Source organism: Oryctolagus cuniculus, chromosome 17, assembly GCF_964237555.1.
Source record: "Oryctolagus cuniculus chromosome 17, mOryCun1.1, whole genome shotgun sequence".
Lineage (NCBI taxonomy): Eukaryota > Metazoa > Chordata > Mammalia > Lagomorpha > Leporidae > Oryctolagus > Oryctolagus cuniculus.
Window position 1 is genome coordinate 2,713,444 of NC_091448.1, and position 64,141 is coordinate 2,777,584.

General features: G+C 65.6%; 3 protein-coding genes and 1 long non-coding RNA gene across 8 annotated transcripts; 3 read left to right on the forward strand and 1 right to left on the reverse strand.

Annotated features, from left to right (window-relative positions):
- Positions 1-6,345: 6,345 nt before the first annotated feature.
- On the reverse strand, positions 6,346-27,265 carry C1QTNF1 (C1q and TNF related 1). The gene is made up of 4 exons (XM_070060210.1): positions 26,870-27,265; positions 10,009-10,171; positions 8,962-9,098; positions 6,346-8,118 (listed from the first exon to the last, which is right to left on the reverse strand). Exons 2-4 carry the CDS (start codon positions 10,155-10,157, stop codon positions 7,568-7,570), a joined length of 837 nt encoding a protein of 278 aa, XP_069916311.1. The 5' UTR covers positions 10,158-10,171; positions 26,870-27,265; the 3' UTR covers positions 6,346-7,567.
- Positions 27,266-35,904: 8,639 nt separating this feature from the next.
- Positions 35,905-49,850, forward strand: CANT1 (calcium activated nucleotidase 1). 4 transcript variants are annotated; one of them, XM_070060205.1, is made up of 4 exons: positions 35,905-36,029; positions 45,894-46,537; positions 47,688-47,891; positions 48,513-49,850. In XM_070060205.1, exons 2-4 carry the CDS (start codon positions 45,916-45,918, stop codon positions 48,881-48,883), a joined length of 1,197 nt encoding a protein of 398 aa, XP_069916306.1. In that variant the 5' UTR covers positions 35,905-36,029; positions 45,894-45,915; the 3' UTR covers positions 48,884-49,850. The 4 variants fall into 4 exon arrangements, with proteins under 4 accessions (XP_069916306.1, XP_069916308.1, XP_069916307.1 ...); XM_070060207.1 differs by lacking the exon at positions 35,905-36,029 and adding an exon at positions 36,667-36,769; XM_070060206.1 differs by lacking the exon at positions 35,905-36,029 and adding an exon at positions 40,008-40,164.
- A 1,560-nt stretch (positions 49,851-51,410) lies between these two features.
- Positions 51,411-57,724, forward strand: LGALS3BP (galectin 3 binding protein). Of its 2 annotated transcripts, none has more exons than XM_070060204.1 (6): positions 51,411-51,564; positions 52,786-52,858; positions 53,539-53,730; positions 54,565-54,696; positions 55,356-55,599; positions 56,075-57,724. In XM_070060204.1, the coding sequence occupies exons 2-6, from the start codon at positions 52,807-52,809 to the stop codon at positions 57,195-57,197; spliced, it is 1,743 nt and encodes a 580-aa protein (XP_069916305.1). In that variant the 5' UTR covers positions 51,411-51,564; positions 52,786-52,806; the 3' UTR covers positions 57,198-57,724. The 2 variants fall into 2 exon arrangements, with proteins under 2 accessions (XP_069916305.1, XP_069916304.1); XM_070060203.1 differs by having other exon boundaries at positions 51,447-51,560.
- Positions 57,725-57,977: 253 nt separating this feature from the next.
- On the forward strand, positions 57,978-59,200 carry LOC138845996 (uncharacterized). Its single transcript, XR_011383322.1, has 2 exons — positions 57,978-58,373; positions 58,412-59,200. It is a non-coding gene; the product is annotated as an uncharacterized lncRNA (long non-coding RNA).
- The last annotated feature ends 4,941 nt before the right edge of the window (positions 59,201-64,141 follow it).

Genomic DNA, 64,141 nt, shown 5'->3' on the forward strand with positions numbered 1-64,141 from the left:
ACTGCAGGTGGCGGCTTTACCTGCTGCACCACGGCGCCGGCCCCCAGCTTCTGTTGTTGGGGAAGCACCTTTGCCGCCCCGTTGCTGGTGTCTTGGCTGAGCTCCCGTGTGTCCTGTGAGCACGCCTGCCCGCGGCCTCCTGCTCCCCAGGCTGTGCCGCTGACCTCATCCCGGAGCCCAGTGCGTGGCCAGCAGCGTCTCTCCTGCTACTTGAACGCGTGCTTTCTAGTCTTTGGTTTTCAGCAGTTGCTAACCACGTCTGGGGTGCAGCTCGGCAGGCCTCGTGGGCGTCCTGCTCAAGGCTGGCAACAAACTTGGGCGTTTCAGGGCCTCTTTCTGAAGTGTCCTGTCCATTTCTGTCTCTCGGCACCTGGGACTCCCCCAGTGGGGAGCTGTGTCCCTGGGCCCTGCACCCACATGGGAGACCCAGGAGACGCTCCTGGCTCCTGGCTCCAGCCTGGCCCAGCCCTGGCCATTGCGGCCTCTGGGGGGGGTGGTGAACCAGCGGATGGAAGGTCTCTCTCTGTGTCTCTCCCTCTCTCTGTGTATAACTCTGCCTTTCGAATAAACAAGTATGTATTTTTAAAAAAGACACTTGTTTTGGTGGAACTGCCATCAGGTCTTTCCCAGGCAGGGTCTGTTGGTTTCTTCCTTTGACTGTGCCACACCTCCCATTTCTGTGTATGCCTGCTGTTTTTTTTTTTTTTTTTTTTTTTTTTTTTTTTTTCTATAAAACTGGACATCTGACTCTAAAAACGTAAATTCGCAGGGAAGTCTTCCCTCTCCCAGGGGTGTTGTTTTTTGTTATTTTTCAATTGTTCTTTTTCAGTTTTTTGCTATTTTACTGCCCCTGTGTGGGATCTTTAGTTCTCCCCAGGTGTTCTCAGAACTTGTGTGTGTGTGTGTGTGTGTGTGTGGTCGTTTGTAAATTGACTCTGCGTATGCGGCAGCTCCTGAATATCCCAGTCTTTAACATCCCAAGAGGAGAGAAAGAGAAAAATGGGGGCCGGCACTGTGGTATGGCAAGGAAAGCCGCTGCCTGTGACACTGGCATCACAAATGGGCACCGGTTCTATCCCAGCTGCTCCACATCCCATCCAGCTCTCTGCTATGGCCTGGGAAAGCAGTAGAAGATGGCCTAAGTCCTTGGGCCCCTGCACCCACGTGCGAGACCTGGAAGAAGCTCCTGGCTCCTGGCTTCAGCCTGGCACAGCCCTGGCCATTGTGGCGTTTTGGGGAGTGAACCAGCGGATGAAAGATCTATATCTACCTATCTATCTATCTACCTATCTATCTATCCATCTATCTACCTGTCTATCTATCTATCTATCTCTATCTCTATCTCTCCCTCTCTGTCACTGCCTTTCAAATAAATAAATAAAAATTTAAAAAAGGGAAAAAAAGAAACCCATAACAGTCATTCCCCCACACCCACCCACACCTGTTCCCCAGTGCCCCCCAGTCTACTCTGTCTCTGTGGCTTTGCCTGGCCTGGATGCAGCCAAGCCAGGTGGGACCAGGCAGTGGGACCGGCTGCCCCGGCTGCCCCGGCTGAGTGCCGTGTTCGTGTGCTGTGGCTCCATCAGTGGCTCACTTTGTGGCCAGGTGCTGCCCGTGGCGTGGACGCCCTCCATCCAGTTCTTCCTTCGTCTGCTCTGCTGCCGTGAGCGTCTCCGTGGCTCTTGCTGACTCCGTGGGTGACGCTCTGAGGGTCTTCCCAGCTGCTTTGCAACATGGTCACTTTCCAGGGGACCCGCCCCCGAGGCTCGCCCGGCGTTCCCACGGGGACCATCTTCACGGGGTGCAGGTTTTCCGGTGACAAACGCTCCTAACCTGGGCTTGAAGAAGTCCTGCCTTTCTGTATTGGCAGCAGGAAGCAGATCAGGAGGCAGCGTCCGCAGCCCCACTGTCCGCAGCCCCACCGTCCGCAGCCCCACCGTCCGCAGTCCCACCGTCCACAGTCCCACCGTCCGCAGTCCCACCGTCCACAGTCCCATCGTCTGCAGCCCCACCGTCTCTTGGCCCTGAGCCCTCTGTGGGGAGCGCCATGGGCATCTGTGTCGCGCTGCTTGGGATGAGGAAACGCGCCCCCTTCCTAGGCTTCCCAGCATTCCCTTTGTCTTTGGCCCTGCAGGCCGTGCTCCTGTCCCCTCCGTCCTCCTTGGGACACGGTGGGCGTCTTGGGGCTGTGCCTGGGTGACCGGGGTCAACACACAGACTTCGCGGCTCCGGCTTCAAATTCTGCTCCGCCGCCTTGTGTCTCCCATTTGTCCCGGGACCCCGAGGACGCAGTGCCGGGGCCTCCTGCACACACACGCTGTCTTCCTCGGCCTCCCAGACGCATTAGCAGGAGGCTGGCCTGGAAGCCGCGAGTCCCCAGGACTGGCCCCAGGCACTCCAGTATGGCTGCAGGCGCCCAGGCCGCGGCTCAGCCCGCGGCAGCACCAAGGCTGGCCCGGTCTCCTTAGCCTTGTCTTTGCTTCCAGTCTCCAGCTCTCCGGTGCAGCCTGTCTCCTCTCACCTCCCTGGTGTGGCGAGACGGCGATTTCACACTGTGGCCGCGACGCCTCCACGGTGAGGTTTTTCCCGCACGGCAAACGCATTGTTGAGCATCGGCGGTAGACAGGCTGTCCAGCGGCACGCATGGCCAGCGCTGTGAGGCCGGAACGTGGCCTGGGTCCGGGCCGGGAGGCTGCCACGTTACCCAGAGCGCGGGGACTCCGTGCCCTGTTTCCTAAGCTCTGGACTTGTCCCTTGCCCAGCCCGTGAGAAACGCGCTCTGCCCCATTCCGCCCGGGGTCAGAGGAGCAGGGGCCGCTTGAGGCCGCCGCCGCCGGGCCTCTCCCAGCCCCGCCCCCCGGGGGGTCCTCGGTGACTCACGCCCTTGCACTGGCGTCAGCCCCTCGTGTCCCGGTGACCTCACCCGTCCATCGCTTCCAGAACCCTTGCTCAACAGCGTTCCTGGAAGAACTGCCCTCCTCCTGGCCCGGGCCCCGGCTTGTCTGCGCCGAGGCCAGGGTAACGAGCTTCCCAGCCCTCCGCGGAGAGGGGCGCGGCGAGCTGCCGGCTCCATTCCGGTTGCTGCCGGACTTTACAACGGCTTTATTGAGATACCGTTTACATTCCCGGCATCTGCGCCTTTCAGGAAGTGCCTGATGCGGCAGTCTTTAGCGTGGTCACTGGATCGGGCGCCCTACCGTCCGTCCCTTGAGACGGAAGCGCCTGTCCCCGAGCAGGCGCCCCCCCTTCCCCCACGCCCCCTCCCCCGAGCCGGAACCCTCTGCCCTGCTCCTGGCTCTGTGGGGTGGCCCCTTCGCCCTCTGAGCTTCCCCGGGGCTGTGTGTCTGTGGAGTCGTGTGTGTCGTGTGTGTCGTGTGTGTCGTGTGTGTCTGTGGAGTCGTGTGTGTCGTGTGTGTCTGTGGTCCACTCCACTCCGGGGGCGGGTACCACTTGTGTTTACCCACTCACCCATGAAGGACGAGCTGATCCTGTCTACCCTTTTGTTATTTTCGCAGTGGGGACAGGTGCTGTGGTGCAGGGGCCACGGGTTGAGTCGCACTTGGGAACTGAGTGGCAGTTCGAGTCCCGGCTGCTCCACATCCCATCCAGCTTCTGGCTGACGCACCTGGGCAACAGCAGGCGATGGCTCAGGCGCTTGGGCCCCTGCACCCACGTGGGAGACCCGGATGGAGCTCCTGGCTCCTGGCTCCAGCCTGGCCCAGCCCCGACTGCTGGGGGCACTTGGGGAGTGAAGCAGTGGATGGAAGCTCACTCTCTCCCTCCTGCTTTATATATAAACGAATCAACCTCTATAACGATGCCGCTGTGGACCACAGTCCGAGTGTCTGCGTGGACGCCCAGGGTGCACCTGCAGCCGGGGTGACACGTGGGGCATCGCTGGCTCTTTGCCCAGGAGGCTGTGTCGCTTCCATCCTGAGAGCAGTGCACGGGGCCGCCGATCCCTCCACGCCCTCGCCGACACCTGTTGCTGTCTCGCTGGTTGTCAGTCGTCTCCCCGCGCCTGCTGTGCCGTGGCTCCTGCACCCTTCCTGGAGAGTGGCTCCCAGACCCTTTGCCGGCCTCTGACGGGATCATCAGTCCTTGAAGCATGGAGCTGCCAGAGTCCTCCCCTACATCAGGGCGCAAGGCCCTCGTGGACGTGGACGCACGACCGCTCCCTCCCGCTGTGGCTTTTTTAACTTTCTCAGCAGTTGAAGCACAGAAGTTTAAAGTTCTGGTGATGCATAATGGACCTATTTTTATCTTTTGTTGTTTGTGCTTTGGGTGTCACCTCTAAGAAGCCATTGCCCGATCCAAGCTCACGAAGATTTGACCTAGGCTTCTGTCTGAGAATGGAGAGCCTTGGTCCCGTCTACAAGGCCGTGGGTCCATTTCGAGTCATTTTGTGTGTGAGGCATGAGGCAGGGACCCCACTCCGCTCCTCAGCGTGCTGGGTGAAGTCTGTCCTCTCACTCTGTAGCGAGCCGGCTTTCTCATGTCTGGACAAGAATGTGCTGTGTCACCACATGGCCCAGCGTCCCCGTGGCGAACCCTGCAGAGCATCCGCGAGAACCAGGGGGCCACGCCCTCCTCCCCGACCCCGGCGCCCAGGCCCCCCGAGGGTCCTCGCAGAAGCTACGCCCTCCCCTGGCGGCGTCTTCCGTTGTTTCTGAGGCCTTTTGCCAAAGCACCAACGTCTGTACTGCGGCCGAGTCTCCTGGCTCTCTTCCGAGACAGTTCGCCGATTTCTCAGCAGCCGGAGACGGGAAATGGGGAGGGGGTCCTGTTGGAGTAAGCCCCGGGGGGGCATGCGTGGAGCCCGAGAAGGCCGGCGCCCGTGCCCCTGTGGACGGCAGGCGCCATGTCTTGTTTGTTGTCATTGTGCCCAGGGCACAGCACACGGCTGCCCCAAAGCAGGAGTATCGTCAGTATTTGGACAGAGTGGGTGGAGTGCGGAGAGCTCACGGAGGGAGGGGCGTCCAGCAGGGTCCTGGTGGGCTCTGCAGCAGGTGCCGCCCCCTCTCCGTGGTGGGTGGGCCACGGTATGCGGTCCCTGGAGGCAGGGTGGTGAGTGGTACCCGGGTGGGGCCGACCCATCCTCCCCGACACCTTTGGGGAAAGCACTCAGGGGGCCGGTGCCCTGGCGCAGGTTAATCCTCCGCCTGTGGCGCCGGCATCCCATATGGGCACTGGTTCTAGTCCCAACTGCTCCACTTCCATGCAGCTCTCTGCTGTGGTCTGGGAAAGCAGTAGAAGACGGCCCAAGTGCTTGGGCCCTGCACCTGTGTGGGAGACCTGGACGAAGCACCTGGCTCCTGGCTTCAGATCGAGTGAACCAATGCAGAAAACCTGTCTCTCCCTCTCCTCTCAGTAACTCTACCTCTCAAATAAATAAAATCTTAAAAAAAAAAAAAAAAGAAAGAGAAAAGCACTCATCTAGGCTGGGAATAGCCTCGGCTCTGTGGGGCGAGGGGGGCCTGCCCTTCGTCCAGCTGACAGCAGCCATGCAGTGGCCTCGGGCCCCAGGCTGGCCGCAGCCCAAGGCTGAGCACATGGGCTCACACCAGGGCCGGACGCAGGGGAAGCCGGCTGCTCACCGGGCTGTACGCGGTGTCCTTCACCGCCCAGGCGTGAGGGGCTGTGGCGGGCATGTCCGTGGCCACGCGCATCACAGTGGGCTGTACGTGGTGTCCCCACAGAACCACGCCCAAGTCCTGTGGGCCTGCGACAGGGACCTCAGTGGGAATGCCCTTCACAGCTGGGGCGGTGCCAGGGTCTTGACAAGGGGGGTCAGCCCGGCTATGGGAACGGGGCCCTAAATCAGGGTGACACAGCCACAAGCTTAGGGGTGCCTGGGGCCCCAGAACAGGGCAGAGCTGGGGACGATGCCCCCAGCCCCACTGCTGTTGGCGTCAGCTTCAGAGCCAGCGTGTGGGGTGTTTATCATCGCCAGCCGCCAGCCCCCAGCCCCCGCTGGTGGCGTTTGTCACAGAAGCCCCGGGACACTCACACAGTTGCCCAGGCTGGGAGCATCGTCCTGCTAGGGACAGGAAGTCCCTGCCTCCTGCCCACCCCACCCGAGTCCCCAGACTTGTCCAAGCAAATCCACGGGGCGTCCCCCAGGGCCCCCCGTCAGGCTGTGCCTGTGAACAACCTGGCTGCCCCGGCGTTCAGCGCTGCCCTGCTGCCTGGAGAAGCCCAGTCCAGGCTTAGCGTCCGCCGGCCATCCCCAAGTCCCCAGAGCCGAGCACGGGGCCCCCAGGCCTGCAAAGAGCAGGAGGTGGGCAACAGGGGTGGGGGAGTGGAGGAGGACCGGATCCAAGAAGCAGGCTGGCCAGCGTAGTGTGCAGAAAACACAATCCCGGGTTTATTGGTTTCTGGAAAGTGCCGGGGAACACGGGGGCAGGCAGCACTCTGCCCCCGCAACGCGCCTGTGACGGGGGACAAGCAGAAGCCCTTCCGAGGGGTGACCGGACCCCACAGGGAGGAGGCAGGGTCAAGACCAAGGGCCAGCAGGCCACGGGGAGAAGGCCCACGTGGCCTCTGAGCGGGCCCAGGCCTGGGCATCAGCGAACTCGGCCCTGAAGCAGCGAGAGCCAAGCACCGAGCTCACAGCCGCCCGCCCAGGAGACCCAGGACAGGCGGAGCTCCCGCCTCGGCAGAGCGAGCCCTGAGCCCGGCGTGGGGGGCCGCGTCCTCGGCCACACGGTCTCGGGCCGACCCCACAGGAGCCCCAGAAACAGGCCCAGGGGCACCCTTTGCGGTTCCTTCCAGCTCTCCCTGCGCTGGGGTCCAGGGCAAGCCCCTCCCGCACGGCTTCTTCCCACCAGCCCCAACCCCGGCGGTACTGAGACGGAAAGCCAAGCCGGCCGGGCCGCGTGGGATGAGGGCTCGGGGATGGCGTGTGTGGGCTGACGGGAACAGAATCCAACCCCAGCACCCGCCGCAGGGGGAGCAGCGCCATGTGTCCGTGTGGCAGAGGCCCGCCCGGGAGCAGCTCACTCCTCACCGCCTTGCCTGCGGGATGGGGTTCCCTGAGGTCAGGAGCAGGTGGGCTGGAGAGAGCCGGCGCTGTCAGCCCAGGCCCACGACAGGCGCCGTGGCCTCCCCTCCCCCCGGGCGACAGGTGCTGCCCCAGCACCAAGCCCCTCCCTGCAGAGGCTCAGACCGACCAGCGGCGCCTGGGACGAGGCTGCGGGGACCCCGGGGAAGCTTGGCGTAGCCTGGAAGGACAAAGCCGACATGGCTTCCTGCACCCCAGGCCCCGCGGCCCGGGGCTCTCCTGGGAGCAGAGGCCCAGCAGCCTCCAGCCCGAGGCTCTCCCTGAGCGGTGCCCGGCTTTGTCCTCCGAGGTTCACGGGCATCTTCCGAGACCTTTGGCATCTGCGGGAGGGACGGGGCGGGTGCCACCCCCAGGGACGCCCTGCTCCTGCCGGCGGTGTGCAGCCGGTGTGGGACCACGAGGCCACGAGGCCACGGGCGCCCCTCCCCCTTGGAAGGCGCCTGCTGAATGCCAAAGCCGGGAAGCAGAGCCGGGGGAGCCGGGCCGGGGACCCTGCGGCGGGCGCTAGGGCTCGGCCGCGTGCTTGACCAGGTAGCCGCTGAAGGTGATGTAGGTGTCGAACTCGTCGCTGAAGATGGCGTTCTCGCGCTCGCCCTTGAAGAGCCGCACCCACACCTCGTCCTGCTCGCCCAGCTGCAGCATCAGGCTCTGGCTCTGCATGATGCTCCGGTCGCTGGCCTGCGCGTACAGGATCGCCGCCGCCTCCGCGTTCCGCATCACGTGCAGGTAGGTCTCCTTCTGGTTCCAGGTGTGCACGTTGAGGCTGAAGAAGTAGACGCCGGGCACGTAGCAGTAGAACTTGCCGGTGAACATGTTGAAGTGGCCGTAGAGGTTCACGAACTCCGTGTCGAACACCACCGTCTGGTAGTACTCACTGCTGTGCAGCGGCTTCCGGCGGCCCACCGAGAAGGCCGCGTAGTGGTTCTTGCACCGGTCCCCGGGGGCCCCCACGGACCCCTTCTGCCCTTTGGGCCCGACGTGGCCCCTGGCGCCCGCCGAGCCCGTCTTCCCGTATTTCCCCTGGAGGCCCCGGTCGCCCCGGTCTCCCTTCTCACCTGGACGGGGCAGGAAAGCAGGACGTGAGCGCCGGCTCCGTGCCCTCTCCCGGCCCTGGTCCCCCCGCCGCGAGGCGGCCCTGGCCCCTGGCCCCACGTCCGCCCACCCCGTCCGAGGCTCCTCAGGCTCTGATTCTGAAGTTCGTCTGGCAAACAGACTCAACCTCAGGGTGGTTCTAGTTCCACGCAGAAGCTACACCCACCCAGCCCCACCTCCTGTCCACAGGCAACAGCTCCGGCCCAGCCCCGGCTCGTCTCAGCACCAACGGACGCAGCTGTCCCGCCGGGCCCCGGCCTGGGTTATAGCTGCTCCCAGTGAGCGAGGCACTGGGCTGGCCTCTGCCGTGCCAGGACTGTGGGGTGCAGGTGGAACTTCTGAAGGTGAACAGAGTCCCCTCCCCCCAGGCACCCCCTCTGCCATGGCCCAGCCCACCCAGGGCCCCAGCGTCCCCCACCCACCGCGGGCAGCCCCCCTCTGCCATGGCCCAGCCCACCCAGGGCCCCAGCACCCCCCGCCCACCCTAGAAAGCCCCTCTGCCATGGCCCAGCCCACCCCAGGGCCCCAGCGTCCCCCGCCCACCCCGGGAAGCCCCTCTGCCATGGCCCAGCCCACCCCAGGGCCCCAGCACCCCCCGCCCACCCCGGGAAGCCCCTCTGCCATGGCCCAGCCCACCCAGGCCCCACATCCCCCGCTCACCCTGGGCAGCCCCCCTTCTGCCATGACCCAGCCCACCCAGGCCCCACGTCCCACGCCCACCCCGGGCAGCCCCCCCTCTGCTATGGCCCAGCCCACCCAGGCCCCGCGTCCCCCACCCGCCCGTGCAGCCCAGAGACAGCCCTCACCTTTCAGGATGGTGATGTTGATCTGGGGCGCTGGGATCGCCTGGAACATGGGGGCTGCGGGGTCGCAGCAGCGAAAGCACTGGGGGTTGGGGGGGTCCTGGCCCCGGCCAGCCCTGTATTTTTCTTGTTCTTCATCCCTGCGGGAACAGCGACGCTGGGTCAGTGACACACGGGCCGGGGCTCCTGCCCTCTGTCGCCCGCACCCCAGGCTCTGAGAACACGGCGCAGGGCAGATTCTGGGGTCCCCACTCCTGAACACAGCTTTAGCCTAACATTGGGGCCACCCAGGGCAGTCCCGCAGGGAGGAACCCGCAGCCGTAGCACAACGCTGGGTCCCCGCGCGCACCTGGGGCCACCAGAAAGCGACCCGGCTGTCCGCGGGGGGCTCAGCGCCGTCCCCAGCAGCTCAGTGCACAGTGGCCTGAGACGGCCAAGGGCCGGCTCCCTAGCGGTGCTGGCGACAGCTCCGCGCTGCCCCCTGGTGGCACCTTGAGGCACTGCGCCGAGCGCTCTGCCCGCAGCTCCTGTCCAGCCTGCGGCCGGCCGCGGGGCTACAGCCAGGCCCCTCCCGCCAGCCCGGCTCCCTGCGGAACTGCGCCCACCTTTAGTCCCCGGACAATCCGAGGACGGACCCCTGCCTCCTAGGTCAGCGCCCCTCATCCTCGTCTCTCCCGGGTCCTGGACCCCAAAGCCCAGCCTCTCGCCCTGGAGAGGACCACCAGGCCCCACACCAAAGGAGGAGGAGGAGGGGTGAGGAATGGGAGCGGGAGGGGAGGAGGGGGGGGAGGACTGGGAGGCGAAGGGGCCGGCAAGCAGGGGTCCCAGGTCCCAGGTCGCTGCGCGCCCCGTGCCCTCCAGCAAGGACTCGGCCAGTTGCTGCAACCCCGCCAGGCTCGCTGGATGAGTGACAGGTGGATGAGTACCCGCGTGGAGCCCGCAAGCCGCGGGGGGCGTGGCCACACCGGCGAAGTCCCGCCCCGCCCCCTCCCTAGCCCCACGACCCTCCGGGGGTCGCCAGCCCCCGGGACCCCGCCTCGCGGCCCTCACCTGTCGTCCGCGTCCCGCGGCGGCGGCTCCCGGGTCCCCTCCGTCCCCTCCGTCTCCTGCGCGCCTGGCGCCCCGCGGCCCAGGGCCGGGCACGCGGCGGCCAGCAGCAGGCAGGCGCTCAGCACGAGGCCCGGTCCTCGGGGGCCCATCTTCCCGCCGCGCCCTGGGGACGGACACAGGGACGGCGCCGGTCGGGCTCTGCGCGCAGAGGCGCTCACCGCACCCTGCGGGGAGGCTGCGCCCCGCTCCCAAGACAGCCCCGCCCCCGGCGCACCGCGCACACACATGCGCTCACGTGTGCCCACTTACACTCACCCACACACAGGCACTCACCCTGCCGCGTGCACGGGGCACACTCAGTGCATCACACCTACGCTCACACATGCACAAGGCGCCCTGTGCATCACACACGCACACACACGCATCATGTGTGCACGCCACACACACACGTGCATGCTCACAGGCACACACGTGCACACTCTCCATACATCACACATACACAGGGCACACATGCACCATGCATGATAACATGCACACGGGCACACACACATGCACACGTGCACTCTCATGCACAGGCATGCACACGGACACACTCTCCATACATCACACATACACAGGGCACACATGCACCATGCATGATAACATGCACACGGGCGCGCACACATGCGCACGTGCACTCTCATGCACAGGCGTGCACGCTCACATGCACACGGGCACGCACTCTCCAGGCAGCACACTCACACCTGTGCACACACCCTCTGCCCCCAGACCCGGACCCCACGGCCTGTCTGCCCACCCAGCCCCCCGGGACGGACAGTCCAGCAGCCCCTGGGCCCACAGAAGACTCTCGGCCGCCCCCTCAGGAGGGTTCCCCGCTGAGCCCCGAGTGACAGCTGTCACTCAGCTCCTCGCAGGGAGCCCCTTGCCCGGGTCTCGGGCCGGCCGGCGCCTGCAAGCTGCTTTCCGGCCACCAGGGGGCGCCACTGGAGCTTCTAGAAAGGCCGCAAGTCTTGGAGAGGGGCGTCTTGCGGGGTGGGGTCCCCAGTGACCTCTGTAGGGTGCAGTCTGTGGGCTCCGACACGCAAAGCACCCCGCGCGCTCACTGTCTGCAGCCGCGCCTCACTCTCCCCGGAGAGGCACGGCCCACCTGCCGGCGCCGGAAGTCGCAGGGCTCTGCCGGAAGTCGCCCTCCGTGCCCGGAAGTCACACGTGCTGCGCCGGAAGTGGCACGTGCTGCACCGCAAGTCGCCCATCCCTGCCCGGAAGTGGCACGTGCTGCGCCGGAAGTCACACGTTCTGTACCGGAAATCGCCCTCCGTGCCCGGAAGTGGCACGTGCTGCACCGGAAGTGGTGCGTTCTGTACCGGAAGTCACCCTCCTTGCCCGGAAGTGGCACATGCTGCACCGCAAGTCGCCCGTCCCTGCCCGGAAGTCGCCCACCTTGCCCGGAAGTCACCCTCCTCGGCCGTTTTTGAGGGTGACGGTGACTGTGGCCGAGTCTAAGCAGACTTTGTGCCCCGAGAAGTCAAACCTGACGCCTCAGAGGACCTGTGCGGACCCCTGAGCCAGCCCTGCGGAGACCCCGCGGGAAGAGCCGCCCGCTCCCAGGAGTCGGGCGTGGTCTGGGCGAGCCCCTCGGGCCCCTGTCCCTGCTTCCGTCGTGTGTAAGGATTAAAACCCGGGACGGCCATGACTAGTGCCCCACCGCAGGCCGCGTGTTCGGCCCGGGGAGGGTCCTTGCTGCGGAAGAGCCCAGGCCCCGTGGAGCGTCAGGACGACGAGTCGCCGACGCCCCTGTCCACCCCGGCCGTGTCTCCTCCCACTGCCCGCACTTGGTGAGGCCCCGCCTCCAGCTTCCCTGCCACCCGCGTGGCTCCCGAGTGCCAGGGCCCCAAGGAGGTGGGGCTGCGAGGACGGACACCCGGGGAGACCTCCCCGTCCTTGCCCGAGAGTGCTTGTGTGTATACGTTAACGTATAGGTCAGGTGATCATCCATCCACCCACCCACTTCCCATCACCCACCCACCCGTCCGTCCGTCCATCACCCACCAATCCATCACCCACCCGTCCGTCCGTCTGTCCATCACCCACCCACTTCCCATCACCCACCCACCCGTCCGTCCATCACCCACCAACTTCCCATCACCCACCCACCCGCCCGTCCATCCGTTCATCACCCACCAATCCATCACCCACCCACCCGTCCGTCCGTCTGTCCATCACCCACCCACTTCCCATCACCCACCCGTCCGCCCGTCCGTCCATCACCCACCCACCCACCCGTCCGTCCGTCCATCACCCACCAATCCATCACCCACCCGTCCGTCCGTCTGTCCATCACCCACCCACTTCCCATCACCCACCCACCCGTCCGTCCATCACCCACCAACTTCCCATCACCCACCCACCCGCCCGTCCATCCGTCCATCACCCACCAATCCATCACCCACCCACCCGTCCGTCCGTCTGTCCATCACCCACCCACTTCCCATCACCCACTCGTCCGTCCGTCCATCACCCACCATCAATCTCCATCCATTTGTCCATCATCCGTCCATCATTAATCCATCCACCTGTACATCAGTCATTATCCACCCATCACCCATCCATCCGTCATCCACCCGTCCATCATTGATCCAGCTATTATCTGTCCATCACCATCATCCATCCGTCATCCACCCGCCCACCGATCTATGCGTCTGTCACCAATCCATCATCCTTATCCATCCATCCCCGCCCTCGTCTCCCAGGCTCCACAGGGCACAGGCCGCACCCTCCCAGCTGGGCCCACTGCACACCTCATGCCGTGGTCCAGCCTCCTGCTTCCCAGACCTGGGTCTGCACACCTGAGCACCGCTGTTAAAACGCAGGTACACAGCGGGGCCTGGGGGGCTCTTCAGAAAGGCCCCAGGCGGGGCAGCAGTTAGCCCATGGCCGTGTCTGGGTTCCGCGCCCAGCAGCCGCTCCCCACTGCCGCCTGCATGCCAACCCCAGGGGGCAGCAGTGACGGGCCAGGTACCGGGGCTCGCGCCACCTCCCCGGGAGATCTGGATTGAGTTCCCGGCCCTGGCTACTGCAGGATTTGTGGAGTAAACGGGTAGATGGGGGACACCCCCACCCCAGGCCTCTCAAATAAATCAAGTTAAAACGTGCAGAAAGCCCCCAGGTGCTGCCAGATTCTATGCAGCCCCCAGCTCCTGGCCCCGCCCCCCACATCCCCCCTGGCCGGGACTGCCCTCTCTCCTCCCACTTCCGATAACCAGGCCAGCAGGCCCAGCACTGGCTCCGGCCCTGGCCGTGTCCGTGTAGTGGACACAGTTTACCCCGTGTCAGTTTGTCCCGTGTCCCTGCACGTCAGTGTGGGGTTTGAGGACCCCTCGTTGTCACGTTCATCCCTCCCCAGCCCTCGTGCAACCCACAGCACATTCCTTAAGGAGGAACGACACGGTCATTATTTATGAGTCAACTAACGGGAGGAGGGAGACCCAGAGAAAGGAGCTAGCCCAGGACTGTCCACCTTCTAGTTGAGGCGGCTGCCCAGAAACGGGTGGGCCAGCCTCGGACCCTGCCTGGCCCGTGGGAGAGACCCAGTCCAGGCAGCTCCTGCTCTCCGGAAGCGTCTGGAGACCCCTCCCCAGGAAGAGCAGCTCCCCTCCCCGGGCCAGGTCCATTTGTCAGGTCTGTCCGCCTCCACCAGCAGACGGCGCGCCCTGCCTCTGCCCCGGCCAGCCAGGCTTCGCTGCTGCTGCACAAATCTGTCAGGTCCAGTCCTCCTGTCTGTCAGGTCCTCCTGTCTGTCAGGTCCTCCTGTCAGGTCCAGTCCTCCTGTCAGGTCCGGTCCTCCTGTCTGTCAGGTCCTCCTGTCTGTCAGGTCCTCCTGTCAGGTCCAGTCCTCCTGTCAGGTCCGGTCCTCCTGTCTGTCAGGTCCTCCTCCTGTCAGGTCCGGTCCTCCTGTCTGTCAGGTCTGGTCCTCCTGTCTGTCAGGTCCGGTCCTCCTCCTGTCAGGTCCAGTCCTCCTGTCTGTCAGGTCCAGTCCTCCTGTCTGTCAGGTCCGGTCCTCCTGTCTGTCAGGTCCTCCTCCTGTCAGGTCCAGTCCTCTGCGTGTTTACTTCTCGCTGCCCTGGCTCCTTGATAATGCTCCGTGCTCTTCCTTTGAAGTCACGCTCCATCCGCTAAAGGGAAGAGTCTTTTCTTTAAGCAGTGTTTCCCGAGCCCAGGACAGCAAATGCATGGGGCCTCCCGAAAGTCATGGGAGTTCATGCATAGGAGCCGAGAATTGTGCGTGGAACTTGACATTTGGGGCACCGAAATAAACTGCCTTCTAATTCCGTCTTTCCGTGAACTGTCCGAAGCCCCCTCATGTTGACTTTGGAAAAGTCGGAAGTAACAACAGAAGGAGTCAGAAGTGACCTGGATCGGCCTACCCACCCCCGGCCCCGCTTTCCCCTCCTCGGCAGGGGGGGCTGGACCCTGCGGGTGGTCCAGGGGCGCCCTGACTCCGCCCACCAGAGGCCACAGCTGTGATGGCCAAGGTGTCTCCAGATGTGGCCGCACGGCTGCGCCCGGTAGGGGGAGTTGCCCCCAGCGAGAGCCAGCGCCCTGATCCCAGAAAAGCTGGCTTCTGCGTGCTGGCTGGGCCGCCTGTCTCTGACTGCAGGAGGATTGTCTACACCCGGGTGAGAAGAGATGCGAGCCAGGATGCAGCAGGGGTAGGGATGGGAAGGGTGTGTGTGTGTGTGTGCGTGTGCATGTGTGTGTGAGCGTGTGTGCGTGTGTGTGTGAGTGTGAGCGTGTGTGTGAGTGTGCATGTGTGTTGTGTGTGCGGGTGCATGTGTGTGAGCATGTGTGCGCGTGTGTGCATGTGTGTTTGTGTGTGCGCGCATGTGCCTTGTATGTGCATGTGTGTGCGTGTGCATGTGTGTGAGCGTGTGAGCATGTGTGTGAGTGCACATGTGTGTTGTGTGTGCGCGCGTGTGCGTGTGTGACAGCCCCGCGGGGTCCCAGGCTCCAGGGCTGACGGAGGGGGGCCGTCCCCAAGACCCTCCTCTTTGGAACCAAAGGAAACCGGGTTGAACTCCTCCTCTAGAGAGGCCCTGAGACCCCTTCTGCCAAACCCACGGCAAAGTCGGCGTCGTGACGTCGCTTCCCGCTGGCACAACAGAGCTCGCCCAGCCCACCAGCTTGGCTCCAGGTCACTGAGTAAAACGAGGCCCCTCCCCCAGGGAAAGGAGTGTTCTGGGCCCCGGGAGGTTGCCCGATGGCAGGACCACGGCTGGGCGGCCCTCGTGAGTCTGGACTCACACGGCCCAGGCTCCCACCGTGGCCGGTGGTCAAGGCACTGACCGCAGCGCCCGCATGACTCAAGCTCCAGACCTGCAAGGCCCCCTCCCCCTCCCCCTTGGCCTTCACCTCTCCCGTGGAAGAGTCTGCGGAGGCAGAGAAGGGGCCGTTGGACCCCTGGGCAGGCCGCAGACGATGGCCCAAGCGCCTGGGCCCCCGCATCCGCCTGGGAGCCCTGGATGGAGCTCCAGGCTCTGGCCTTCAGCCTGGCCCAGCCCCAGCCTGCGGTCATTTGAGGAGTGAAGCAGTGGATGAAAGATCTCTCTCTCTCCCTCTCCCTCCCTCCCTCTCTCTCCCTCTCTCTCTCTCTCCCTCCCTCTCTCTCTCTCTCTCTCTCTCTGTTTCTCCTTCTCTCTCTCTCTCTGTTTCTCCTTCTCTCTCTCTCTCCCTCTCTCTCTCGCTGTTTCTCCTTCTCTCTCTCTGTTTCTCCTTCTCTCTCTCTCTCTCTCTCTCTCTCTCTCTGTCATTCTGCCTTCCAAACAAATACGGTAAATGTTAACACACACACAAAGCAGAGAAGGTTGCACAGAAAGGCCCAGTGCTCTGGGAGTGTTTGCGTCTCAGGGCGAGGTCTAGATCGAGAAAGCAGCTCGGCTTTCGCTAATTAAAAAGGAAAAGCCGCAGGTTGAGCCGCGGCCTGCGGTGCTGGATCCCACATGAGAGCGCCAGCTTGAGCCCCCGCCAGCTTCTGACCCAGCCCCTGCCCACGCACAGGGGAAGGCAGAGCAGAGGGCCCAGGTGCTCGGGCCCCGCACCCACGTGGGAGCCCCGGACGGAGCTCCTGGCTCCTGGCTTCAGCCTGGCCCAGCCATCTGGGGGAACCAGCGGGTGGAACATCTTGCTCTCTCTCTGTCTGTCTCTCTCTTACTCTGCCTTTCAAATCAGCAAATCTGTAAAATAAAGTAATATAAAATAAATGATTCCCATTATTGTCTGTCCCCAGGTGTTGCCAACTGACACCTGGAGTTCTGTCTGGGTGCCCCGCCCAGTGCAGCGCCATTGGACAAAAGTAGTTTGTAAACAGTTTTCCGGGTGAGGTGAGAGGCCCATCCTCTCTGCCTTCGAGGGAGCCCGGGAGGGCAAGCCCCAGCTGCTCCCCGGCCCACAGGCAACACTGGCAAGATTTCGCTCGCTGCCCGCGATCCGTGACCCACGTGGCGTTGGGGAAGAGCTGGGGAGGAAGTGACTCAACTGAAATCAGTTGCATTCCCTGACCTCGGGAATATCGCAGCCCGGGGAAGGAGAGCAGGCGGACGCGTCCCCAGTGATCACTCAGGACAGACAGGCAAACGGCGGGCCACGTGCTGGCCCCCACACTGTCCGGTGTGGCGTCTCCAAGCCACGCGTGGCTGTCGCAACAGAAGTTGAGTAAAATGAAATCGAATTTAACGCTCGGGTCCTGGGTGGCGCTGGCCACCTCTGGAGGCTGCCGCATCGTCAAGCACAGCACGGAACACCTCAGCCCAGCCACCGGGGCTGTGGGGCAGCCCTGTTCCAGATTAACCCAAAGGCAGAGGGGGAGGAAGGCGGAACCCGCAGCAAACAGCCAGAAATCTGGGAGTCATTTAGACTGCCTCCTGGCCTGCATCAGCCACATCTGCGCTATCCCAGCCGTCTGCCATGGCTCCTGGAGCTGCCACCTGCCCATCAGGTGCTGCCCAGGGGCCCTGGCTGGCTGCCTGACCTCCAGCAACCCAAGACGGACATTGTCTGGCACTTCTAAGGCCTGGACATTACTCTAGACTTGTGCAGGAGCCCCCGGTGGAAGCCAGGGCACCGTCCCGCTCAGCATCTGAGCAGTCCTCGCTTCACCTTGGCGTCGGCCGTGCCTCGCCGCTGCCCAGCCCTCCTGCACCAGCCGGCCACCTCTGCCTCCCGGGACCCTCTCAACCTCGGCAGAAGCCCTGAGTCAGCTCAGCCTCTCCTGTGGCACCTGGTTGGATCCTCTCCCCGTGGGGAGCCCGGAGCTCCCCGGCTGCTGGAGGAGGGACTCAGCGGCTGGGGTGACCAGAGCGAGCACAGGGCCAGGTCAGGGTTTCCTGACAGGTGCCGCTGGCCCAGCCCTGTCCTTTCCCCCAGAGCCCGCTGCCCACACAAATCACGCAGGTCCTGCACTCCACTGACGGACAGGAGGGGGTCAGAGAGACTTCCAGGGGCCACAGGTTGCTCCTCTTCCTCTCCCAGGAGCCCAGGTGGTCTCCAAGTTCCCCTCCTACACCTGGGCAGGCCCAGCTGCACTGACCCAGCAGGGGAGGCAGCAGTGGGGGCGGGGTCTCCTGGGGGAGGCTCCGGCCAGTCAGGGCGGAGCTGGGTGTCCCCCAAGGGTGCGGGTACCCTGGAGCCCGGCCCCTCTCCAAATCTCCTGCGCTCCCTCTCCAAGACGCTGGCGTCTGGAAGGAGGGGTTGTGTTATAGGATCTGCAGGTTGCTTGGTTCCGTGCGGAGCCGGGCCCCGGAGACGGGGCAGGTTCTCTGGGCACCGCTCCCTTGCTCCACAGGCTAAGGTTTCCTTTTCCCTGCACGGGGCACCCAGGGAAGAGAAGGGAGACCCCGAAGCCTCTGCTTCCTGAAACATCTCCCTTCTGTCCTGGGCTCCTTGGCCAAGACGGCCTCCTCCGGGTCAGGGAGCAGCCTGGGCCTGTGTTTCTGGCCGCGCGGGCCACCAGGCCTGGGCTGGGGGGCACCTGGCCAGCCCGGCCTGCAGAGGGATCTGTCCCAGTGGAAACAAAGAGTGCCTTGAGTGGAGCAGCTGTCCTCAGCTCACCTCGCAGCTGGAGAGCCTCGGGAGGCAGGCTCGGCCGCTTCGAGAACCGTGCGAGAGAGCAGAGGCGCTGACGGCCCGAGCCAGGCGCCGGCTCTGCAGGTGGCCTGGCCCACCGCCCACTTCCCCAGCACCGGCAGTCCCCTCCCGAGGCAGAGGGGGGAAAGAGTCCGGGGGGTTCCGTGGCGGGGGCCCCTCCACAGGCAGCAAGATGCCCCTGTCCACGGTCTGGGCCTGACCACCCTTCGCTCCTCACAGGCAGCTCCTAGGAGGCGTGGCCTGTGGCGGAGCTTGGTCCCAGACCTGGAGGCTCCTCGGTCAAGAACAGTTCCGCGCGGCGCCCGAGGGCCCCTCCTGCCTGGCCCAGCCCTCACGAGACGGTGACGGTGACGGCAGGCTGTCTTCTGCATTCCGTCTTTGTGAGTGCGTTGGTGCACCTGCGGGGGGAGGGGCCGGCTGTGCGGGAGGTCAGGGCGAGCCGCCAGCCGCGATGCCCGCATCCCCATGTGAGCACGGGTTTGGGTCCGGGCTGCTCTGCTTCCCATCCAGCTCTCTGCTAACGCGCCTGGGAGCGCAGCGGAAGACGGCCCAAGTGCTTGGTGCTTTGCCATCCATGTGGGAGACCCAGATGGAGTGCCAGGCTCCTGGTTGTGAATTGGCCCAGCCGTGGCCATTGTGGCTGTTGGGAAGTGACCCAGTGGATGGAAGATCTCTATCTACCTCTCTGTCTATCCATCCATCCATCCACCCATCCATCCATCTATCTTTCAAGTAGTTAAATAAATAAATAAATAAGTCTTTAGAAAAACAATAAACAAAACACCTGCTGGTGCTGACCACCCCTTCGTCTGGCCTGGGCTCCAGGCCACCTGCCTCCTGGTGTCCAGCCATCCTGACCTTCCCCAAAGGCAGATCCCTGCCAGGGCTGTGGCCTCCGTGCTCAGCGACTCCCCTCCAATTCCTGCTTCCACCTGCGCCCCTCCCCCCCGCCCTGGGCGACGCCTGCTCCCTGCCCCTGGCCGGGCCTGCGCGCTCCCCATCTCCACTGCTCACACCGGGCCATGTTAGTGAGCGAAAATCAGACAACATACAACCTTCTGTCCCCAGCCCCGGGAGCCCGGTGTTGTGCGACGCTGGACAGCGCGGATGACGCGATGCTGGCTGGCACTGGGCTGGCCAAGCCTGCAACGCTCGCTGAGCGCCTCCTCTGGGCCCTGCCGGCGACCCGGCACCCTCTGCCCCTTCCTCGCCACGCTGGCTGCTCTGCCTGCCCTTGGCTTGGAGCTTAGGGGAAGGCAGCGTCGTTCAAGCCCAGCCCAGGCCGGAAGTCTGGGGGCCACCGGGATGCGGCTGTCCTGTGTGCATGCAGCCGAGCCATCGCCAACCCCCAAGGCCTCCTCTCCTTACCGCCTCTGTCTCAAGGTCTCTCCCAGCTCTTTGGGGTCTCCCCGCCTCCCAGCTGTCTTCCCCACAGCTTTTAGAACTGCAAACCAGGAGGCCAGCATGGAGGCACAGAGGGCTAAGATCCCAGGCAGGGGTCGGCGCTGTGCCACAGCAGGTTCAAGCCGCTACCTGCAGTGCTGGCATTCCACATGGGCGCCTGTTCAAGTCCCATTCGCTCTACTTCCAATCCAGCTCTCTGCTGTGGCCTGGGAAAGCAGTAGAAGATGGCCCAAGTGCTTGGGCCCCTGCACCCACATGGGAGACCTGGAAAAAGCTCCTGGCTCCTGGCTTCAGATCAGTCCAGCCCTGGCCATTGAGGCCATTCGGAGAGTGAACCAGTGGATGGACGATCTCTCTCCCTCTCTCTGTAACTCTGCCTCTCAATAGATAAATCAGTTTAAAAGCACACAAACTCTTAAACGCAGCTGCAAATCAGGAGTCAGCCTTGGCTTCAAGGTGTCCACGACGATCAGGACTTTGTCCGCGTGGCTCTCCCGGCCTCTGGCTGCACAGCCCTCCCCCCCGGAAGCCTGCCCTCCAGGGGCCGCCCCTCCCTCCTGCCACCGCCCCCGACCACGTGTCGTTCAGGGCCAGCCTGGCACGCTCGCTCCAGGGCTGTGCAGCCCCGGCGCCCGCACCGCACCGAGCCCGTGTCCTTGCCCAGTCCCCGGGCTGAGTGTCTGTCCCCGCGGAACTCCAGCATCTGGGGCTGGACCTCCGCTGAGGCCTGGACGCCACCCTCGTCCCCCAGGTCACGGAGTCGCCATCCAAGGCAGACACAGCCTCAGGCCGCCTGATCTCCTCCTGCAGGCCGGGGTGCCAGGATAGCCCGCCGTGGCCGGACGCTGAGTCCTGGTGAGGCCGTGGAGCCTCCCGTTCCCCACTGGCTTCCCCGAGCTGCACCAAGAACTCCTGCTCCTGAAACACAGAGCCACCGCCTGCCGCGCACCAGGGCACAGAGCTCACCATGCCACAGCCGCGGGGAGAGCCCCAGGGGCTGCTCAGGGCAAACGCAGCCACGGGGAGGGGGGATTGTGGTAGACCAGGAAGATGGCCTCTGTCTAAAGGGGAGGGAGGGGGAGGGAGGCAGGGATGGAGGGGGGAAGGGCGAAGGGAGGAGGGAGGGGGAAGGAATGAGTGCAGTGGAAGATGGCCCGAGTGCTTGGGCCCTGCACCCCATGGGAGACCAGGAGAAGCACCTGGCTCCTGCCATTGGATCAGCGTAGCTCTGGCCGTGGCAGCCATTTGGGGAGTGAACCAATGGAAGGAAGAGCTTTCTCTCTGTCTCTTCCTCTCACTGTCTGTAACTCTGTCAAATAAATTAAAAAAAAAAAGAAAACCACGGCGCGCCGCACTCCCTGCATGGGCTCCTCCGGTTCCCGCCCCTGCTGCCACGTCGCATCTCCAAGCCATTGCACATTGTTTTCCACTTAGAAAGATGACAAATAAGCCCCACCCTGGGGACCAGAGGCGCATTTGGGTTCTTCCCGGGAACTTGACGCAGTGCTTGGAGAAGCAGGAAGCGGGAGGGAAGCGGGCGGAGCCGTGCGAGGCACACATCGGCCTCCCCCTCGTCTGTCAACCAGTGCTTGTTGGGTGAGTGCCACCAGCCAGGGCACGGGATGGGTCCTGGGGACCCAAGGACAGAAGATGCGGCCGCCCCCTGGGCAGCACAACCCTGGCGGTTACGATTTTAAGGATGTGGAGAGGCGGCATGAGGTTTGGCACAGCGGGTAAAACTGCCGCTGACAACACCGGTGTCCCGTATCAGAGCCCAGTTCAAGTCCCGGCTGCTCCACTTCCCATCCAGCTCCCTGCTGACGCACCTGGGCGGGTAGCAGAGGACGGCCCAGGAACACGGGCCCTGCACCCACGCGGAGACCCAGATGGAGTTCCTGGCTCCCGGCTTCAGCCTGGCCCAGCTCTGGCCATTGTGGCCACTCCGGGGTTCGGGGGGTTCCTGAGGCTGGGACCCCCATGAAGGTGCCCGTGGCTCTGCGAGAAGAGGGTGAGCGGCCCAAGCTGGCTGTGGCTCCACTTCAACGTACGAGTCTCAACGCCACATACAAACCAGCCTGAAACTCTGGCCAGGCACCGAGCAGGTGCCGGCTCGGTGCCCATAGACTGCCCGGCAACAGAAGCCGGGCTAAGACAAGGGCACAGCCAAGCAGCCCAGCCTGGGCGAGAACCCGGCTTCAGCCAGAACGGACACGTTTGCGGGTGTCAGGGACACTTGTTCGTCTGTGACAGCCCCGTGGTGGGCCTTGCCCCTGTAGGAGGCTGCCGGGGACAGGCCAGTGGCCACGGCTGTGAAACAGCAGGTGACGGAGCCGGGTCCTCGAGCCCATATTCCCGAGTGCCAGGCCCCAGGCACGGCCCCAAGCTCCGCCAGAGACGCCTTCCCGACAGCCCTGCGGCCATCGGCCATCGGCTAAGGCCCCTCCCGTGCGCCAGCCCTGTCAAGCGAGATCCTCCAGGCCCTGGACCTTACAGAGGCACAGACGGGCTCCAGGTCCCCCAGCGGGAAGAAGCTGGAGCCCGGGTGACCCCAGGAGGATCTGACCGCAAAGCGCAGTCCACGGCCCCCCAGGGGTCTCCGGAACAGCGCCAGAGAGCGCACGCGCCTCCAGCAAACCACGGGGCGGGAGCTGCTCCTCCCTGCTGGGTTTGGGGCACCCTCAGCTGCGGCCTCTGGGGCGTGCACCCCCTGCTGGGCCCCCAAACTCGCGCTGGAGTGTGACCAGAGCTGTGGCGGTGCTGGGAGGCAGGCCCAGTGGCAGGTGTCAGGGTCACGGGTGGGGGTGGGAATGGTTTAGGGAGACAGGGGTGTGGCCCCCTCTCCCCTTTGTCCCAGGAGCCCACTTGCCCCTCCCCTTTCCGCAGTGTGCTGCCTGGGTTCGCGCCGACCCCCCCCCTCCAGGGCTGTGGGGAAAAGGTGACCCTTTCTCCTTCCAAAGGACCCGTCTCAGGAGCCTGCGAGAGCAGGAATGGACCCAGACGCCTTCCCCTCGGCAGAGGAGGCCGAGCACCTGCTGCAAGCGAGAGTCCGTGGCTTACTGAGTGCGCCCAGAGCTCCCCGGCCAGCAGGCCGGCACACCCCCCACCCACCCCCCGCCGGGATTTCATTCCTTGGGACTCAGGCAGAGTCACCCCAGACAGATCCCCACGCTCGACACACATGGGGCGCAGGCGGCATGGCCCCCCAGAGAGACGTCTGCAGGGCACACCCTGTGGGGACACGGGGTCCTCCCACCCCAACCCCACGCTGGGCAGAGCCGACCCGGGCCCTGGGACACCAGCAGGAAGGAACGGAGCCAAGAGGCAGCGCTGACAGCGCCTGCGTGCCCTGTCTCCCCACTTCCTGCCCGTGTCTGGGGCCAGGCTGGGGTGGGCACGGAGCTATGGCCTCACCCCCGCCCGGGAGCCCTCAAGCCGGCGCCCACAGTTGGTCTTACACCGTGCTCAAGGCCACGGGTTTTGCCCTCACGCACAGATCTTCAGAGGGGAGGGGGCTTCCCTGACAGCCGAGGCTCTAAGTCCCGCCCCCCCCCCCCACACGCACACATACCCGCCCGGGTCCCTCCCCTCTCACCAGAACGTGCCGTGGGCTGTTCGCGAGGAGAATGGAGCCCAGTGCTTCCCAGCTCTGGGGACCAGCCCCGGAAACCTGCGGGACAGAGCCACAGGCCCCAGCCCGCCGCCTGGCCTGCACCAGCCTCAAACCAGCCGGGGCTGGCAGCTTCCTAGGCCCCAGGGCCTGGTAGTCAGATGTCCCCCTGGGGCGCGGGCAGAGCCCAGGGTAAAGACTTGGGGGCGTTCCAGCAGCTGCGGCTTTAGCCACGGCCCGGCCAGCAGAAACACTGGGCCCAGGGCTGGGCACCAAGAACCTGGCTTCCCCGCCCGGCTGTCTGCTCTTGCCCCGTGCTCGCCTGGACTCCTGCCTCCCCGCCTGCCATCTGCCACCGGCCTCTCCTCGTTTCAAGGAAAATTCCTGCAGGAGCCAGGAAGACGCCAGACAGCATCGTGGGCAATGTGGGCCGTCCACGGAGGGGCCTGCCTGCAGCTGGAAGAGGGCAGACCGGGGCCCCCCAGGGGCCTCCAGTGCCCCTGCCTGTGACCGTCACATTCGGACGCCAGGCCCAGTTTCGGAAACCAAACATGAGCAAGAAGGGACAGCCTGTGGGGTTGCCCACGTGCCAGCACCACTCAGCTGAGACCTGCGCCAGGACCCGGCTCGCGCCGCACGGCCCTCCCCAGCGTGGCTACGGGCTCAGGAGGAGGAGAGGAGGGGGGGTTGCCCTCGGCGAAGCTCAGGGCTGGCGCTGCCGGGCCACGGGCACCCGGCCAGACCCTGGCAGGGCCCTGGGAACCCAGGCTGGTGAGACAGGCGGGCTGTGGCCCGTGGTTCTTTCTTCTCCACACTGCGATACTGGGTCTGGGGGATGGCAGGGGCCCGTCCAGAGGCCCGGCAGGGAACGGTAACTACCCTTAGCCAAGGCCACAGCTAAGCCAGCAAGACCACGAGGCTGGCCCCTCCAGCACTTGGTCGTCCCTGGGGTCCTCAGAGCCGGGGGCAGGAGGACGGCTGTGGGAGGTCAGGCAGTCGGCCTCGGGCAGTGGGGACCGCAGCGGAACGGTCTCCTTCCTGCCCTTCTGGCCGCACACGGCCACCGCCACCGTGTCCCTGGAGCTGCAGCCACCACCACGCCCGCGCCCCGCCCCCAGGAGCAGGGACCCACGGGAGGACCACGGCCCGAGGACGAGACATACACGGGAAGCAAAGGGCGCCCTGCGGCAGGACTGCCTCTGCGACATTCTTTCATCTTTGTTTTGATGGGTGAAGTTCAAGGCCAGAATATTTGGGTTATGACTCATGCTAATTACCACTGGGGCAGGCACCAGGAAGAACAGCAGAAAGCAGCATGTTCGAAGCTGGTTGTCCTCAGAGGGCGGCGGGGGCGGGGGGTGTGCAGGACCAAGGAGGGAGCTGCCCGCTCTCTCCCGGGGGCAGCACCAGCTTCCTCGAGGCAGTGTTCTGGCTGCACGGCCCCAGCCAGCGCCTCCCGTGCAGGGGGAAGAGAGAGGAGACAGCAATCCAAGGGGCGCGGGTCCGACCCAGGGCATCCTCAGTCGGCGGCCGGGGGAGGGAGAAGTTGGGGTCCTGGCTTCAGCTCGCAACAGCCCCAGCCTGGGTCGCAGCCACACAGGCAAATTGCTGAGCCCGGGTCCTCCATCTCCCGGCGCTGGGCCCCAGGCAAGTTCTAAACCCTCTGAGTGTTCCACAGTGGACGTGGCCTGGCTAGAGCAGTTGAGAGTGGACACTGGCTCAGGGCCTGCCTTGTGGGAAACACACCCAGACCCAGGGCTGCCGTTACTACTGCTTTTTGCTTTTTTTTTTTTTTTTGACAGGCAGAGTTAGACAGTGAGAGAGAGACAGAGAAAAAGGTCTTCCTTCCGTTGGTTCACCCTCCAAATGGCCGCTACGGCCGGCGCTGTGCGAGCCGGGAGCCCGGTGCTTCTCCTGGTCTCCCATGGGGTGCAGGGCCATCCTCCACTGTACTCCCGGGCCACAGCAGAGAGCTGGCCTGGAAGAGGGGCAACCGGGACAGAACTCGGGGTGCCAGCGCTGCAGGCGGAGGATTAGCCAAGTGAGCCGCGGTGCCGGCTGTTACTACTGCTCCTGACACTGTCATCTTGGCGTTGGGTCACCTCTTAGCCGTCCCCAGTTCTAGGGACCAGAGAGGGAGAGAGGGGCCGCCCCTGCTTGCTCTCAACCTGCTGCCTCCCATCCTCCTGGATTTTTTTTTTTTTTTTTTTTTTGACAGGCAGAGTGGACAGTGAGAGAGAGAGACAGAGAGAAAGGTCTTCCTTTTGCCGTTGGTTCACCCTCCAATGGCTGCTGCGGCTGGCGCGCTGCTGTTGGCGCACTGCACTGGTCCGAAGCCAGGAGCCAGGCACTTCTCCTGGTCTCCCATGCAGGTGCAGGGCCCAAGCACTTGGGCCATCCTCCACTGCACTCCCGGGCCACAGCAGAGAGCTGGCCTGGAAGAGGGGCAACCAGGACAGAATCCGGCACCCCGACCGGGACTAGAACCCAGGGTGCTGGTGCCGCAGGCGGAGGATTAGCCTAGTGAGCCGTGGTGCTGCCCCCCCCCCCGGCTTTTTCTTTTCTGTCTGATTGGGGACCCTGCAGCTCCGCTCCCTGTAGCACACGCAGCAGTCCGTGCGTGCGTGCGTGCGTACATGCGTCCGTCTGTCTGCCTGGGCGGTGCACCAGGGGCCGCACAGCCTGCAGGGGAGGTCACTGTGGAGTGCATTTTCCCGAGCTATTATAAGCAGAGGCTGGGCGGCCTCTACGGTGCAGGCGCTCCCTGGGGGCTCCAGGGAGGGAGTCTCAAGGCATTGTCCCATTTCCAAAGCCCAGCAGGGGAAAGAGCCCAGCCTGCCCTGTGGCCTGTCCCGAGGAAGTAGGTGAAGAGGAAGAGGCAGAGACGTATCCCAGAGAGCCTCCTCGCTCCGGTTCCAGGCAAGCATGGAGGGTCCTGGGGGGCGTGCCCACCCTGCAGGGCTGGGGGCAGCCCAGGTGGGGCCAGCCGGGCTAACAGGCCAGACGGCACCCATGCCTGCTCAGGTGCCTGCAGAGCTGGGCAGTGGGCAGGTGTGGACAGCACAGGGGCTCCAGGGTGGCTCAGTGACTGCAGCCCCAGGCCGGGGCCCCTGTGCGAGGCACAGGCAGCTTCGCTTCCCGGGAGGGTCCCTGGGGATGGATGTTGTTTTTTCCTGCCCAGGCTGGATTCTCTCCAGGAACACCAAGGCTGTTAGATCCAGGGGCCAAAGCCAGTGCTTCCTGCATGGTGCAGGGGCCCAAGGTGGCCACAGACAGCACTGGACAGAACTGGCTCAGGGCGGCCTGGGATGTCCCGACCGGGTGCGGAGGGGAGCGTGGGCACCGTTCGATTTTCCCTCCACACCCTCAGAAAAGCTGCAGGGCGGAGTGAAGCAACGCAAAGATCCCACAGAATATCGGAGGGGGAGTCGGCTTCTCCTGACAGCATCAGCCAGCGGGAGAGCCCGCCTCCTGCAGAGCCTGCGGCCACGCAACTCGACTATGGACGGGCCCTTAGCTAGACCGGGCGCAAGGGCTCTCCCAGAAGCTTCCGGTCTCTCTGCCCCTTTGCCACGGCCGCCGACCCGGCCCCTCCCACTCCGCCCACCGCCTGCTCCGTGAAGGTGTCTGCCGGCCAGGCAGAAGCCACGGAGGCAGGAGCGGACACGGCGCTGGGTCCCTCCCGGTTCCGTCCAGCCGCCAGTCACCTACCTCGGTCCAGCTCCGCGGCCTCTCCCCGAGCTGCCCCCTAGAGCATCTCCCGGGGCCCAGCCTCCTCCTGGCCAGGGCAGGGGAAGCACAGACTTGTGCAGGGAGCAGGGACACAAAAGAGAGGGAAAAAAATCCCCCTGGAAGAGGGCGCAGAGACCGGGCGGGAGGCAGGCGGTGCGAGCCCGTCCTGCGCCTCTCTCTCCCCGGCCGCTCCGAGGTCTCTTTGGCCAGAAGCGGAAACGCGGTTTCTCGAAAGTAAAGGAGTAGCCGGAGAGAGCGGGAGGAAGGCGCGAGGAGCAGCCCGGGCCAGATGTGAGCAGCCAGGGAGCTTGCAACCAGCAGCCTCCTAGGATTAACTCTGTGTGCGCCCAGCCGCAGCCACAGCCCTCCTCCTCTCCTCCTCTCCTCCTCCTCCAGGCGGCGGGGGGGGGGGGGGGTGCCGAGGGCCACTTCCGTGTGTCCCGAGGCCTGTCCAGATGTGGAGGTGGCTGGGAGCCTAGGGCAGGGACGCCTCGCACAGGGCGGGGGGCTCTGGGAGGGCTGGGCACCAGGTTCCTGGGATGTAGGGGGCTGGGCTCCCAGGAGCTCTGGCAGCCGCTGTAGCCAGCCCCAGGGGGATCAGCGGTCCAGCAGCGGCAGACTTGGGACACACCATCCACTTGGGCTCTGCCTGGGTCCAGGGACGGCGGCCGGGTCTGCGGGTGGGGCCCGGAAACCCGCTAGAAGAGGATGCCAGGCGGTGCACATGGTGTGCCATCCGCTGCTTTGTTCGGAGTCTGGACCCAGAGGTTGGGAAGAAACCCTGGCCTGCGGAACAGTGTGGGTGCAGGGGCAGGCGGGGCTGGGGGCCCTGCAGGGCTCCAGCCGCCCTCAGTCCCTCCGGATGGAGACCCAGCATTCTGAACAGGTCCCCAAAGCCCTCTCCCTTCCCCGTCACCTCCCCCGGCTTTGCCAGAGTCCCCACCCCCACCCGGGCTCCTTCCCCAAACCCCGAGTCAGCCAGGCTTACTGTGGAATCTACGGCACTGCACGAGGACGGGTCTGCACCAGGAAACAGAAGCCTGATCCGGGGGCCGGCGCTGCGGCACAGCGGATAAAGCTGCCACCGGCAGCGCCGGCATCCCTTATGGGTGCTGGTTCGAGTCCCGGCTGCCCCACTTCTGATCCAGCTCTCTGCTATGGCCTGGGAAAGCAGTGGAAGATGGCCAAGTCCTTGAGACCCTGGCAGCCACATGGGAGACCCAGACGGAGCTCCTGGCTTCTGCTTTCAGCCTGGCCCAGCCATCCAGGGAGTGAACCAGCAGATGAAAGACCCCCCCCACCCCGTAACTCTGACTTTCAAATAAATTAATCTTACCTCTGTCTCTGACCCCTGCTCCCACCCCCCCCCACCACCTATTCCTGGCTGGACGTCACACCTGTTCTGCCTGCCTTGTCACCACTCCTCCGAGGGCCTCCCTCCCTCCCTCCCCCTCCCTCCCTCTTGATCTCCCTCCCTCCCTCCCTCTCGCTCTCTCTCTCCCTCCCTCCTTCCCTCTTTCCCTCCCTCCCTCCCTTTCCCTCCCTCCCTTTCCCTCCCTCCCTCTTTTTCCCTCTCTCCCTCCCTCTCTTTCCCTCCTTCCCTCCCTCTCTTTCCCTCCCTCCCTCCCCCTCCCTCCCTCTCTTTCCCTCCCTCCCTCCCTCCCTCCCTCCCTCCCTCCCTCTCGCTTTCTCTCCCTCTCTCCTTCCCTCTTTTTCCCTCTCTCCCTCCCTCTCTTTCCCTCCTTCCCTCCCTCTCTTTCCTTCCCTCCCTCCCTCTCTCCCTCCCTCTCTCCCTCTCCCTCTCCCTCCCTCCCCCCTCCCCCCCTCTCTGGACAGGACAGGGGATATGGAAGCAAGGATGCCAGCTGTGCGAAGCTCAGCACAACAAGGGGCAGCGCTTGGCACCCGCGTGCCCGCTGCCCGCCGTCTTCCCACAAGCCTGGGCTGCGGACCGAGTGGAGGGGGACGGGGTGGAAGCAGCAGAGAGGCAGAGACCCCCTGCAGGCCGGCCCCTCCGCGAGAAGGGAGAGCCCAGAGGGCGTCTCGGCGGGAGGGGCCCGCCAGCAGGCACGGAGGGAGCCTGGCCGGGCTCACGTCCTGGCTTCCTATCGACACCGGAAGTCCCGCAGATAAGCTCGTCTTCATTCCTGTAACTAACTCAAGGAAGCGCCCCCGGTAACCAGGGCGAAGGCCGGGGCAGCGTGGTGACCAGGATGCCGGGAACAGCCCAGTGAGCCGCAGGCGGGGAAGTCTGATGCGGGGGTGGGGGGAGCGGCCATCCAGACTTCAAGAACTGGAGCGCCCTAGATGCCACGGGAAGTCCCTCGCTGTCCCATCCGGGGGCCCCCGACGGAGCTGGGTGCGCGGCTCACGGGGGAGGAAGACGGGTAGGGAGGAAGGCTGGTTCTTCCCCTGCAGGGCTGTGGTGGTGTTAGACTAGAGCCGATGCTGGCCGTGAACTTGGAAGCCCAGTGCAGCCCAGGGCTGAGCCAGCAACAGGAGCGGCCCTCAGGGCTCCGCATCTCACCCTGACCCGCCTGGTGGCAGCCCGACCTCCTCAGGCCCAAGGGTCCTTGTCCAGAAAGCAGAGTCGGGCCCGGGGTCTCCACGGGGACTGCACGGAGCCGGGTGTGTGCGGAGGAAGGTGCAAGCCACGCAGCGTCTCCCGCCGGGTCTCGGGCGGCTCCTCTTCCGCAGACGCCGTGTCACCGCCCCCAAGTCGCACCTTCTGTCAAGTGTGTGTGCCAAATTTAGGGAGAAATTAAACTTGCAGAGCATTTAAAAAAAAAAAAAAGGCTTATTTTATTTGAAATGCAGAATGACAGAAAGAGAGGGAGAGACAGGAAAAAGATTTTCCATCCGGGCCGGCGCCGCGGCTCACTAGGCTAATCCTCCGCCTTGCGGCGCCGGCACACCGGGTTCTAGTCCCGGTTGGGGTGCCAGAGTCTGTCCCGGTTGCCCCTCTTCCAGGCCAGCTCTCTGCTGTGGCCCGGGAGTGCAGTGGAGGATGGCCCAAGTCCTTGGGCCCTGCACCCCATGGGAGACCAGGAGAAGCACCTGGCTCCTGCCATTGGATCAACGCGGTGCGCCGGCCGCGGCGGCCATTGGAGGGTGAACCAACGGCAAAGGAAGACCTTTTTCTCTCTCTCTCACTGTCCACTCTGCCTGTCAAAAAAAAAAAAAAAAAAAGATTTTCCATCCATTCCCTCCCCCTCAGAGGCCCCTGCGGTTGGGCCTGGGCCAGGCTGAAGCCAGGAGCCAGGAACTCCGTCCAGGTCTCCCACGCGGGTGCAGGGATCCAAGCCGTCTCCTGCTGCCTTCCCAGGGTGCGCAGCAGCAGGGAGCTGGATAGGAAGTGGAGCAGCCAGGGGACTCGAGCTGGCCCTCCAACAGGGGGCGCTGGTGTCGCAGGCGGCCACTTTACCCACCACACCGCAGCCCCAGCCCAGAACCTTTGGTATCTGCAAGGTTTCGGATAAGTGACTGTGAACTGCAGTTCTCACCCGGGTACCGAGAAGGCTGGCGGGGCAGTTACAAAGTGCTGGAATGTTCCGTCTTACCTCAGGCTGCCAGAGCAGTCTTCCTTCCCCGCTGGAGGGTGGAGCCCCCAGCCTCCCCACCCTGGGAGATCAGAGACAGCAGGCAGGGGTGGAGACGGGATCGTCCACGGAGCTCCGGAGCGAGGGGTCCCCAAGGCACCCGAGTGGCACGGAGGCCCGGGGACTCCACAGACAGGACCTGAGGCCAAGTCCATCCCAGGGGCGCCAGCAGGGCCAGCGCACCCAGATGGCAAAAAGACGCCCAAGCAACGGGCACAGGTCCTCAGTCCAGGAGAGCACTGTGGGAGCCGCCTGCAGCCCGCAGCCCCGAGTTTTTGTCTTCAGCTTCTCCTTCAACGCTGCGCGGGGTGGGGGTGGGGGGAGGACAGCAGCTTGGCAGGCCGGCCCCCACCCTGCAGGCGACTTGACTTCCATCTGCCTCAGCCCGTGAGCACCCCCAAGGTCCCCCGGGAGGCCCCCGCCGGTGCTGGCCTGAGACTCAGGGCCAACACCAACAAGCCGAGCCCCGAGCAAAACAGCAGGGCCTGGGGGAGGCCGCTGGGTCAGGGGGCAAACCAGACTGACCCCCCTGCCCCACCAGGTTTCTCTCTTGGGTTCTCACATTAGCTGTAAGCCAAGCCCATTCTGGAATTTCTGAGTGTGACCAGGCCAAAGTCCCTAAAGCCTTCCAGAACATTCCCCGATGAGTCCCTATTCCCAGGCAAGGACTGTTCCCGGGGCGCGCGGCCGGGGGACGCCGGGGAGGCAGCTTCCCCGAATCCTGCTGGAGACAGCGCATTCCTTGCCCGCCCTGATTTGGCAACTCCCTCTCCCGCACGTCCTGAGTCTGTTCTCGTCACTGGGAAAGCAACGTGACCTCCGGTAGAGACCAGCACGGGCTGGGCTCCGGGTAAGCACAGCGTGTCATTAGTGGCCCCGACTCGCTGCTGTTCCCAGCTATTTCGGGCGGGCCTGCCCAGCCCGGCCACCCCCCAAGGGCCGCGGCTGGCATCGTCCTGTGTGGATTCCACGGCGAAGGGTCGGGAGAGGCAGGCTCAGAGGGTGGCGTCCCAGTGCCGAGGGGTGGGGGCGGGGAGAGCCTCTGCCGAGATTTGGAGAAGCTACCGAGATGGAAAAATGGAAACTTGGCAGCCAGACCCGGCCTCGCTGGCCACTGGCCCGGCCGCCGCTCCTAGATGGTGCTGCCCGCGGCCTGCAGGCGCAGGCAGGTAGACATCAGAGCTGGTTGCCGCCCGGAAGCACCAGGTTCCTCTGCTCCTTGTGGTCCCCGCGACCCAGGCGTGGCATCCGGGCTGAGGGCCCTTTCCGACTTCCACAGAGCCGTTCCAGCATTTCCCCTGCCTCGTCTCTCCATGTTCACCTCTTCTGTAACAAAAGCCCTGGTGACCAGGGGGCAGCACCAACCCAGGCACCAGGCGATGTTTTACTGCATGAGTAAAGTGGGGGCGCCCCCTGGTGGACGGCACGGCCCCAGCACTTAGCTTTGAAATGAGGGCGAGAGCGAGAGTTGAGTCTGCAGAGAACAAGTGATTCGAGGAGGAGTCTGTCCTCCCGACGCAGGGCCAGGGGACAGACGGGCAGGTGTTCCGGAAGCAGGTGCAAGGCTTGGAACGGGGCACCCCAGAGGATGGCGTCCGCGGCGTGCGGCGCACTGGATGGCTGGGAGGCGGGCTCGGGAGCAAGGGCCGCCTCTGGCTTTCTCCCTCCGTCTGCCCCAGGCAAATCCTGACACCTACAGCGTCCCTGACCTCGTCACCAGGGGAGCGGCTTTCCTGAGGGTGCCGGCCCGCACCTGGAGAAGGGACGCCGCCCTGCGAGGCCGAGTCTGGCATAGCGCACATCGGTCCCAGCGCACATCTATGCGGTGGTCAGCTCTTCACTGCCGCTGAGTGTAAACAGACGTTGTGGGGCCATCGCCTGCAGTGCCGGCATCCCACATGGGTGCTGGTTCAAGTCCTGGATGCTCCACTCCTGAGCCAGCTCCCTGCTGTGGCCTGGGAAAGCAGTGGAAGATGGCCCAAGTGCTTGGGCCCCTGGAAGAAGCTCCAGACTTCGGATCAGTGCAGCTCTGGCCATTGCAGCCATCTGGGGAGTGAACCAGCGGATGGAAGACCTCTCTGTCTCTCCTTCTCTTTGTAGCTCTGCCTCTCAATTAATTAATTAATTAAAAAAGAAGGAAGTCATTGCTCCCTGGGTCTTTGGGTCTCCCTGGCTGAGGCTCTGTGTGCGTGTACTGTGTGTGTCTCCTGGTAACCTGTGTCTTGTTACCAAACCCTTGGGACCAGCAAAGACAGCGTCACCTGCACTCCCTGCCCCTGCCAAGGCCACACAGAATCCAAGGACACAGGACAACAAGGAAGAGGAGGAGCTGACTGTGGCTGAGCACTGGGTCCCTGGTGAAGTCAGGGAGAGTGAGCGGGCAGTGTGTGGTCACGCCCGTGTGCAAACACACCTTGGCCCACTCGGCTTTCCTCCAGGCACTGGTCTGCAGGAGGACTCCCAGCGGCTAAGGAAAAATGGCTCTCACAGAACTGATGGCACGCAGGACTGGTGTTGTGGCGTGGCCGGTGAAGCCACGGCCGGCAGTGCCAGAAGCCCTTGTTGGAGCACCAGTTCCAGTCTGGCTGCTCTGCTTCCAATCCAGCTCCCTGCTCGTGGCCTGGGAGGCCCGCGATGGACGGTCCAAGTGCTTGGGCCCCTGCACCCACGTGGGAGACCCGTGGAGTTCTGGGTGCGGACTGCAGTCTGGCCCAGCCCTACCCACTGAGGCCGTTTGGAGCCTGAACCAGCAGACGGAAGAGCTCTCTCCCTTTCTCTTCTCTTTCAAGTAAATAAATAGATCTTTCAAAAGAAAAAGAGATCGGGGCTGGCACTGTGGTGCAGTAGGTTAAGCCTCCGCCTGAGGCGCCGCACCCCATATGGCACCCACGTGGGAGACCTGGAAGAAGCTCCCAGCTCCTGGCTTCAGATCGGCGCAGCTCCGGCCATTGCGGCCATCTGGGGAGTGAACCAGCGGATGGAAGATCTCTCTCTCTCCCTTTCTGTGTGTGTAACTCTGCCTGACAACGAAATAAATAAATCTAAAAGAAAAGAAAAGAAAAGGTCACACATATCCTGAGAGGACATCGTGAGGGACGTGGCAAGAAGAAATCGCGGGGCACAGGTGCATCGTCAGGAGGTCGAGGACGCGCTCGCCCCGGGACGCGGTCATCTCCACGCTGCGCTGAGAGGCGGAAGCAGAGCTTCACTGACAACCAGGCAGGAGAGCTCAACCCACGGAGGGCAGAGCGCGGGCTGCACAGAGCCAGCGTCACACACAGGGCCAGCGTCACACACAGAGCCAGTGTCACACAGAGCCAGTGTCACACAGAGCCAGCGTCACACACAGAGCCAGTGTCACACAGAGCCAGTGTCACACAGAGCCAGCGTCACACACAGAGCCAGTGTCACACAGAGCCAGTGTCACACAGAGCCAGCGTCACACACAGAGCCAGTGTCACACAGAGCCAGTGTCACACAGAGCCAGCGTCACACACAGAGCCAGTGTCACACAGGGCCAGCGTCACACACAGAGCCAGCGTCACACACAGTGTCACACACAGAGCCAGTGTCACACAGAGCCAGTGTCACACAGAGCCAGTGTCACACAGGGCCAGCGTCACACACAGGACCAGTGTCACACACAGAGCCAGCGTCACACACAGTGTCACACACAGAGCCAGTGTCACACAGAGCCAGTGTCACACAGAGCCAGTGTCACACACAGTGTCACACACAGAGCCAGTGTCACACAGAGCCAGTGTCACACAGAGCCAGTGTCACACACAGTGTCACACACAGAGCCAGCGTCACACACAGAGCCAGTGTCACACACCTCCCTGCTCGCCCACGCCGTCTGTACAGTCGTATTAATTCCACTTGACTTCCCAAGCTTGGGAATGGGTAGGGTCCAGAGGGGAATCTACCCTACAACACACGAAGGCTTTTGTTTTCTAAGATTGTATTATTTACCCGAAAGGCAGAGTTACAGAGAGACGGAGACACACACACAGGGGTCTTCCATGCACTGGCTACAACAACCAGGGTTGGGCCAGGCTGAAGCCAGGAGCCTGGAGTCTCCCACGTGGGTGCAGGGGCCCAAGCACTTGGGCCATCTTCTGCTGCTTTCCCAGGCCACAGCAGGGAGCTGGACTGGAAGTGGAGCAGCCGGGACTCGAACAGGAGCCCACACGGGATGCCGGTGTCACAGGCTGCGGCTTTACCCACTACACAACACCAGCCGCAGAATTTAAATAATTTAAAATAAAACAACAATAATGTAAGGAGCATGGTTGGGATCTGTTCAGCACAACAGGAAACACAACGACTTCAAGGGAGGTTTTTCCCCTTCTCCAAGACCTAGAACGCACAGGCACTGCCGTCGGCGCACCGGCAGGGAGAGAGAGAGAGAGAGAGAGAGAGAAAGGTCTTCCTTTGCCGTTGGTTCACCCTCCAATGGCTGCGGCACCGCGCTGATCCGAAGGCAGGAGCCAGGTGCTTCTCCTGGTCTCCCATGGGGTGCAGGGCCCAAGCACTTGGGCCATCCTCCACTGCCCTCCCGGGCCACAGCAGAGAGCTGGCCTGGAAGAGGGGCAACCGGGACAGAATCCGGCGCTCCGACCGGGACTAGAACCCAGTGTGCCGGCGCCGCAGGCGGAGGATTAGCCTAGTGAGCCGCGGCACCGGCTAACACCGGCCTTCTTTGACGTTAATGATTTGTCCATCATCAAGCAGCTCCGAGGAGCAGCCCGGTCCCTGCGCTGGGGGGGTCACCCTCACTGGGCACCGCTTCACCCTTGAATCCCCAGCCCCACCCCGCGCCTCTGTGACTTCACGGGGGAGCCGGCTCAGCACCCAGAGGTTGGGGCGCAGGTGCGCAGCACAGGTGCGCGTCCTGCCTCGTGGGGTGGACGCTCCTCGGCCACCATCACTGCGGGGCGGGGTCCCCCGGACGCCTGGGAGAGCTCGGGGTGGGGGGCTGGGGAGGGTACCCCCGCTAGGTGGGGGCGGGCTGCGAGCAGGAACACACCCCCACCCTCCGCATCGCGGCCCTGGCTCTGGAATCCGGTCAGCTTTCCGCTTGCGGCCGATCGGAGAGCCAGGGAGAGGGGCTCCCTGAGGAGGAGGGTCCACCTCCCGGAGGCCACCAGGGTCAGGGAGGCCGGGCACGCGGGTCCTGTAACTGCCGCTCCTGGGAAGACGACCTCCGACCCCGGGAACCCTAAGCCCCCGGCGCCATCCCCACCACCAACGCGGCGGCGCGGGCCTGCAGGTGCACGGACCCGCGGGGCCCGGGCGCGGGCCTCCTCGCCCCGCGCTCGCCTCCGCAGCCTCCGCCGGAACCCAGCGCGGATGCTCGAAACTACAACTCCCAGCAGCCCTTGCCGCCGCCACAGCGCGCAGGCGCGGAGCGGGGCCTGCCGGGAGCGTCCGCCGGAGGCCGGCGGGCGGGCGCGCCGGGCGGAAGTCTGCCGCCCGCTCGGTCCGGCCCTGCCCGCCGCCAGCGCGCCGCCCGGGCTCCGGAGCCTGGCCCGCCCCGGGTGAGTGATGGCGCGCACGGCCTGGCCCTCCGTCCCTGCGCGGCCCGCCCCCTTGGTCCTCCGGCTCCCTCCCCGTCGGACCCGAGCGGGGCCTGCCCGACCCTGTGGGAAACAGGCCCCTCCTGACCGGCTTGACACCTCGTCCCTCTGACTAGCGTGAGCACGCCTCTCCCCTCTGACTCGCAGGGCCCCTCCGTCCTCTGACTGGCATGGAGCCCCTCTCCCCCTTGACTAGTGTTGGACACGTCTCCTCTCTGGCTAGTATGGGACACCTCTGCCGTCGACTCGCAGGGCCCCTCTGCTCTCTGACTAGCACGGGATACTTACCCTCCTCCAACCTGCCGAACGCCTCTGCTCTCTGACTAGCACAGGACACCTCTCCCTTCTGACTAGCATAGACACACCTCTCCTCTCACTTGGAGGGCCCCTCCATCCTCTGACTGGCATGGGTCCCCTCTTCATCTGTGGCTAGTGTTGGACACCTCTCCCCTCTGACTAGCTTAGACACACCTCACCTCTGTGACTCGCAGGGCCCCTCTGCCCTCTGACTAGCATAGACATGCCTCTCCCTCTGTGACTAGTGTTGGACACCTCGCCTCTGGCTAGCATGGACATACCTCTGCCCTCTGACTCACAGGGCCCCTCCGTCCTCTGACTGGCATGGGACGCCTCTGCCCTCTGACTGGCATGGGATACTTACCCTCCTCCGACCTGCCGGACGCCTCTTCCCTCTGACTAAGGTAGACACACCTCTCCCCTCTCCGACTAGCATGGACACATCCCTCCCCTGTGACTCGCAGGACTCCTCCGTCCTCTGACTGGCATGGGACACCTCTGACTAGTGTGGACACACCTCTCCCCTCTCACTTGCAGGGCCCCTCCCCCATGACTAGTGTTGGATGCCTCTGCCCTCTGACTAGCATGGACACACCTCTCCCCTCTCGCTTGCAAGGCCCCTCTTGCCCTCTGACTGGCATGGACACACCTCTCCGCCCTCACTGGCAGGGCCCCTCCATCCTCTGACTGGCGTGGGATGCCTCTGCCCTCTGACTAGCATGGACACACCTCTCCCCTCTCGCTTGCAAGGCCCCTCTTGCCCTCTGACTGGCATGGATCCCCTCCCCTGTGGCTAGTGTTGGATGCCTCCCCTCTCTGACTGGCATGGACACACCTCTCCCCTCTAACTTGCAGGGCCCCTCTGCCCTCTGACTAGCATGGACACACCTCTCCCCCTCACTGGCAGGGCCCCTCCATCCTCTGACTGGCATGGGATGCCTCTCCCCTCTGACTAGCGAGGACACGCCTCTCCCTCCTCACTCGCAGGGCCCCTCTACCCTCTGACTGGCATGGATCCCCTCCCCCGTGGCTAGTGTTGGACGCCTTTGCCCTCTGACTAGCGTGGACATACCTCTCCCCCTCACTGGCAGGGCCCCTCTGCCCTCTGACTGGCATGGGATGCCTCTCCCCTCTGACTAGCGTGGACACGCCTCTCCCTCCTCACTCGCAGGGCCCCTCTGCCCTCTGACTGCGTGGATCCCCTCCCCTGTGACCAGTGTTGGACGCCTCCCCTCTCTGACTAGCGTGGAATACTTCCGCCACTGACCCGTGGGGGACCCAGCCTGGGGCCCGTCCCCTCCCACCCGGCTCTGACTTGCGGTCCGGCCATGCAGGCCTCTGCTGAGGGTGGGCAGCGGGCACTTGTCACCTGCAAGGGACCCTGCCCGCCCCCCCGGGCTGACCGCGCTTCCCGACCGCGCGTCAGGTCCGGCTCCCCCTCGCGGGCCCATGGCCCCTGCCCGGCTCCCCCTCGCGGGCCCGCGCCCCCTGCCTGTCCAAGGGGTCCCCCCTCGCCCCCGTGCCCAGGCTGGCCCGGGCACCCGTGGTCACTCGGTGCCCCCAGCGGCCCCTGCAGAGCCGGCATCTCGGGACGGCGGCCCCGCAGCTCGTCCCGGTCCTGGGCTGTGCGCGGAGCCCGGGTTCGGGGGCACAGTCTGCTGCTGTCCACAGCCTGGCTGGCTGAAGCCAGAGCCCTGCGTGCCGCAGGCGCTCCCCCACCCCCACCCCACCCCCAGGAGCTCTGCTGGGAAAGGCCCACCTTGCGGCCCCACCCAGGCCTGGAGCAGAGCAGGCCGGGCCCTCCCTGCCGGCCTCAAAGAGCCCTGTGTTCCCGCCCGGCCGCTGCTGAAAGGCACATTGAAGAGCCCGCGGGCCCAGCGTGCGCCCGGCCCAGGCCGAGGACGCAGGTGGCGCCACCGAGCTGACGTGGCCACGGCAGTGAAGGGTCGCTCGGTGCCTGCAGCCCCCCAGGAGGGCTCAGCCTGACCGCTCACGCCTTCCCGGCCCGAGCGCTCGGCCGTGTCCGTTAACGTCCCCGCCCCCATGCCGGGGGTTTTGGTGTGAGCCGTGGGGCCTGGGTCCCTGACTGCACGCCTGGCCAGCCAGGTCTGCCTGGGCCGCAGCCAGGGTCAGCAGGAGCCCGGTGCTCCACCTGGGGCTCCCACCGGGGCGCGGGGGCCCAAGCGCTCGGGCCGCCTTCCACTGCTTTCCCAGGCCACGCAGGGAGCTGGACGGGAAGTGGAGGCCGAGGTGGGGGCACTGGCCCTCCTTCCTGGTGTGTTAGCCGCCCCCACCCCACCCCTGAATGTGGGGTCCTCACAGGTGCCCCCAGGCCCCGAGTCCCAGCTGGACGGAGTGCGATTGACCTGGGGTCACAGGGTTGCGTGAAAGCCGAGGTCCGAGGCAGCCCTGAAGCAGGTGCGGTCTGGCCGCCTCGCCCTCTGCCTGCGGCGCACCAGGGACGCGGGGTTGTGTGTCCTGCAGTGCACTCTGGGCCGGGGGAGAGCGGGGAGGCGCTTAGGAGAGGCCCGCACGGGCGGTCAGCTCTCACGTGGGTTGTGGTCGTGGTCGTGGTCGTCAGGAGCGTCCGTGCTGCGTTCCTGGTCAGGAAGCAGGCCGTTCGTTAGGAAACAGCCCTGAGCGGAGAAGTCGGCCCGGTTCTCTCTCTCTGTCTCTTCTGAATCCCCTTGTCTCTCTGCGCTGGGCCCCGGCGTCACGTGGAGCGCGTGCAGAGGGCTGGAACCAAGGGTCTCACCGGGCGCCGCCGTCCTCCTGTCCAGGGAGCCCGGCACGAGGGGGGCGCGCGCCGAGACGGCTTCGTGCAGGTGGCAGGATTTTCGGGCTCGCTGGGACGGCGCAGCGTGGCGGAGGCCAGGACGTCACTTTGAGCTGGGAGGGTCCTGACGTGCCCCCGAGCGTGGCCGTGATGCCGGCAGTGCGCCCCACCCCCACGGTGTCCCCGCCGTACCCCAGCAGAGGGGTTGAGGTGACTTCCCAGCCCACCTCTGGGCTCTGGCTCCGGGGGCCTGGCGCATCACAGGGTCTCCCCAGGGGGCACCGCTGCCCGCTTTGAGGCGGGGGAGCCTCTAAAGCTGAAGGCAAGGGTGGGTCTCCCCAGCAGCCTGAGCCCCGCGAGGCCCAGGCTCGCTTGCGCCCTGCAGAAGAGTCTGCGGCCTGGTGCTGCAGCAGCCAGGCTCCTCCCGGGCGCGCGGAGGAAGTCAGTGGTCCTGATCCGTGTGTGAGGGGCTTTCCTGGGCAGGTGCGCGTTAGGGGGCCCGGAGCCCTCTGAGGGGTGTCTGGGAGGGGGGCACCTGGTCCTGTGACTGCTGCCCTGTGCAGGCTCTCACAGGTGCTCCCTCCGGGCGGCGCCGACCCCTGCTCCCGGACGCTGCTGGCGCCGGGGCTTTGCTGCCCTTGGTTCTGTCCTGGCCGAGCCGAGGAGCCTGAGAGGTCAGCTGCGTCCGTGGAGGGAGTGGGCAGTGAGCGGAGCACTCTCGGGAGGGCAGGGGAGAAGCCAGCCCTGGTGCAGGGGAGGGCAGAGGAGGGCTGGGGGCGGGGAACGGGCCCTCCTCACTCAGCCGCTCGCGCTTCCTGCTCAGGCTCCCGGGATCCTGGAAGGGAGGAGTCTGCTCTCGGGCTCCCGGGATCCTGGAAGGGAGGAGTCTGCTCGGGCAGCCGCTGCGGAACCTGTTTGTTCTGCACCTGCCACACCGCAGGAAGAGGCGCCCTGGCCGTGAGCAGGGGCTGCTCCCTCGCCCTCGGCCGTGCTGGGAGCCCAGGCCTGGGATGGCCCACAGCGGTAGGTGGCTCCTGGGCTGTGCGCGACGGGCACCTGGTGTGGTGGCGCAGCTGCTCCCACCTGGCCCCCCCGGCCCTCCGGAGTCTGTGCCTGTTCTGTAGAGAAACCAGAAACGGGCACACGGGAGCAGGGGAGGGGGCGCTAAGGCCTCAGAGCCCCCCAGGTCCTCGTTACTGGCCGGGGTTCCCCTTCCCAGGGTCTTGGCCCTGCACGGTGTGGGCTGGCCCAGAGGAAGGAGCGAGCTAGTTGGCAGACGCCGGCACCGGCACCGCGGGCTTGGCTGGCCACAGAGCCTTGGCTCGTTCCGGTCCTGTCAGAGCAGGCTCATGGACTTCTTGTCCGACAAAGCCGGCCTTGGGGTGTCTCCGCGCCGGGGGCCGGGGGAGGGGAGAGGCCTCAGCACGCCCTCCTCCTGGGGCGGCCTTGTCCCTCTGCCCCCCACCTCTGCTGGCTCCCGTCTGTCCTCACAGCCCCCACCAGCTCCTGTCCGGTCCAGGGGCCAGGCCAGCAGGCGGCCATCGGAACTCGTGGAAATAGCTTTCTGCACAAGGGATTTATCGGGACAGCAGCGAGGGTTGGAGACCAGGAGAAGTTACAGGAGTTTTCTGGAAGGCGGGCAGAATTCTGCCGTCAGTGAGGGCGCTGAGTCGCAGGCTCTGTCCCCCGGTCAGCTCTCGGGACCCACGGGGCTGAGGGAGCCCCCCACCCCCGCAGGGTGGGGAAGACAGGCTTGGCACAGGCAGTGGGGCGTGGCCGCGCTGGCCGAGGGCGTCCCGGGTCCAAAGGTGGCCCTGCGGACGCCACGTCAGGAGGGCTGAGGTCTGCAGGTTGCTGGCTCAGCCACACAAGGCTGTCCTCTCCTGCTCGTGGAGGAGACGCTGAGTCCAGTCTCAGGTCACTGGGCCAGAGCAGGGTGGCCCAGGCGGCACCTCCCAGGGGTCGGGGAGGAGCTTCCTGGCCAGAAGCCTGCTCCGCGGTCGTGTGGCCGCTGCTCTCCGTTCCCTCATCCCCCTCTGCCTCCCTTGCACTGAGGGCCCACCTGGGTCCCCCCACCCCGATGCTTCGTCAAGACTGCAGAGGCTGTTTCTTGGGGGGACAGAGCCAGCCTCTGCCAGGAGGGAGGGGCTTCCCCACAGACAGGGGCAGCGGGCGGAGGGATGGTGGGAGCTTGACCGAGCCGGCTCATCCAGGGAATTCTGGACGGCTGAGGGTGAGAGAGCTCCCACGCGTGGGTTTGGACGTGTGGCGTGTGAACCGTGCGTGACTCAGTGCTGCGGGAAGGGAGCCGGCGGGAGGTCCGGCCGGACACTGGTGGGCCTTTCTCCACGGCCTCAGGAGCGTGTCCCCTGGCCAGGAGGCACTGGGGTCTGCGGTCTCACACTTACTTTCTGGAAGAATCTCTGCCCGTACGTGGAGGGCGGCGCGAGGTGGTCGTGGCCGGGGGCCTGCGCGTTTTCTGTGGGGGGACAGAGGATGGACGTCTTCAGTGCTGGGAGCTGGGCGTCTTGCAGCCGCTCCCCCTGCGTGCAGGCCCAGCACTCCCAGGGGTCGCCGGGTGCAGACCCTGCAGGCAGGTGCCTAGGGAGTGTGTGCAAAGTTCTCACCCCTCAGCATCTGACTTAGCCGTCAGCAAAGCTCCAGGAAGTAAACTGAGGCCAAGTCCCTAACGCCGTCACATAACTGGGAAACGGCAGCGCCAGGGTCCGCACCCCACTGGTCTGGGTCTTCAGGAGGCCTTGGAAGTCACCAGGGAGAGGGGGAAGGGAGCCGAGTTTGGAGCTGGGATGGGCACGGAGATGGGGACCTGGAGTCTGCCCGAATGTGTGGAACCAGGGAGGTCCCGCTGCTTCCCAGGACCCCAGACTCCTCGGGAGGAACCTGCCTGCCTGTCCCCCGTCTGGGGGAGAAGCGGGTGCTCTGGCCCGGAATGCAGGGCGGGCGGGGGGGGGGCACAGGCTGGGATGGTGACGGGTCTTCCTAGTGGAGGCTCAGCCTGGGGTGGCCGAGGTTGCGGGGCGGCAGCGAGGACAGTGCTGGCGGGAAGGGAGCAGACTGAGCCAGGAGGAGGGGCAGAGCGCTCTGCCGAGGAGCCTGACGGCGGCCACACGCGGCTGTGGGGGGCAGCTGGGCTGGAGGTTTGACAGGAGTGGTGGGGGCGGGGGTGGCTGAGCAGCAGGTCACGGCGACTTCACGGCTGGTGCAGGAGAACCAGAGTCGGACGCGTGTGAGTGTTTTTTTGTTGTTTTTTTTTTTGACAGGCAGAGTGGACAGTGAGAGAGAGAGACAGAGAGAAAGGTCTTCCTTTTGCCGTTGGTTCACCCTCCAATGGCCGCTGCGGCCGGCGCGCTGCGGCCGGTGCACCGCGCTGATCCGATGGCAGGAGCCGGGAGCCAGGTGCTTTTCCTGGTCTCCCATGGGGTGCAGGGCCCAAGCACCTGGGCCATCCTCCACTGCACTCCCTGGCCACAGCAGAGGGCTGGCCTGGAAGAGGGGCAACCGGGACAGACTCCGGCGCCCCGACTGGGACTAGAACCCAGTGTGCCGGCGCCGCTAGGCGGAGGATTAGCCTAGTGAGCCGCAGCGCCGGCCCGCATGTGAGTTTTTAAAGAATTTATTCGATAGAGAGATGGAGGTTCCACCCACTGGTTTGCTCCCCTAAGGCCTGCAACAGTTGGCGGTGGGCTGGGCTGAATTCAGGAGCCCAGAAGCCAACCCAGGTCTCCTTGTGGGTGGCAGGGGCCTCACCCGCTGCCTCACAGGAATCTGGGATGGACAGTAGGCGACTCTGACCCAGCAGTCCGTACCGGGTGCTGCAGTGTAGCCACTGTGCCCAGAACGTGCCCTGGGCAGTGATTCTGTGGCAGGTGCCTGGTCATCGCATGGCAGTGTATCGTCAGGGCCACGTGGCCACAGAGCGACTGAGGGGGCTGAGTGTGGGGTCAGGTGAGTGATGCTGTGGAGGCAGGTGAACGGAGCCAGTGGGTGGGAGACACAGCTGCAGATGGGCTGGGCCTCGGGGTGGGGGCTGGGCAAGGAACGGGAGGGCCGAGGCTGTGCCCAGGTGGTGGTGGTCATGGTGGTGGCAATGGTGGTGGTGGTGGTGGTCATGGTGATGCTGTGGCGATGGTGGTTGTGTTGATGGTGGTGACAGTGGTGGTCGTGATGATGACAGTGGTGGGACGGTGGTTGTGGTGGTGGTGACGGTGGTGGTGGTGACAGTGGTGGTCGTGATGATGACAGTGGTGGGACGGTGGTTGTGGTGGTGGTGACGGTGGTGGTTGTGCTGATGATGGTGGGACGGTGGTGGTTGTGGTGGTGCGATGTGCCGTTGCCGCAGTGCAGCAGTCACGAGGAAGTGTGTCGCCTGGGGCCTGGAGTTCGGGTCACACAGCTGCTTACACAGCAGCCTGCCGTCACCAGCACTACCCACGGGACGGGGGCTGAGTGGTGTGCAGGGAAGGGGGTGGGGCCGTGTTGGCGCCGCGTGTTAGGAATGCCTGTGGCGCTCTGTCGGAGGTGAGATGGAGCAACCAGAGCTCGGCGCTGTCGAGCTGAAGCCGACGCTGGGAGTCCTGGGCCCGGGGCTGGGGGGGACTGGCGGAGCAGAGCCCGGGCCCGTCTCTGGGCCTCCAGGCAGGAAGCACCGCAAAAGCTGCCCCGGGAGGCACTAGCAGCAGCCCCTCGGGAGCACGGAGTCTTTACTCCTTGAACTTGACCCTAAGTCCCTATCCAAAAAGGGGAACAGGGAGGTGCAGCTGCCACCTGCATCCACTGTCGCATTTCTCTTCCTCGGCGCCAGGGGTCAGTGTGAAGAGGGGCACCTCTGTGGCCAGCGTGGGGAGGTCCCCAAGCCCTCTGGGGGCCCGACGGTGAGAGCAGCGTCCGTGTGAAGTCACGGGGACTATCTCTGCCATTTTTCTCGAGGAGGAGGAGGAAAAATCGACCCCTGCCGGCCCCCTCCTGGGCAGGCGTCCTGGAGAGGCCGAGAGGTACTCACAGGTGCAGGAATACGACACTAGGTACTCACAGGTGGGGGATACGACACTAGGTACTCACAGGTGCGGGATACAACACTACTCACAGGTGTGGGATACGACACAGGGTACTCACAGGTGCAGGAATACGACACAGGGTACTCACAGGTGCAGGATACGACACTGGGTACTCACAGGTGCAGGAATACGACACAGGGTACTCACAGGTGCAGGAATACGACACAGGGTACTCACAGGTGCAGGAATACGACACTAGGTACTCACAGGTGCAGGGATACGACACTGGGTACTCACAGGTGCAGGAATACGACACTAGGTACTCACAGGTGGGGGATACGACACTAGGTACTCACAGGTGCAGGGATACGACACTGGGTACTCACAGGTGCAGGGATACGACACTAGGTACTCACAGGTGCAGGGATACGACACTGGGTACTCACAGGTGCAGAATACAACACTAGGTACTCACAGGTGCAGGAATATGACGCTAGGTATTCACAGGTTCAGGAATATGACACTAGGTACTCACAGGTGCGGGATACAACACAGGGTACTCACAGGTGTGGGATACGACACTAGGTACTCCCAGGTGCGGGGAGATGACACTAGGTACTCCCAGGTGCAGGAATACGACGCTAGGTACTCACAGGTGCAGGGATACAACACAGGGTACTCACAGGTGCGGGATATGACACAGGGTACTCACAGGTGCGGGATACGACACTGGGTACTCATAGGTGCGGGATACGACACTGGGTACTCACGGGTGTGGGATACGACACTGGGTACTCACAGGTGCAGGGATATGACACTAGGTACTCACAGGTGCAGGAATACGACACAGGGTACTCACAGGTGCAGGAATACGACACTAGGTACTCACAGGTGGGGGATACGACACTAGGTACTCAGAGGTGCGGGATACGACACTGGGTACTCACAGGTGTGGGATACGACGCTAGGTACTCACAGGTGCGGGATACGATGCTAGGTACTCACAGGTGCAGGAATACGACGCTAGGTACTCACAGGTGGGGGATACGACACTGGGTACTCACAGGTGCGGAATACGACACTAGGTACTCACAGGTACAGGAATACGACGCTAGGTATTCACAGGTTCAGGAATATGACACTAGGTACTCACAGGTGTGGGATACGACACAGGGTACTCAGAGGTGTGGGATACGACACTAGGTACTCCCAGGTGCGGGGAGATAACACTAGGTACTCACGGGTGTGGGAGATGACCCCAGGGAGGCACAGGTGCAGTTGGGTTCGGGGGCGTCGAGCTGGCGAATCAGCAAGGGCTTCCTCGCGTTTGAGGCAAGTGCAGATCTGTGCCCCTGCTTACCCCCCACCGCGTCCCCCCGCCCTGTGCCCCTCCACCGTCACTCCCGAGAGACAGCGCCGCTCCACATGAACTTCTTCGGCTCACCCAGCTTCTGTCCTGCTGCCCGGGCCGGCAGATGGAGCGGTTTACTAAGTAGGCGGAAGAGAAGCCGCCAGGTCAGGGTTTGACCAAGCCGTGACGTGATAATGACCGCAAAGTCGCGGAGACGCCGTTCCTCCTGGCCCTGGCCCACGCGCGGAGACGCCGTTCCTCCTGGCCCTGGCCCACGCACGGAGACGCCGTTCCTCCTGGCCCTGGCCCACGCCGCTGTGCACTCGGAGCCGTCGGGACTCGCGCCCTGCCCAGCCCGCTGACCCCTGCTCTCTCCCGGTGTGCAGGTCCCGGCCCCCGTGCACGCCGATGCCCAGCCAGCCTGCTGACCCCCTGGAATGGAATGAGTCTATGCACGCCCTCCGGATAAGTGTGGGGGGTCTTCCCGTGCTGGCGTCCATGACCAAGGCTGCCGACCCCCGCTTCCGCCCCCGCTGGAGGGTGATCCTGCCATCCGTGGTGGGCGCTGCCGTCCTCTGGCTGCTCTACTCCCACCGCCCCGCGCCGGGTAGGGCGCCCGCCCACAACTGGAGGCTCGACCGGGCACCCACATCTCGCTACAATGACACCTACCCCTTGTCGGCTCCCCAGAGGACGCCGGGAGGGACTCGGTACCGCATCGCGGTCATTGCCGACCTGGACACAGACTCAAGGGCCCCGGAGGAGAACACGTGGGTCAGCTACCTGAGGAAGGGCTATCTGACCTTGTCAGACAGCGGGGACAAGGTGGCCGTGGAGTGGGACAGAGAGCACGGGGTGCTGGTGTCCCACCTGGCGGAGAAGGGGAGGGGCATGGAGCTCTCGGATCTGATCGTCTTCAACGGGAAGCTCTACTCCGTGGACGACCGCACGGGCGTCATCTACCAGATCGAAGGCACCAAGGCCGTGCCCTGGGTCATTCTGCCGGACGGGGACGGCACTGTGGAGAAAGGTACCTGGGGCCTGGGCCGTCGCTGGTCCCCAGGCGAGGGCGGGGCTGGCCTGCTGCTGGTTTGCCTCCCACTGGAGCAGTGACATGGGGCAGGGCAAAGCCTTCTCCCTCCTGGAGCTGGGGCCGTCGGAGGAGTGTCCCCTCTAGCTCCGGCCCATGGCCTCCCAGAGCCACGCCTGCCAGAGGATGGGGAGGGGTTTCTAGAAGATTCTAGGAGATGCCAGCCCTCTGCTCTGAAAACCCAGCCGCAGGAGGGTGTGCGCGCCGTGACCCCATGGAGGTGGCGTCACCCGATCAGCCCCGAGTGGTGACCAGGAAGGGGCTCGCTTGTGCAGGCCAGGCGGGGCCAGGGCGCCTGCACCGGGCACATGGCCAGGAGCGGCTGGCAGAGCCCCACGTTGGTCTGAGCTCTCCGTGCTCTGTACCTCCCGGGAGGCTCTGCGGGCCGGGGAGCAATGGCGTTAGACAGCTGGGCCACGGGCTCACGGCCCTCCCAGCCCGCTCCCAGGCGACCACGCCTGCCGTGTGGGCCCCAGGCTGGCGCAGGTGGCGGGAGCGCCTCTCCTGGGCCCTGCTGGGGATGACACCATTCCCGCTCCTGTCCCGGGCGTTTAGGCCAGCGTGGGGGTGGCCTGTGGCCGGGCCCTCCAGAGGGGGTCAGCAGAGTGTCTCCACTTGAAAGTGACTCGGGACAGTCACGAAGCCCCGGCACGGCCGGGTCTCTCCCCGGCTGCCTGCAGGCCGCGGCCATCTCGAGCTCTTGGGGGGCCGAGACGCAGCTGGGGCGCAGGGACAGACAGGCTGTGCGGAGGGAACGGGGCCCCCGCGGCCTGCGCTGTGCCGCAGCTTCTGACTAGAAGGGGAGCTGAAGGGCCCGAGCCCCCACACCAAGTCCCTGGGTCAGCCCTGGCCGCCAGGCAGCACACGGGCGTCCTCCGAGGGGCCGGCGTCGGTCACAGCCTGGGGCGCGGTGGGTAGGGGGATCCCAGGGGCTCCAAGAGTGGGCTGGGGGTGAAGCGGGCCCTGGGACGGATCTAAGAGATTGTGGGAGAGGGGGTCCCCAACAGAGCCCAAGGATCAGGCACTCTTCCCTGGGGGGTTGGGGCTGGGGCAGTCACGTGTCTCAGCCCCCCCCTCCCCGTTGCCCCAGGCTTCAAGGCTGAGTGGCTGGCCGTGAAGGACGAGCGCCTGTACGTGGGCGGGCTGGGCAAGGAGTGGACCACCAGCACCGGGGAGGTGGTGAACGGGAACCCCGAGTGGGTGAAGGTGGTGGGCCACAAGGGCAGCGTGGACCACGAGAACTGGGCGTCCAGCTACAGCGCCCTGCGGGCCGCCGCCGGCATCCGACCGCCAGGTAAGAGGCTGGTGAGTAGGTGCCCGGACCTGTGGGTGCCCCTGTACGCTGAGTCCCCCCTCTCGGGCCGGGCGCTCTGGAGCCCAGGGAGCTGATCGCCCTGTGGTCCCATTCCTCCCCTTGACTGACAGCTCCGGGCCGGGGCTGCAGCCCTGTCGTGTGACCACAGGGTCCCTGGTGCTGTGGGAGGAGCGTCCACGTGCTGTATTTGGAGGAGGCCTGGTGGGCCCCTGGATCAGCCCCAGACGGTCCTGGTCCGTCCTGCAGTGGGGCGGAAGTGGCGCTTCCTGCTGGCTTCAGGGTGGCCCCTGCCCCGTGTACCCCACGCCCCTGGAGCGCCCCCTTGTCCGTGCCACTCGGAGATGAGCGCAGAGGCCTGGCTGCGGCCATGGGCCGGGCGGGGGGACACGGAAGGCTCTGGGGCCGTCACAGCTCTGCTGGGTGGTGGGCTAAGCGGGGGGAGAGTCCCCGGGAAGCTGGCTGTGCAGGGGGAGGGAGGTGATGGGTGGGGCTGCCACCCCACGGGGCGCCCAGGGTGCGCGGTGTGCAGCGCGCTGCCGTGGCTGCGGTGGCCCGGGCCGGGGGAGCTCAGCCCCGCGTCCGCCGCCCGTGCCCGCCCAGGCTACCTCATCCACGAGTCGGCGTGCTGGAGCGACACGCTGCAGCGCTGGGTCTTCCTGCCCCGCCGGGCCAGCCACGAGCGCTACAGCGAGCAGGACGACGAGCGCAGGGGCACCAACCTCCTCCTGAGCGCCGCCCCCGACTTCAGCGACATCTCCGTCAGCCACGTGGGCCGCGTGGTCCCCACGCACGGCTTCTCGTCCTTCAAGTTCATCCCCAACACCGACGACCAGATCATCGTGGCCCTCAAGTCCGAGGAGGACAGCGGCAGAGTCGCCAGCTACGTCATGGCTTTCACGCTGGACGGCCGCTTCCTCCTGCCGGAGACCAAGATCGGGACCGTCAAGTACGAAGGGATCGAATTCATCTAAGGGAGAGGCCCGGGGCAGGCAGGGCTGGGCCGGCGCGGGCGGCATCCGACTCGGATCTGGTAAACGCCGGAGGGCTCGTCGGCTGCGTTGGGTTTGTTCCCCTCCCAGGGCTCCGAGGTTGGGCCTGCGTGAACGTCACCAAACCCAGAGAAGCAGCCCCGAGCTGGGGACGGGGCCTGAGGGCGGCTCTGCGCTGCCCCTGCTGGTGGACGTGGGTCACGGCAGGCATCGGGATTCTGGGGCTCTGGCTGACCTCTCTTTTCCCGCCCGGAGCCCCGCGCAGTGTGCGTGTGGTGCCCGACCAGGAAGAGCAAAGAGTGGGAGGTGGGCCAGGTGTGGGAGGGCCTGGCTCTGCGTGGAGGGCATGCCCACACGGCTGTGGGAGCCGGCCCGGGGCCCCTCCCAAGCCTCACAGGGCCCAAGCCAGGAGAGCCCCGTGGCTGCCGGCCCCTCCGAGGGGGCACAGCCCAGCCACGGGAGCCAAGTGAGCGCTCACGTTTCCCTGTGGCCGTTCCAAGCCCGGGCCGTCGGACACGAAGGTGAAAGGGCGCCCTTCTCAGCGCTGGCACGTGCGCCTCGCTCCACTCCGACGGACGCCTGAGGCTTTCATTCCCGACTCCGTGGGCTCGACCCTGGCTGCCGTGCGGCCCGGGCCCCTCCTCTGGACACTCTTGGCCCAGACTGCGGCTTGCGGTCCCCCCGCGGGGTCTGGGGCAGAGGTCAGGCGCTGCCTGAGCTGGGAAGGCCGTCTCCGTGCCACGCCGTGGCCTGGCTGCTGCTGGGCCGCTCCCTGCACGCCTCTTCCACCGAGACCCCAGGGCAGCCGCCAGCGCGGGAGCGGAGGCGCCGCGGCCCCAGGACCCAGCGTCCCCTGCGGGCCCTGTGACCACCACGCAGCCTGGCTCTGGAGGCCCCAGGGCGGGCCTGTTGTGTTTTGTAAACAATAAAGCCACAGAGGGGAACTGTGTTCTTCCTGCCTCCTGGTCTCCCTTGACTCTTCAGCGGGGTCTGCCCTGGGGAGCACCCAGCCTGGTGGAGTGGGAGGGGCTGGGGACGGGCTGCTCCCCCACGGGACACCTGTCAGGAAGGCCTTGGTCGCACAGGCCTGAGGCGGGAGGAGGCTGGCTCTGGGCACCCTGCAGCTCCGTGTAGAAGTCACTGCTCTGCCGGTCCACTTCCTCCCGCGTGGACCAGAGCGGTCTCAGCTTCCCGCCCGTGGCCCATCCAGGTGGGGGTCGGCGCCTCGCCGCGCGTGTGCCCAGGCCTCGAGGGCGGCTTGGGCGGAGTCTGACCCAAGCCTGCCTGGCGCTTGGCAGAGAGCCTTGGCCTTGGAGACAGAAGTGGCGGTGAGGGGTTCTGCCTCCAGCTGTGGCCGTCCAGGCCTGCGGGCCCCCGGGGGCTCAGATGAACCAAGCAGGGGAACAGCCACGGGTCCCACCCAGCGGCTCCCAGAGCTGCCACGTGCTGACAGGGCCCCTGCCTGCCCCCGCCCCCTGGGAGTGCGTGCAGCTCCAGGTGGTTCTGTTCGGGGCCCTCATCTGGGCCCATGGGACGCAGGAACAGAAGCCAGAGATAGGGGGCCAGCATTTTGGCTCAGCTGGTGAAGCCGCCACCCATGAGGCCGGCATCCCATGTGAGTGCCAGTTCGAGTCCCGGCTGCTCCACTTCTGATCCAGCTCTCTGCTGTGGCCTGGGAAAGCAGTGGAAGATGGCCCAATCCTGGGCCCCTGCACCCGCATAGGATACCGGAGAATGCTCCTGGCTCCTGCTTTAGATCAGCTCAGCTCTGGCCATTGTGGTCGTTTGGGGGAGTGAACCAATAGATGGAAGACCTCTGTCTCTCTCCCTCTCTGTCTCTCCCTCTTTGCCTTTCAAATAAATAAATCTTTTTAAGAAAAGAAACCAGAGGTGATGTTGATCGGGTCACTGGGCCGCTGGGCCCAGGACCTCACACCCAGCGTGGTGGCTCAGGGCGCCATCCCCTGAGAGGACGCTGCTCCCGCTGGGCTGTCTGGGCGCACAGCCCTCCCCGACACCATCCCTGCGGCCAAGGGCGCCCTGGGACCTCGCAGCTGGGGATGGAGGCGGGGGGGGGTGGTGTGTGCTGGGCGGGGCCATTCGTGTTCCCGTTAGGGGAGTGACCGCTCTGCAGTGTGGGTGGTCAGCCCAGCGTGGACAAGGCCAGGCCCTGGTGTCAGGTACTGGGGCAGCTCCAGCTCAGCCACGTGCCGGCCGCTTTCCTGGTCTCCCAGGGCTCAGGGCCCCCTGCCCGACTGCCTGCGGGGGTCAGTGCCCTGCAGCCTGGCGGGGTGTGGGCTGCCCACCCAGCCAGCAACGTGCTGGGCCCAACCCTGCCAGGACACAGCGCTGCCGTCTGCCCCAGGGCCTCTGCTCCGCTGTCCCAGGCTGGCCTTCGTGTTGTGGTCCTGCCCCTCGCTGTAGGTCTTGTTGTCAGAACTTGGGTGGCTGCCATCCCCACCCCCACAGCCAGAGCAGGAAGGAAGAGGGGGCCTGGCCAGCAGAGCTGCAGCCAACCCCAGCGGAGGCTGCAGTCAGGTGGTTTGTGGGAATCGAAAGTCGTCCCTGTTCCCTGGAGCACTTCCTGGGGCCGCCCCTCCACACTGCAGGCTGGGCCTCCAGCAGAGGCGGGAGCCTCCCGCACAGCCACCTGTGCCAGGCAGGTAAGCCCCTGTCTACGCAGGCAGCCAGCGTGGGCCACACTGCAGGCACCGGGCCTGGAGCAGGGCGCCCCGGGCTCCCGAGTCCAGGGACCACCCCCGCCGCGCCTGGGCCCGCAGGGCCTCTGTGTGTGGTTGTTCCCTGCACAGGGACCCGGCCGAGGCAGGAGGGGCCAGCGTTGAGCCCTCAGCCCTGTCTTGGGCCTGCGCGTCCCCGCCCGGGCCTGGCCCCAAGGCCTTGTTCTCACCTGCACGACAGCACCGCACGGAGGGCGGCGGCCACGTGCCAGGGCCTCGCGTGGCCCCCATGTCCGGGGCCCTGACTTCCTGTCCCCAAGGGAACAAAGCCGGCCCTGCAGCTCCCTGGGAAGTGGGGCAGGGACAGCAGGTGGCCCTGGCCCTCCTGCCCGTGAAGGGCGCGCGGAGCCCTTGGCTTCCCTGGACAGCAGCCCCTGCACGGTCGTTGGGGCCAGGACAGCTACTGTGCGAGGGGCCCTGGGTGACCACGTAGTGCGGGCAGCCACGCCGGGCCCCCCACAGACTGCTGCACTGGGTCCCAGCGCTCGCGCAGCAGTGAGGAGCCGGGCCTGCCTGGCGGGTGTCCAGGCCCCCGCTTGTAGCCAGTGCTGCTAGTGGCCACCGCGGGTGTCCCAGAGAAGCAAACGCTGGCTCTGCCGGGGGCAGCAGGGCGGGCGGGGACGGGGGTGGGAGGTGCCCTGGGGAGGACCCCACGGCCTCTCCCAGCCTGTGTGTCCTGGGGACCGGAGCCGAAGTCCACGTCGTCCCCCTCTGGCCTCCCCCCAAGGGGCTCTCAGACACGCCCGTCTCCCACGGAGCTGCAGGGAGAACCCGCCAGGCAGGGACTCCCTCCCCCTCCTCCCCGACCCGAGCCCAGCCTCTCTGGGGCCCGGATTTCACTCCTGTCGGAGCCCCTGCCCTGCCTCTCACCTCCCTTCCCCTCTGCCCGCCTTGGGTGCCTCTGGGGCTCTGCCGCGCCCTGGGCCCCCGGCTGCGCCTCCCCCTCCCTCGCCCCTGCCTCTGGCCCAGGCTCACTCTGCCTGCAGCCCAGGCACAGCCCCCCCCAGGCATCCATGGCACAGGTCGCCTTCTTGTTCATCATGGGGAGATCTCGGGGGGGGGTTGCGGGAGGGGGTCCCTGTGTGCCCCGCAGCGGAGTGGAGGACGGGTCGGGGTGCGGGCTCACGCCGCTTCCTTCTGCTGCAGGGTCAGGGCTCCAGGGAGGCCATGGCCCCCCCACGGCTCTTCTGGGTGTGGCTGCTGCTCGCCGGGACTCGAGGTGAGCTGAGCCCGGGAGGTGCCCAGGGCCGAAGTCCACGCGCCTGCTGCCGCCCTGCCCCGCGGGGTCAGGGTCGGGGTTGGGGTCGGGGTGGGCCCCTCCTCCGGAGAGCTGGGAGGTGCTGGCCAGGTCTCTCCTGCCTCAAGCCAGGCGGTACCCAATGAGGGTGGCTTGTGTCTTCCGGGGACCCCGGGTTCTGGCTTTGGGGGGATGGGGAGGGGACCCAGGAACTCTGTCCCCAGTGGGGATGGGGGCAAGCACATAGGCCGGTGGCGGGGGTGGTCGTGAGGCCAGCAGCCTCTGGACACAGGCCAGGCCTCCAAGGGTCCTGGACACCTCCCTCCCCCTCCCCCTCGCCAGTCCTGGAGCCCATGGACGCCCCTGCTCGGCTGCCCTCGAGGGCCCCCACCCAGTCCTCTCTGGGGTCCTGCCCCTCTTGTCCAGTGCTGGAGAGCACCGGTTCCTCGTCCGTGTCCCTGTCCCTGTCCTCAGCTCCGGCCACGCGGACCAGGGAGACAAGTCAGCCTCGCGGGCTGGGGGCGGGGTCTGCACGGGTGTCACCCAGCCAGGGTGGAGGGCGCTTTGACGTGAGGGACCGGCCAGCCTGACCGGGGAAGCCCTTACAACCGCCGCGCTGCTGGGTGGGCGCCGCGTCCAGCTGACCTTTGCCCTCTCCGCAGGCGAGAAGGACGGGGACATGCGGCTGGCCAACGGGGACGCAGCCAACGAGGGCCGCGTGGAGATCTTCTACAGGGGCCAGTGGGGGACCGTGTGCGACAACCTCTGGGACCTGACGGACGCCAGCGTCGTCTGCCGGGCCCTGGGGTTCCAGAATGCCACCGAGGCTCTGGGCAGAGCCGCCTTCGGGCCAGGTGGGGCTGCCCATGCCCAGCACTGAGACAGGCCCGCTGCAAGGCCTCTGGGCCTGTTCCCTCTGGCCGCTCCGTGCTGGGCCAGTCCCCTCTGGGCCTGATCCTGAACCGTTCCCTCCCGAGGAGAATCTGTGGGCAGGAAGTGCCCGCTCCCCGCTGACTGAGTCTGGAAAAAAAGGGGAAAAACCCAAATTCGCAGCGGCGGGGCCCACAGCGTGAGCCAAGCCCAGGTGTTGGCCGTAAGAGATCCAAACCCACGCTGGACCGGCACCGTGGAATAGCCCGGTCCGAGGCCTGCATACAGGGGACGCACGCTGCAGAGGCGCGGGAACCCCAAAAACCAGCCCCCCGTTTTCTGAAAAGTCTCCTCCAGGGCAGGTGTGTGGGTCCGTGGATCAAGCTGCATCCCAGCCCGAGTGCCGCCCCGCCCCCGTCCAGTCCAGCTTGCAGCAGGTGACGGCCCACGTACCCAGGTTCCTGCCACCCTGTGGGAGACGCAGTGGGCGCTCCTGGCCCTTCGGCCTGGCCCAGTCCCGGCTGTTGCTGCCATTTGGGGAACGAACGGGAGGTTTCTCCATCTCAAATAAATAATACTTGAGCATTTTTTCAAGTGAGCGACAGAGGGAGCTCCCGTTTGCTGGTTCCGTCCCCAAATGCCCGAAATCTCTGGGCCAGGGCTGGAGCCGGAGGCCAGGAGACAATCCAGGCTTCCGTGTGCGTAGCCCGAGCCATCGCTGCTGCCTGCACGGGCTGCGTTGACAAGCAGCTGCCGCCCCGGCCACGGGCCCGGCGCCTGCTCACGCCCCGGCCCTGTCCACTTTGCTGCGCCGACAGGAACAGGCCCCGTGATGCTGGACGAGGTCGTGTGCACAGGGACGGAGTCCTCGCTGGCAGAATGCAGGTCCCTGGGCTGGCTGAAGAGCAACTGCAGGCACGCGCAGGACGCGGGCGTGGTCTGCACCAACGGTGCGTGTGCGCCCTCCAGCCCGGGGCCCCGGGGTGCTGCCCACCCACAGCCCACGAGGGGCCGGGCGGTTGGGAACCGCACCTGCTCCACAGTCCCTCCCGGACGCCACGACGGCTGACGGTGGCGTCAGCTCGCGGTCTGAGACCACGACAGCTCTCGCACTTGCTGGGTCAGCACTGGGGCCTGTCCGTTTCCCGGGGCGCAGAGGCCAGGACAGCCAGCGATGCCCCCCAGGCCCCCCACCCCCGCTCTGATTGGCCCCCCGCGGCTCTGCATGCGTGAGCCCCGGGCAAAGGTCTGCCGTGGTTCGCTCCTCCCTCTGTTCCGATGATTGATTGACTGATGGCTGTGGGGCTTGGAGGTTGGCGCCACCCAATCCGCCCCCCGCCCCCCGCCCCCCGCCCCCGCAGCTGCTGCCTGGGCCTGGGGGCGCAGAGCTGGGCAGAGGGCCCAACACAGAGCTGCAGGAGGCAGCCGGGGCCTCAGCTGCCCTCACTGGCTGGGTGCGGAGTGGGGGTGGGGGGAGGCAGCCACGTCGGGTCTTCCGGGGTCAGAGTGCACCCAGGCGTGTCCCCCCCTCACGCTCTGGCTGGGTGCAGGGTGGGGGTGGGGGGAGGCAGCCACGCCCCCTCACGCTCGCCTCCTTCGGCCCCTGCAGAAACCAGAAGCACGCACACCCTCGACCTCTCCGGGGAGCTCTCAGATGCCCTGGGTCAGATCTTCGACAGCCAGCGGGGCTGCGACCTGTTCCTCCAGGTGACAGGGCAGGAGGAGCGCCTGTGTGCCCACACGCTGATCCTGACCGCCAACCCCGAGGCGCAGGCCCTGTGGGCGGAGCCGGGCAGCAACATCACCTTGACCGTGGACCCCGAGTGCGTGCCTGTGGTCAGAGCCTTCGTCAGGTGAGGGCGCGGGTGACAGCCGCGCACACACACGCGTGTGCACACACACACGCACACGCACCCGCCTCGGCACTCTCACAGGTGTGTCGCTTCCTGCATGCATCTGTGTGCTCGCTCACACGCACACGCACACGCACACGTGTGTGAATTTTCGTGAAACCCAGTATAAGAAACCCGACCTCGTGGTACTACAGGAACTCCCCAGATGTTCTGTGGGCGTGGATACAGCGTGGACAGTGGGCGCCTGCTCCCGGCGCAGAACACCTGCCTGGGGTGACGCCCACGGTCACGGGGGAGGAAGTGATAGAGGTGGCTGTCCCCACCCGTCTCCGTAGGCCGACACCCTGGGACCTCCAGACGGTGCTCGCCATGAGCCAGTGGGTTTCCCGAGGGCTGCCCGATGTGCAGGGCAGTGCCCAGGAGTGGCGGCGAGCCGGGGCCCAGAGCCTCACCTCTGCCTCCCCCCCCCCAACAGGTACTTGTACTCCCGACGGATCGAGGTGTCCCTGGGGTCGGTCAAGTGCTTCCACAAGCTGGCCTCCGCCTACGGGGCCGTGCAGCTGCAGGCCTTCTGCGGCCGCCTCTTCGCCACCCTCCTGCCCCAGGACCCGTCCTTCCGGGCCCCGCTGGAGCTGTACGCCTACGCGCTGGCCACGGAGGACGCTGTGCTGGGGGAGCTGTGCGTGCAGTACCTGGCCTGGAACCTGGAGGCCCTGACGCAGGCCGAGGCCTGGCCGAGCGTCCCCGAGAGCCTGCTCCAGGCGCTGCTGTCCAGGAGCGAGCTGGCCGTGTCCAGCGAGCTGGCCCTGCTGAAGGCCGTGGACGCGTGGAGCCAGGAGGCGGGCGCCTCGCACTGGGCCGTGGCGGGCCTGGTGGACAAGATCCGCTTCCCCATGCTGCTGCCCGAGGACCTGTTCGAGCTGCAGTTTAACCTGTCCCTGTACCGCAGCCACGAGGCCCTGTTCCGGAGCAAGACCCTGCAGGCCCTGGAGTTCCACACGGTGCCCCTGCGGCTGCTGGCCCAGTACCGGGGCCTGAACCTCACCGACGACGCCTACGCGCCTCGGATCTACACCTCCGCCACCTGGAGCGCCTCGGTGACGGCCGGCTCCTGGAACACCTGGGACCGGAGCCTGTCCTACCAGCCTGAGCGCAGGTCCTTCCCGGGCTACGTCGTGTCCAGGAGACCCTACGGCAGCCGGCAGTACCCCTCCCGGTCCTTCCAGACCCCGCAGCACCCCAGCTTCCTCTTCCGGGCCCGGCTGGTCTCCTGGTCGCTCGCCTACCTCCCCAGCGTGCAGCGCTGCTGGGACTACGGGCTGTCCTGCTCCTCCGACGAGCTGCCCGTGCTGGGCCTCACCGAGTCCGGCTACGCCGACCCCACCGTCGGCTACGACAACAAAGCGCTCATGCTCTGCGGGGGGCGCTTCGTGGCCGACGTCGTGGATTTCCGGGGCTCCAAGGCCGCCGTCCCCAGCGCCCTGAGCACCAACAGCTCCAGGGGCGTCTCCCCCTTCCCCTGCCCCGCGGGGTCCTTTAGCAGCTTTCTGGCCGTCATCCGCCCCTTCTACCTGACCAACGCCACCGGCCAGCTCTAGGCGGGGCGGGCGTGGCCGCGCCCTCCTCTGCTGGCCGCCTTCCCCTCTGCAGCCACCAGGGGTCGCCGTGCTCCCAGTGCCCGCGCTCGGCCTCAGAAAGTGCTGGAAGTGTCCTGCCGCCCGCTGGCCCTTCCGGCCTCCCACGCGCTCCTCTTCAGAGGGAGACGTCCAGCTGTGGGTGGACAGCAGGCGGCCGACAGCCGGCTCCACGCACCGGAGGTCCTCGGGAGCTTAGGGACCCGCACAGCCGAGGCCTGCCAATGGGGGGCGGGGGCGGGACCTGCGTGCTGGGGGTCCCGGCCCACCCGGCCCCCGCACCAGGTCTGAGCCCGGCCTCGGGTGACTGGGACCTGGGTGCGTCTGGGCTCTGGGGTGGCTCCCTCCCCCACTCCCTCTGTATGCTGGGCAGGGGGCTGTGCTGAGGGTCGGGGCTCCCAGAACCGCTGGGCATGAGGTCTGAAGGGGGTCACAAGCCCTCCAGGGAGGGGTTTGTGTGACAAAAACACGACACAAGTTCACCATCTTAACCTTGTTTTTTTTTTTTTTTAAGATTTATCAGAAAGGCAGAGTTCTAGGGAGGGGAGGGGGAGGAAGAGGGAGAGAGGAGAGAGGGAGGGAGGGGAGAGGGAGAGGAGGGAGGAAGGGAGGGGGAGGGAGAGGGAGGGGAGAGGGAGAGAGAGGAGGGAGGGAGGGGGAGGGAGAGGGAGGGGAGAGGGAGAGAGAGGAGGGAGGGAGGAAGAGGGGAGGGAGGGGAGAGAGGAGGGAGGAAGGGAGGGGGAGGGAGGGAGGGAGAGGGGAGGGAGAGAGAGGAAAGAGGGAGGGAGGGAGAGAGAGGAGGGAGGAAGGGAGGGAGAGGGAGGGAGGAAGAGGGGAGCTCTTCCAACTGCTGGTGCACCCCCACAGCCCACAGCAGCTGGGCTGGGCCAGGTCCCCCATGTGGGTGGCAGGAATCCAGCTCCTGGGGTCTGCGGGACAGGAGCCAGGTGTCAGAGTGCGGGTGTGCTGTGTGTGTGTGTCCATGTGGGGGTGTGTGCGTGTGTGGGTGCATGTGTGTGGGTGTGTACGTGTGTACGCGTGTGTCCATGTGGGTGTGTGTGGGTGTGTGGGTGTGTACGTGTGTGTCCATGGGGGTGTGTGTACGTGTGTGGGTGCATGTGTGTGGGTGTGTACATGTGTGTAGGTGTGTATGTGTGTGGGTGTGTACATGTGTGTAGGTGTGTGTGTGTCCATGTGGGGTGTGTGGGTGTGTACATGTGTGTCTGTGTGTACACGTATGTGTGTTGTGTGTGTGCCCCAAGCAGCATCTCAACCGCCAGGCCAGATGCCCGCCCCCGGCCCGTCACTCTGCTGTGTGTCCAGGCGTCCCCTGCGTCCCCTGCGCACCCTGCGTCCCCTGCGTCCGCCCTGGGCGCTGACCCTCAGCAGGAGCAGGCCCTGCAGAGCGCTTCCCCTCGGCTCTGGACAAAGTCCTGAGCCTGGATGAGGCCAGCTGTGTGTGCCTTGCTGCCCCTGCGCCTGGGGGCTGGCCAGGAGGTCATGGCCAGCCCCAGGCCAGGGCCTTCCAGAGCTTCAGCCAGTTCCAGTTCATTCCATTAGAGGCCGCTAGGTAAGGGTCCCTTTATCTGTAATCAGTAAGTCTGACTTGCAGGCTTTGACAGAGTCGCAGAGAGAGAGAGCGGGAGAGACAGAGGGGGAGACAGAGAGAGAGAGGTCTCCATCCGTTGGTTCACTCCCCAGTGGCCCCGAAGGCCAAGGCTGAGCTAGACTGGGGCCAGGAGCCCATCCGGGTCTCCTGCGTGGGACCAGGGGCCCGCGGCTTTCCCGGGAGCATTAGCGGGGAGCTGGACCAGAAGTGGGGCCGGGACTGTATCAGCACCCACATGGCCACAGCTCTACCCGCTACACCCCAACGCCGGCCCCCTGGGGAGTGGACTGGTGGGTGGAAGATCTGTCTCTGTAACTCTTTCAAATAACATAAATAAATCTTTAAGGGAAAAAAAAAATGACTACTTTTGCCAGGCATCAAACCACTCCCAACCTGGTGGCTTAAGTCAACCAGGGTTCAGGTCCCCAGGATTACAGGGGCGGGCACTGGGCGGGCTTGGTGGGCCTGGCTCTCCAGGACTCTGTGGGCGGGCGGTGGGCGGGCTCAGCGGGGCGGCTGTGCACACAGCTCAGGGTGCTGACCGCGCCCGATGGGGGTCTCTGCTGGGACTGCTGGACGGGCTGGGCCCTGTGCCCCCTGCAGGTCTCACCCTGGTGGTCTCCAGCCCAGAGCTGGTCGCTTGGGGGCAGTGTTCCACCACGTGGCGGGCAGGGTCTCCGGGAGCCGGGGTGTGGCGGTCACAGCACAGCCCAGGGGCAGCACGGATCCACGGGCGGGGCGTGGGCGTGGGCTGCCGTGAAGAACCTGTGTCGGTTCCCCATCGCCGGAGCCGGGCGGCGAGCACTGCTGTACCCAGGGCGGGCGGTCGGGTTCAAGCTGAGGCCGCCTCGACACCCCTGCCTCCTGGACCGCGTGCTCAAGGCCCCCGCAGCCCGGTCCCCCAACACAGGAAGGTTGGGACGCACAGAGGAAGAGTCGCCATGGCCGGCACTGGCAGAGGAGAGCCCGCGGCTGACGGCGGGACTCTGTGGCCCGCGTGCCCACGGAGCCTTGTGGCCCAGCAGGTGACCCCGCTGCTGGGGACTGCACGTCCCGAAGTGCAGTGCCTGGGTTCGAGTCCCGCCCTTGCTCTGATCCCTCTCCCTGCCAAGGCAGCTGGGAGGCAGCACGCGTGGCTCCAGGCTCCAGCACTCGCGTCCCCACCGCCGTCCCCGCCGCTCACCCAAGAGACCAGGACGGAGCCCCTGGCCCCTGACACGGGCCTGGGCCAGCCCTGGCTGCTGCAGGCACCTGGGGAGTGAACCAGCAGACGAAGACTCTGTCTCCCCCCTCCCTCCCTCCCCCTGCCTCCCTCTCCCTCCCTCTCTCACTCTCCCTCCCTCCCTCTCCCTCCCCCTCTCTCCCTCTCCCTCCCTCCCCCTCTCTCCCCCTCTCCCTCCCCTCTCCCTCCCCTCTCCCTCCCCCTCTCTTCCTCCCCCTCCCTCCTCCCTCCTCCCTCTCTCTCCCTCTCTCCCCCTCCCTCTCTCTCTCTCTCCCTCCCTCTCCCTCTCTCTCCCCCCCTCCTCCCTCCCTCTCTGTCACTCTGCCTTTCAAATATATAAATAATTCTTTTTAAAAGTAACCAGCTTGCAGAGCAGCCCTGCGCTGGGCAGTCCCTGCTCGTCCGCCACACCCCCACTCCCCACTCCGCCTCCCTCCCAGAGTGACCCGCACTTGCACGGCCCCACACAGCTCCATGTGACCCCAGAGAAGGACGGGGAACCCCCCCCCCCGTCTTTGCTGATGTTCCGGGTCTGGGTGGACTTGGCGGGAGCGGGTGGTAGAGTGGTTAGCGCCTCTGTTGGGGGAGGGGCTCCACAGAGGACACCTGTGCATCCCACACAGTGATGTGGTTTTGTTTGGTTTTAATGATTTATTTATTTGAAAAGCACAGTTACAGAGAAGGAGGGAGAGGCAGAGAGATCTTCCATGAGCCAGCCCACTCCCCCAAATGGCCACAACGGCCAGGGCTGGGCCAGGCAGAAGCCAGGAGCCAGGAATTCAGTCCAGGTCTCCCACGCAGGTGCAGGGGCCCAAGCACTTGGGCCACCTTCTGCTACTCTCCCAGGCCACAGCAGGGAGCTGGATCGGAAGTGGAGCAGCCGGGTCTCGAACCAGCGCCCCATGGGATGCCGGCACTGCAGGGAGCGGCTTCACCCGCTCTGCCACAGCGCCGGCCCCAGTGCCGTGTTCTTAGAAGCCCTGCACAGACAGGCTCACTGCCCCCGACGCGGCTGGGACCCCGTGGCCGCGGGACAGAGGGTGCAGGACGGTCCGCATCTGGCCTCGGGGCGGAACGCGGCTGGGGCAGCCAGGCTCTCAGCACCAGGCGGGTGGGAGTCGCAGGATGCAGAGAGAGAACGTGGGCGCTCCTCGCTGTCCTGCTCGGACGTCACACGTGTGTTCCGTGTGCATGTGCGGCCCCACGTGTGCGCTCTCAGGCAGATCCAAGAACCTGGGGCGCCCCTCGGGGCAGGGTCTGGGGTCCCATCTGCCAAGGTCAGCGGGTGCCGGGGTCCTGAGAGCAGGCGAGAAACTCGTCTTTGGCCCCTCCCCTGGGTCCTGGCACGGGGCCCTCCAGCCTCGGGGGCTTCCTGGGGACGGGGTTGGGGGGGGGGGGAGAGGCGCACGTTCTGCCGTCCAGGATGGGAGCTGGGTCTAGAGGGACCATGATGTCATCGACCCTGCCTGCTCAGGGGCTGCCAAGCTCCACGGGGAGAAGCCCCTGCCCCAGGCCCCCTTCTGGCCGGCCCCGTGTCATCCCCGCCGGGCTGCCCGCTGTGCCCCACGTGACCGCCTCTGTAAGCAGCTGGCACCCGCGGGAAAGGGTCCTCCTGGGGTCTGGGGGCCGTGGGGGCAAACTGCGGGAGCTGAGTGGACAGAGCAGGGGCAGCTGGAGGCCCCAGGCCTCGCAGTCAGCAAAGTGGGGGTCATGTTGATGGAGCCCTAGACTGTGGGGTCCTGTGGGCCCCCCGGCTGGGGTCTGCAGAACCGGAAAATTACTTATTGTGAGGAAAACCCCACACCTTTACGCCTTTGGGGCCAGAAGTGCAGTGAGCAGAGAGGGAGAGGGAGGGGAGGGGAGGGGAAGAGAAGGGGAAGGGAGGGGAGAGGGGGAGGGGAATTGGGAGGGAGAGGACTGCTGGCTGGGAGGGAGGCCCGAGGCCCCACGTGGCCCCCAGGAGACAGCTCTTGGCGGGGACACTTTGGGCAAAGTCCAGTATCTGCGGACTGGGCCTGGGGCCCCTGAGAGGCCAGGTTAGGCGGCCCCGAGCAGTGCTCTGGGGTCCCAGGCCCCTGTGGGCACCATCATGCCACCCAGGAGAGGCAGGGAGGGTGAGGGGCCGGAGCCACGCTGCCCAGCACCTCGGACGCCTCCCAGCACCTGGACCGGGGCCCACCCAGCGAGGCGGGAGTCCCGGGCAGGGTGCGGGCAGGGTGTGGGCAGGGCTCCTTCTGGGGGTTCTGACGAAGACGCTGCCCAGGCCTCTCCCCAGCTCCCTGGTGTTGATGCATGGTCCTGTCTCCACCTGCGGGCACCTGGCCTTCTGCGTGTGTGTACATGTGTGTGCGTGCGTGTGCGTGCGTGCGTGCACCCAGTCTCCCTCTTCTCTCTCACAAAGTCACGTGTCACTTGTTCTCCGCCTGCAGGGGGCGATGCCAGCATGGGTCACATTTACAGAGATCCTGGATCGAAACGCGGCCCAGGACAGAGGTCAGGGCGTGGAACACTTTGGGGAGAGACAGCCCACCCACCACGGGGCCGCCACGGGGCCATGGGGGCTGCCGGCCCTCTTCTGTCCTCCTGGTGGGGGTGTTGGTGTGCAGAGCCCTGGTTCCGGGGCGAGGCACCGTCCCGTGTTCCCGCCCCAGCCCACGGACACCCGGGACTACCAGGGCTCCGGAGCACGCACGCGGCTCCTTTTTCCGGAACATTCTTTCCCCTCCTCTTCACCAGGGGACTCCCATGCCTGCTTCAGGTCTCAAATGCAGAGGCGGCGCCCAGTCTCTGAGTCCCTGCCCTGGGACCACAGCCCACTCCGCTCCCCCAGGCCCCCTCCACCTCTGCCACATGGTACTGAGTTCATCTTGTCACAGCCATCGGCTCTGCGGAGCGAACAAGGACCCCATGCGAGGGGGCCTGTGGCACAGCGGTTAAGGGGCCGCCTGCAGCGCCAGCATCCCACACACGCACGGCTCGAGTCCCGGCTGCTCCACTTCCGATCCAGCTCTCTGCTGTGGCCTGGGAAAGCAGTAGGAGATGGCCCAAGTCCTTGGGCCCCTGCACCGCATGGGAGACCCAGAGGAAGCTCCTGGCTCCTGACCTTCTTCCTGGCCCAGCCCCGGCCGTTGAAACCATGTGGGGAGTGAACCAGATCTGTCTCCTTCTCTCTCTTTGTAACACGGGCTTTTAAATAAATAAATCTTGACAAAACAAAAAACCCCAAAGGCCCTCCCTCTCCATGGGACCCCAGAGGGAACCCCACAGCTCGGACCCAAATGTTGGGGCCCGTGCAGAGCCCCTTGGCTGAGACCCCCTAAGCCAGCGCTGCCCAGAGCGGGGTGGGCGGCACGGGTGCAGCCCTGAGACCTCGGGGCCTGCGGTTTCTCAGGAGGCCCCGTTCTCGCCGACTCACAAAATCAGGGCTCGGCGGCTGCCAGGTGCGGCCAAGCGGTAACACCAGACAGGCCGGGGCCGCCCCCAGCTCCGGGAGCCTGGCAAGAACGGGGCAGGGGCCAGGAGCGGGGCTGGACGGGGACGGGGCAGGGTCCGAGGGCAGCACTGGCCCCGTGAACGGGGAGGAGCGCGGCTTCTTGGGGGCGGGGTCTGCATCCCTGCCCGCCTCCCCACAGCCGCTCCGGCAGCCGGGCCCAGTCCCTGCTCTCCAGGAGCCCTGGCTTCAGCTGGTGCGGGAGGAGTGGCGTTGCCGTGGCAACGTGAAGACACGGGGTGGCTGGCCATGGTAACCGGGCTGGGGTGACCGTCAGGCTCCTGGCTCTGTCTCCGCTCCCTCCTCGGTTCCCTGCCACCCACCTGCTGCACCTAGAGGGCGGCTGCCCCGTGCAGTCCACTTCCCCAGGAGGCTCAGGGGGTCCCGGGCCCCCCAGCCCTCCCCCCGCCTTACTCTTGCCCTGCATCCGGGGACCCCCTGCAGGCCCACTTAGCAGCTATGGCTGGCCGCAGAGCTGGACCTCCGGCCTCCATCAGACCCTCGCAGGCCACGCCTCCACCCCTGCCTCTCAGCTGTGTGGCCTCAGGCAGGAGACCCCCATCTCTCAGCCCCAGCAGAGGGGGTCC

What these genes read in the sequence shown, in the direction of transcription:
- CANT1 (XM_070060205.1), top strand. Translation starts at nt 45,916, where the DNA reads ATGCCCAGCCAGCCTGCTGACCCCCTGGAATGGAATGAGTCTATGCAC. An exon ending in GGACGGCACTGTGGAGAAAG is followed by an intron (nt 46,538 to 47,687) that starts GTACCTGGGGCC and finishes CCGTTGCCCCAG; the next exon opens with GCTTCAAGGCTGAGTGGCTG. An exon ending in CGCCGGCATCCGACCGCCAG is followed by an intron (nt 47,892 to 48,512) that starts GTAAGAGGCTGG and finishes GTGCCCGCCCAG; the next exon opens with GCTACCTCATCCACGAGTCG.
- C1QTNF1 (XM_070060210.1), bottom strand. Translation starts at nt 10,157, where the DNA reads ATGGGCCCCCGAGGACCGGGCCTCGTGCTGAGCGCCTGCCTGCTGCTG. An exon ending in CCGCGGGACGCGGACGACAG is followed by an intron (nt 9,099 to 10,008) that starts GTGAGGGCCGCG and finishes CTGTTCCCGCAG; the next exon opens with GGATGAAGAACAAGAAAAAT. An exon ending in CAACATCACCATCCTGAAAG is followed by an intron (nt 8,119 to 8,961) that starts GTGAGGGCTGTC and finishes TGCCCCGTCCAG; the next exon opens with GTGAGAAGGGAGACCGGGGC.
- LGALS3BP (XM_070060204.1), top strand. Translation starts at nt 52,807, where the DNA reads ATGGCCCCCCCACGGCTCTTCTGGGTGTGGCTGCTGCTCGCCGGGACT. An exon ending in CAGAGCCGCCTTCGGGCCAG is followed by an intron (nt 53,731 to 54,564) that starts GTGGGGCTGCCC and finishes CTGCGCCGACAG; the next exon opens with GAACAGGCCCCGTGATGCTG. An exon ending in GTGGTCAGAGCCTTCGTCAG is followed by an intron (nt 55,600 to 56,074) that starts GTGAGGGCGCGG and finishes CCCCCCCAACAG; the next exon opens with GTACTTGTACTCCCGACGGA.